Raw genomic sequence first — 71,024 nt, 5'->3', positions numbered from 1 at the left:
ACTCAGATCAACAAGATGGCTCAGCTGACCCCTAGAATCTTAGATAAATAAACGTTCATCATTTAAAGCCACAAAGCTTTGGGGTCACTTGTTACACGGCAACAGCCCCCTGGTAAAACTGGAGGAGCTCGGTTCTTAAGGGGTGGGATGATGAAACGGAGCTAGAGAGACTGCAAAGGAGAGTCAGAGACTGCGGAGAACCAGGCAGGAGTGCGGACCAGAGACCAGAGCAGTTGCAAGACGAACGCCGTGGTCCTCAAGCACGATGCGGCCTAAGAGAGTAGCAGCTTTTTGTGACAACAGAAAGAACAATTTGAAATGCCATTTGGTTAACAAACACATAAATAGAAAAACTAATATGAATGTCTCATCAATAGCGGAAAACTCAATTCCTCCTTTTGGTTAAACATCCAAACCCTATACCACCGTACACCTTTCAGGCAGGAAAATTTAATTTTTAACCCATTCAAAACAAAAGACACGTAAAACTCACAGGACCCCAGGATCTTCTTCTTGGAAACAAGTCCAAGGAGTTCTCGGTCCCACCTCTGCCCACGGTGCCGGCCGACTCGATTAGCCAGTTGTCTCTGTAACTTCCCAGGCCTCCTTCCTGCTACTCCTTAGCTTCAGGGCCCCGTCGCCCCGGCCCACTCCTGCTCTCCTTTCCTTATTTGCTTTCTTTCTCCTCTGTGATCCTAAACTATTATCTTCGTGTTTCTGAGCCCCACACTGGCCTCTCGCCCGTCGTCACCCCACCATTTATTCCACAACCTGTGGGCACAAGATACTTGGAGAAGCAGATCTCTCCCGCTGCACACCAACAAGGAGTGGCCCGACCTTGTGACAGTCCCAAAGCCTGACAGTCACCCTCCAGGCCTCCCGGAGTGGTGTGACAACGTAGGCTAGGGGGGCTGGCCTGCTACCTGGGTGGGGGGACTTCTCCCCGGCCACAGTCTACCCAGGCGCAGGGCTGGGGAGACGGGGAGGAAGGAGCACAAGCTCTGGAGTCAGCCCTGCACGTACCTCGCAGCCCTGTGGCCTGGGACTGCAGTCTCCTCATCTGCACGATCACATTAATAATCATCTTTGCCGGGAATGGCTGACATGAGCATTGAATGATGTTAAATTTGCTAGAGGATCAGTTCTGAGTCAGAGTCAGATACCGAAAGGAAAGCACAGGGGCGGGAGCCGCAGTAAATGCTAATTATCATTGTGACCCTTTTCTATTAATCTCCACAGCTTTGCCCCCCTGGCCTGGCTGGACTCGCTCACTTTGTGTTGGCTCTTCCCGTGCCTGGCACCTGTCACCCGCTGTGCCCAGTGTGCTCACTCTCCTCAAGTCACCTCCTTCCCAGCCCGGTGGGCCAAGGTCAGCCCCTGCCCCGGCCCCTCCTGGTCAGACCCGCCCTGCTAGAAGTATCCAGAACAGCCCTGCAGGCATCCTCGTAAGGCCATTTGTTCCCCAAAAGGACTCTCTCAATAAATGGAGGAAAAGCGCAATGATGATTGGGAAAAAAGGGGAAATGCTCAAGAGGCCATGGCCTGGTGACAGGCACATGCAAGGCCATAAATATGTGGCAATTGCTTTTCTCATCCAGTTCTCTTATTTTGAAACTTTCCTGGCAGGGACGTGGCATTATTAGCCGCTGTGATGAGGCGGAAGGTGTCTGTTTGCCCAGTCACATGGGGATCGTGTAGGGCTGACAGCCAGCGGGAACATGATGTCACTCTCGGGGACAGAGGGGGGGAGGGGAGGGCCCTGAGTGAGGACAGGGCTGAAGGAGGGGACACTTCACAGCCATCAGCGAGTCTCCGCGCTTTCAATAGCCTGAACTTGGGCTTAACCGAAGCCTCCTGGTAGCCAGTCATGTCACACGCTGCACAGTGACACCGAAATCCTCCCTTTCTTGTCGCCGGCGGGCTGGGTGGCTGCAAAGCCACATCACACAGGAGGAGGAAAAAGTCACACACATGTGTCAGCAATGTCCCCACAGATCACTGGTCTTGCCAAACATTTCCTGTTCCAAATACAGCCGATGAACCTATTCGGTATTTGCCGCTTCCCAGGTTGCCAGGGATTTGATACGGGGCCAAGGAAACACAGGCGGGTGGGCGCCGGACATCGGGGGTCCCCTTGCACCGGGGGTCCCCACGCACCAGGGGTCCCGCAGGGCGACTCCCCGCCAGGCCCCGCCCGGCCACCACGGGCCTCCCCGCAGCCTCACCTGGCTGAGCCGACGCGGGCTTGGCTCCCGCACCTGAAGGGGGTCACGGCTGAGAGCCACGTGCAAGCCTCACAACGGGGGTCTCCTCGCCACTGAGCCCCTGGAAGACGCAGTGAGACCCCCGGACACGCTGCAGGCCGAGGCCTCGGAGCTGCAGCCACCTGCGCTTTCCCTGGGAGCTGGTGTCTCTCGGGGACATTCCACGGCCCCCTGTCCCCGCCAAGCTTCCCCCCCAGTCCCCGGACGGACGGCCCTGCGTGCCACCTCCCGGTCGGGTCTGGCGCACTGGCCGTTCCCCCTTCGTTTCTCCAGCTTAGCGTGGGGCTGCCATCCCCAAATGCCACGCCCTGGGCGTCGTCACCGACAGAAGTTTGTTCCTCGCAGTTCCAGCCGCAGAGCCCCAGACCAAGGTGCCCGCAGGGACTGGTGACGGCTCCGCCCTGTCCTCGGGCCGCGGGCAGCTGCCCTGTCCCCACGCGGCCCCGCCTCGCTGTGTTGGGAAAGGCAGAGGGACCCAGGCCTCCAGTCCCACCCGAGTTAGGGTCCCACTCTTAGGGCCTCATTGCATCTTAGTCATCTCCCAAAAGCCTGATCTGCAAACACGGTCACGTTGGGGGTCAGGGCTGCCACGTACGACTTTCAGGAGGACACCGGTCAGTCCATGACAGAGACACAGATAGATGATTGATACACTGATGGATAATAGGTACAAGATAGAGGAGGAGAGAGAGAGGCGTCTGCATTCACACCGTATTTGGGCCAAAACCTGCTGTCTTTGCCCCCCAGGGAGAGGCCCCCGCGGCCCAGCCTGCATCCAGGCCCCCTGCGGTCCGCCTTCGCCTGCTGCCCCCTCCCCGGCTCCCCGTGTTGACCCCCAATCTCCATTCCCCCCCCCCCCGAGCACCCCCAAGTCAAGATGCCACCACCGTCCCCCGCTAGGACCACTGCGGTCCCGGGTCTCTTCCCAGCACGGGCCCTTCCAGGGGTTTCTGCTCATGACCCCGAAACACGTTTCTTCCCTGTGACCGACCACGGGCGACTTCACACGTGTGTTCATCCGTGACTCCCTCGGCCGACACACGGGCAGCACCGAGGTCGGGGCCGGGCCCTGCGCCGGGAGCAGGTGACTCTCGTTTGCTCTTCAAACTGTGACAGCCCGTGATGACAGCCACCGCCTCTGGCTAGCAGCTGTGACACCGGACACCTGTCACCTTACAGACCCCTCCCGGCCCCCAGCGACGCGACTGGCGGCCCCGAGTGTACCAACATCACCCCCCACCCAGCCCAAGACCCACCTCTCGCAGCACCTGCCACGCCGGGCTCCTGTCTGGTCCTCCCGGGTGACAATGTCGTCTTAACCGTCACCCTCGCACTGAGCCCGGGCCGACGCGAGCAGCCCCACGGGGACACCTCAGTCCACGGAGCTGCTGGTGGCTTTGTCACGAGCTCCGGAAGGCAGGGCCGGCGGGGTCACCGCTGACGCGGGACCAGGTTACCCACCTGCCCGGGCGCTCAGCACCTGGGTGGTTTGGAAACGGAGTTTTTTCACCACGAGGACGGTCACGGTCATGGTGGCATCCGCGGGGGCGGTCGGTGCAAGAGAAAGTCCCCGGTGTTTCATGCGTTCCCGTTTCATTCCGCACTTCGGCACGTACCGGGGAGTCAGGTGGAGCTCACTAGAGGGTCCAGCGAGAAAGGGGCCTTCGCCCAACTCTGAACCACACACGGTCGGGCGGAACCTGCCTGCGTCCTCTTGTCCCCCCGCCACGGCCATCACCATCGAGACTCACGGTGGCTCTGCCCGCCCCGTGTCACCCACACCTTTGCCGGCCTCCTCGTGGCCTGGGGAGGCCCGTGACTTAATTGCCACTTGGTTTCACAGGTGAAAATGCTGCAGACGGATCTCTAGTAACGATCACTACTGGCAGCTGCTGCTTCAAACTTTTCACGGCCTTCGTCCCGCCTGTCACTCACCGTCATCCTGGGAGCTCGGTGTCATCCTCCCCGCCACTACCCGGCCCCCATTTTCCAGGCAAAAAAAAAAAAAAAATGAGGCTCAAGTACCCATTGAGTTGCCCACGGTTCTGCACTAGCGGGTAAGAGTCACAGAGAGTTTCGAATTCAAAGCTGCACAGAGAAGCTGGCTGGGCAGCTACGGGGTCGCACCCAGTGCTGGGGGGCCCCGGGGGCGTCATCCCTGATTCCAACCGTGCACCTTGCTGTGCCCGCTCCTGCCAAGTAACCCCACCCTCTTTTAGGGGAATAAAACCGGCTTCTCTGCACCGCAGCACGGGCCACACGCACGTTCCGGTTGGCCCTTTGCAAGCGGGAGCTCCTCGGACTTCAGTCCATAGTAGGATGCTAAGGGCTTAGAAAAACAAGTAAGCGAATCCTTGCAATTAAAGGGAACCTCTCCCAGCTCTGTGCCTTGAAGTTAATTCTCACCTTACCAGGACTTTTTGTTTTGTTTTAAATGCAAACCACGTGCCCATTTCCAACAACTGAGAAACAAACCACTGAAGAAAAAAAAACAAAAAAAAAAAAACCTCGGAGGTATTTCCCAGCTGAACAAAATCAAAAACGAATGAGAAGCCTCAGAGGGGGTTGGTTTGCCTGACATTTTCAGGTTTATCAAAATTGTCTGCTCAACCTCTGACCCGATTTTCATCAGATTCCCTGAAGTTCCTCATTTCGCTCCGTGTTTTCTTCCACATCCGCTCACCTTGCCCTTCCTTGTTTGGTTATCAGCTGCTCGCCCATAATAGTTTGGTTTTGTTTGTTTCACAGTCTAACCTCAGATCTGAGTGTGGCGAGACTGTTTTCCAGGTCTTGGTTAATAGAACACGTCGTGCCAAAGACAACTGGGCCCCTTAAATATATTATTAACCTGGCTCATTTTTTTTTTTTTTGAAGCACATTTGCAGTTACTACGTCTCTCTGCAGTAGGAACTCTGCCCGCCCGGGTTAGTGTGAGCTCGAGAAAGCCCCTCAGCCTCACTAAACTGCAAATAAAGAAACATAATCATAAATGCCTCACAAAGTCCATGAGAGGGAAAGATGTAAAAGTGTATTGAAACAGTAAGAGCTATAAAAATGTAAAGCCCTCCTTATTTTATTGATATCTCTATTTCCTTGTCAGTAAAATAGCGGTACCAATAGCACTTGCCTCTAGAATTATTGTGACGATTAAATGAAATAAGGCAGCACAGGTGCTCGGCTCCGTATTTAACACATCGGTGCTGAATGTTAGCAAGTACCAGCATCAGCTTCCCTAAATCCTCGGTGGTGAGTTAGTTACATGTGGTCATGCCCATTTCACAGATGAGGAAACTGAGGTTCTGGGAGACCAAGGGGACTCAGGCTAAACTTTACCCTTTTATGACTCATTGGAACATGTTTCTATCCCTGTGACTGGTAGCAGAACCCCAGTGGCGGGTGGATAACTGCCTACGCTTTTCTATTCTGAAAGGCTAGGTGGAGAGAGCAAGCTCCCGGTTCCTCTGAACACGCAGCTAAGGGTCCGTATGAGACGTTACCTGGCCTGGCTCGGTTGTCTTGTCGGCAGCTGCAACTCAGTCACGTGTTCAGCAAAATAAAAATGTAAAGACAACAAGGGGAATGGGGTGGACGGAGACGATTATTTCTCTGACTTTTAATCTTCATTTATGAACCGTTACAGAAAAGCAAAAGGCAGTGATGAAGTTTAGCGACAAACACTAAACTCCAGACCTTTAGCACAGAGAGAGACACCAGATAAGTCACTTTCGAGACGTTTGAAGCCTTCGGATTAGCTCGCAGTTGAAGGCTACAAAGGAGCTAGTCCCCAGCATGTGGGTGGTGGGGGAGGGAGGAGCAGAAAAATCCAGAAGACTCCGACCGGCTCTGTGGACGTGATCTGACCATAGATCGCAGAGCTGCTTCCTGTAGGAAGAACAAAAGCCTCCCCAGGAAAGCCTCTTGCCGTCCAGCTTTAGTTTGTCCGAAAAGAAGACGGAAAAAAAAAAAAAAATAACTCTAGTCTGTCTTCGGCCAAGAGCACCAGGAGGGGAATTAAAGAGCTGGGCACACAATAATTTTAAGAAGTGTCAGAGGAGATTTAAATAGCACGCATCAGCAGAAAAGAATGGGGAAACCTCCAGTACGCTGACTTCATTGATACCCCATTTATCAGCAATTACCAACTCCATTAAAGGCCGAGTTTACAGCAGAAAGAGAAGCAGAGCCTAAAATATGTCCCAGCAGATGGACACAGAGTGTCGGTGATGCCGTATTTCAAAGGCATCTGCAACGTTGTTATCGCCGAGCATGGACTCAGAGAGGCAGCAGACGCAGCGGCCCGAGAGCCGGCGAATGATTTACTTGACCCTGGATGGGTAGAACTGACAGCAAAAACCTCATTAATTCCTCAGGTCACTCTGGAAGACATTAATTTGGTTTGGACTCAGGACGAGGGGAGATTTTCCAGACACACACCAGGAATTATGAAATCTCCGTGGCCGGAGAAAGTATGTCCAAATCACTTTTTGCATAAATCATGCTGACTTTCCGAAGAAGGATAATATGCTTAATCAAGGGAGTTATGGAACTTCTTGTGCTTATTAGACAGAAAATATAACAGTATTTTATTTGGTTATCAGTTCTGAGAGAGAGACTTTTTTTTCTTCCCTCTTTAAACTAAAGTCTTCTCCTGCCAGCAGGGTAGAGATCCTTTGCAAGAGCTGGAAGGAACTAGACACGCAAATAATTTGTTCGTGCGAAGATAACTTCTTTCTTTCTCTTTCCGTGTTCAAATGGGCACGTACGTTGTATGGGCACCTCTTCCGAGTCCCAGCCAAGGTGCCAGCCTTCCCTTCTTATCTAGAACATTCTCAATACTGAACACATCCCCATACATAAAAATCACAATGACTGGTGGTTTTATTCTGTATATTTTGGTGGCCTGGGCCAAAATTCTGGTTATCAGGGCAACTTGGGTTGAGTTACTAAGTGTATAATTCTAACCAGAAAAACTTCTCTGTTCTCTCTTCCAGTATGTGCAAGTCTGAGGACAAACACACTTAGGGGGAACTAAAGTTCTCCGGTCACCCCCACAAAACAGTCACTTAGTGACCTGTAAGCTCTGTGGTTTTCCCAGAAACGCTGCTTATTTTTATCATTGTTAACTGGGGAAGAAAAAGGTGTGGAATACTTTTGGGGGGAGGAGGGGAATAGTTGATTAAATCCAGAAAGCAGTCAGTTGTGTTATTCACATCAGTGAATCACGTCATTTTAGGGACACTGACAGAAAGATTAAGTTGCTCAAAATGGCCAGCAGAGAGTGAGAGCGAGAGATTGAAATGCTGCTAGACAATGAGCTTATACCTGAGTGCCCGGCGCGAGAGCCACAAGCCCCCTTTCCTGATGATATCTGCCCTTGTAACAGTCACATTCATCATGTTTAAAGCGAGGTTATCTCCGGCCGGCGAGAACATGCATTAGTACATTTTACTCGTTCAACACGGAACCCTCCCTATCAACAACCGTCTGCTTAAAGGGGACGAGGAGAATAAGAATTAATCACAGGAAGAGACAATTTAAGGGAGTTGGGCTATAAAATGGAATTCATTAGTAAGCCATAAAGTATTGCTGCCTTAACTGGCCTCAGAGTTTGCTTCCTCCGCCGTGGGACTGCACTTGCTCGCTCACCTGACAACCTAAAGCCATCCCCACCCACCTTTGCCACCCCCTCTTCTCTTCCCACTGGGGACAGGGAAAACAGAGAGCTTGTCAGCGATGTGAGTGCAAGATGACAGGGTCTCTGGCCCCCAAACCTCTGGACAAATATTTAATCGGAGCCTAAGGATCTGAGGCAGACAGTCACCCTTACATTGAGGGTCCTTTTCTCACCCCACCAGCTGCTTGGAACTCCACAAGCTCTTCTCCTGGGAGGGAGATCGTCACATCTGAGACAGAAAAACATCCTGGTTAAAGCAAAGGTTCAGCATTTTTGCAGTCAAAGCTTCACCAATTCTGGCACATCTCAGCTCCGTGACCTTGAATGAGTCACTTAACTTGGCTAAGCCTGAGTTTCCTCAACAGTAAAATGGAGATAGTAATTGTACCCATTAGAGGGGGAGAGTGAGAACAAAATAAGATCAAGGAACTATCATTTCAGTTCCCTGATTCCAGCATAAGCAATGCACTCCTGAACAGATGTTGCCCTGTTGCAATGATCTTTTCTTGCTTGTTTCTTTTCATTAGTGAAAATAATTTTTCTATCTATGTCCTGTTATTTCAAATTGATTAAAAATGTATCTGAAGGAATCAAAACTCTACACTATGAAAAACCATCAAACTGCAAAGATAGACAATAAGAGAGGAAGAGAGGAAGAAAAGAACAAAGGATATACAAAGCAACCACAAAACAACTAATAATATAACACGAGTAAGTCCTCCCCTATCACTAATAACCTTGAATGGAAGCAGATTAAATTCTCCAATTAAAAGATATAGATTGGCTGAATAGGTAATAAAAAGACCCAACTATATGTTGCCTACAAGAAACTCACTTCATCTGCAAAGACCCACATAGACTGAAAGTGAAGGGATAGAAAAAGATATTTCATGTGAACAGAAACCAAAAGTGACAGGAGTAGCTATACTATTAACATATCAGATCAAATAGACTTTAAGTCAGAAACTGTAAAAAGAGACAAAGAAGACCATTATATAATGATAACGGGATGAATTCAGCAAGAGTCTGTAACAGTTGTAAATATATATGCACCTAACACTGGAACACCCAAATACATAAAGCAAATATGATTGTATCTAGAAGGAGAGACAGACTGCAATACAATAACAGTTGGGAACGTTAATACCCCACTCCCAGCATTGGACAGATCCAGCAATCCCACTCCTGAGTACATACACCTTCAAAAGAAAGGAAATCAGTGTATCAAAGAAATATCTGCACTCGCATGTTTATTGCAGCACTGTTCACGATAGTGAAGATACAGAATCAACCTGAGTGCCCAGCAACAGATGACTGGATACAGAGAACGTATGTCTGGATACACAGCGGAATACTACTCAGCCATGAAAAAGAACGAAATCCTGTCATTCATGGCAACATGGATGAGCCTGAAGGATATTATGTTAAATGAAATAAGCCAGGCACGGAAAGATAAAAACTGCATGTTCTCATTCACATGCAGAAGCTTAAAAAGTTCATCTCTTGGAAGCAGAGAGTAGAATGGTGGCTACTAGAGGCTGCAGGTGCGGGGTAGGGAGAGGTTGTGAAGGGATATGAAATTTCTGCTCGATAGGAATAAGTTCTAGTGTTCTATAGCACTTTAGGGTGACTATAGTTAGCAATTTATTGTATATTTTTAAATATCTAGAAGAGGGAATTTTGAATGTTCTCAACACAGAAAATGATAAATGTTTGAGGTGATGGATTTGCTAATTACCCGGATTTGATCATTACACATCGTATACATGTGCTGAAATATCATACTGTACCCCATAAATATGTGCAATTATTATGTCAGTTAAAAATAATTTTGAAAGAAAATAAAAAGTATCCGTTCTCGTGCATACTCTTTTCTCCTAATCCTCACCAGCATGTACATGCACCAGGACCCAGGACACGTTGCTGTTTTTGACAGACATATAGACTGAGAAAGCTGCTATTGAAAGCCCAAAAAACCTGAGATTTTCTTCTTTTAATCCCATATTTGAAAGACGCCTACCTCCTTTCAGAATAAAGCAGAGAATGGAGGAAGACAGTGTGATAGAAGAATTCTCCGTATCTTGATTTCTTCTTTAAGTCGCCTGAAATTGCTCATCCAATGGCATTGGGTATGTAGGGTGTTATAGGTCAGATTTTATTCTCTGATGATAAAATATTGGGAAAAGGAAAAAAAAAATCTATGCATCTCAAAATAGCCTTCTCAAAGTTCTTGAAGTCTATCAACTCTACATCAATCATCCTCCAGTTGCTCCTTTTAAAAGCAGTGCACCCAAATTGAAAAATCAATTAGTGTCACAACGCAGAAGATAACATCAAAAGCTTAAACAGAGGTGAATTCACGGGCAGTTTCTCCCTTAAGGCCACCATTAATATTAATATAAGATATACATTTTTAATAAATTAAAAGTCCTTTCCAGCGTCTGAGTTCACTTCTGCATGGGAAGGTATAAGCTGAGTCAACGCTTAGTATTTCTGCACATAGCTGAAATACTGGTGTCTCTGAGCCTTAGTTTCTCATCTATAGTGAGTGTCTCTGAGCCTTAGTTTCTCATCTATAGTGAGTGTCTCTGAGCCTTAGTTTCTCATCTATAAAATAAAATCATCTGCCCTATAGACAGGATGAAACATGCCAACCATCCATCTTTTAATAGGGCCCTCAATTAATGGCAGTATGGTGCTGGTACCATACGATATTTTAAAATTTATCAATAGCACATGATGAAGTTCTAACTGCTGATGCTAACTTTGACCAACTGTTAACAAAAGAACAAAGATTACACTACATGAAGTCACATAGCACGCCAATTATTTTCTTTAAACTTCAATAAATCAGCTCATTGTTTCACAAAATTCTGAGCTATGTGGTTTAACTGATCTTATTCACTAGAACAATTGATATTTTTAATTTACTAAAGTCCAACAGATTCCTTTGTGGAGGTTCAGAAACGGACTAAACCATCTTTTTCGCTTCCTAACACTCAAACAATGGTGCCGACACTACTCAGTAATATTTTCCCTCAGGCCACCTGTTAGACACAATACCTAATTCCTGTGCAGACTTGTGACCACGTAACAGGTAACGTTGTCATGTGAACAGCATCCCAGAAATACCCAGTGATTTAGTCCTTGCATATAAGACACAGAAAATATTGATTCCTCTACTGTATCTTTTACATTATATTTATTGTGGTTTTTCTGATTACAACATCAGTGCTCAGTCAGAACAAAAAAGTAAATGGGGGCTGGGCTTGGTGGCTCACACGCATAAATGCCAGCACTTTGGGAGGCCAAGGTTGGAGAATCGCTTAAGGCCAGGAATTTGAGATCAAACTGGGCAACATGGCAAGACCCCTTCTCTACCAAAAAAAATGAAAAAAATCAGCCAGGCATGGTGGCATGCTCTTGTAGTCCCAGCTACTTGGGAGGCTGACGTGGAAAGATCATTTGAGCCCAGGAGTTGGAGGCTGCAGTGAACTATGATGATGCCACTGCACTCCAGCCTAAACAACAGAACAAGACTCTGTCAAGAAAGAAAAGAGAGAGAAAGAGAGAAAGAAAGAGAGAGAGAGAGAGAAAGAAGAAGGGAAGGAAGGAAGGAAGGAAGGAAGGAAGGAAGGAAAGAAGGAAGGAAGGAAGAAAGGAAGGAAGGAAGGAAGATATCAAAGTATAAAAAAGAAAATAACTACTATCCAAAAAAAAAAAAAAAATAACCAGTGTCGGGTCGGACGAAGAGAAATTGGAACCCTGTACACTGTTGGTGGAAATAAAGAATAGTATAACTGCTATGGAAAATAGGATGGTAGTTCCTAAAAAGTCAAAGTAGAATTAGCATATGATCCAGCAATCCCATGGGAATACGTCCGAAAGAATTAAAAGCAGGTTCTCAAAGAGATATTTCACACCCATGTTCATGGCAGCATGATTCACAAAGGCCAAGAGGTGGAAGCAAAACCAAGTATCCACCAACAGGTGAAAGGATAAACAAAACATGGTCCGTACATACGATGGAATACTATGCAGCCTGGAAAAGGAAGGAAATCCTTTCTCTTGCTACAACGTGGATGAAATTTCAGGACATTATGCTAAGTGAAATAAGCCAGTCACAGAAAAGATAAATATTGTATGATTTCACTTATATGAGTTATCGAAATTAGTCAAATTCATAGAAACAGAACGCAGAATGGTATTTGCCGGGGGCTGGGAGGAGGGGGAGTAAGGAGTTGTTATTTAATGGGTGTAGAGTTTCATACGCAAAATGAAGAGGTTTTGAAGATCTGTTACACAACAGTGTGAATGTACTTAACACTACTGAACCGCGCACTTAATAAATGGTTAAGATGCTAAATTTTGTGTTATGTATTTTTTACCACAATTTTTAAAAAGCATCCACGGTTCATCACCCATGTAAAAATCTGTTAATATTTTGCTGTTACAGTTAAAATCCACTTTTCTCACTTAGTTACATATTATTAACATTTTCTCCTGACATTAAACATTCTACAAATACATTTTAGTGGTTACATAATGTTCCACTGTTTAAATGATCCTCTGTTATTGGATAGTTAGTTGCTATAGTATTGGTTGCTACTGTAAATAAACCACGATAGGTATTATCCTGGATGGAGCTGGAGCCCATTCTTCTAAGTGAAGTATTAGAAGAATAGAAAAACAAGCACCACATGTACTCACCATCAAATTGGTATCAACTGATCCACACTAATGTGCACGTATGGAATAACACTCACAGGGTGTCGGGCAGGTGGGTGGGGGGAGGAGAAGGGTAAACCCACACCTAACAGACGCCGTGTGCTGACTTGGGGATGGACACGCTTGCCGGGCGGTACAAAGGCAATTTATGTAACCAAAGCTTTTGTACCCCCGTAATACTCTGAAATAAAATAAAATAAAATAAAGCATGATAAACTCCACTATTATATTATTTTATAAGGTCGTATTGGATTCCTTACATTATATCTTTATTTATTCCTTGTATTTATGTCTTTAGTAATACTAGAGTGTTTTTTTAGTTTTGTTTAAGATATTTTTGCTTCTGGGCCGGGCGCGGTGGCTCACGCCTGTCATCCTAGCACTCTGGGAGGCCGAGGCGGGAGGATCGCTCGAGGTCGGGAGTTCGAGACCAGCCTGAGCAAGAGCGAGACCCCGTCTCTACTAATTCATCTTTATTGGGGATAGACAGTAAAAGTACAGGCATGTACAGGAACGATACATGTCTCACCTCTGGGGAGAAAAGTGCGCACAAAGCGCTTCAAATGTATTTGTCATCATTTATTCTTAAGCCAGTGATGGGTATATCCGTATTTTTATTTTTCTTTATCATTTTATGAATGTTCAAGAGATTTTGTAAGAGCTTCTAAATAAACAAGTAATAAAATAAGCTCGTCACCAAAGCTGGGTGCCTGAAACCTCCACCCCGGGGCGCCGGGACCCCCTTCACGGGGTGCAGCTGCAGAGACCCCCCCGACCGGGAGGACCCTTCGCTTGGCTCCATGCTCTGTTCCCAGCGTCTCGAGATTCGTAGTAAATCTGTAACTAGGGGCCACATTGTCACTGTCCAGTGGCCCTGCCACTCACGCAGCTGGCCTAGGCCGCGCTTAGGCAAGAGAAGGATGTTTCTGTTTCCAGTCAGACGCGTGGGGACCCAAGCCCAGATCCAGGGGGACACTCCTGTCACCCTCCCTTTGGAAGCCGTAGGTCTCGTCTTCCACTTTGACCCCTCAGAAACATCCTCAGGACGCCTCATGGCTCCTCTCTTACATCTTGCTTGTGTTCCCTTATCTTCTCCTCAAAAACCAACGACTACGGCCGAGATGCAGAGGAGGGAGAGGACGGTCACAGCGGGGTGGCAGTTCTCGGGACTGTGAGGGGAAGTGGTTCCCGGGCAGCCCCCGCTCCCTCCTCAGCACCCAGCGAGAGGGAAGTGGGCTCCTCACCAGGACTCACTCGTCTTTAACATTGTGGGTAGGATTTAATCCACCAAATAAAGACGCAAGATCTCCCCGACCCTCTAATGACTAATAAAGCGTGTGTTCACTCAGAAAGTGATTACTGAGCAGCTACTACGTGCAGGCACTCGATCGGGCCCTGGAGGCCAAATCAGGCAGGATGTCCGGTCCCCAGGCTGCAGATGTTTACAGGCTGCTGGAAAGACAGGGAAGCAGAGCAACTTTGGCATGTGGGGCGGGCGGCCGCTGCGCTCCTGGGGGAGGGTCTCGGCGCTACAGAAGCAGAGGGGAGACCACAGCACCCTCCTGGGCTGGGGGGTGGGCAGGGACCACAGGACACGGCGTGGAGAGTTCCAGGCAGCAAAAACAGCACGTGCACAGGACAACACGTGATCATACGTGTTGTATGCATTTGGGGGGCTGCTTCCCTGCATTCATCCTCTTGTTATAACTCATCTGCAAGTCCCCACGCTTAAAAGTGAATTCAACAGGGAGAATGACAGGAAAAGCCAGACAGGCCGGGCACGGTGGCTCACGCCTGTAATCCCAGCACTCTGGGAGGCCGAGGCGGGTGGGTTGTTTGAGCTCAGGAGTTTGAGACCAGCCTGAGCAAGAGCGAGACCCCATCTCTACTAAAAAATAAAAAGAAATTAGCTGGAAAACTAAAAATATATAGAAAAAAAATTAGCCGGGCATGGTGGCGCATGCCTGTAGTCCCAGCTACTCAAGAGGCTGAGGCAGGAGGATCGCTTAAGCCCAGGAGTTGGAGGTTGCTGTGAGCGAGGCTGACGCCACGGCACTCTAGCCTGGGTGACAGAGAGGGACTCTGCCTCAAAAAAAGGATGAAAAAAGAAAGAAAAGAAAAGAAAAAGTCAGACAGGTGGGAAAGGCCAGATCCTGAAGAAAAAGTTAGATTTTATTTTGTTTGCAGAGGAATCATTGAAGAACTCGGGCAGAGAAGTGACATAAGATTTGTTTGTTGGGGGAAAAAAACGCTAACTTTAAAAGATACTTAAAGGAAAAGTGAATAAAAATCATGGGATCTGGAAGAAGGAGACTATTGGGATCTCTGTTTCTATAACGTTAGGGAAGGAATAACAGACAGCAGAGACATTTTAAGAGACAGAATTTAATGCACGTGAAGACCAGAAAGGGGGCGAGGAGAGGAGGAATTTCGTGCGACTCTCGGGTTTCCATCGTGAGCAGTTAGTGAAAGGCGGCGGCGTTCCCCGAGAGATGGAGCTCAGAGAGGGAAGTGGGCTTGGGGTGGAACGTGAAGCGTTCAGACTTGGTGCTGTTGGGTTCGGGAGCGAGTGGGACTCCCGGGTAGATTTGTTCCTATCGGGTCAGTGGATGTGTGAGTTGGAAATCAAGAGAGGATTCTGAGCTGTTGGGAGTCATTCGTGCACAAGGAGAAATTGGGCCTTAGCTCCAGACAGACTGCCCAGAGAGGAAGAAGGAAGAAAGCGTAGAGAGAGAAGCAACCTGACCATAGGAGCCCTCGGGCTGGAAGGTAAAGATAAATCAGCACGGGAGACTGCAAATTAACACCAAAAAAATTAAAAACGAACCAGGAAGGAGTGGCATCACAGAGCCAAGTTCTGGGGTGAAGGGGGTGATCAACCATGGCAAATTATAGACAGATAAGGCCAGAAAAACAAGACTTGCAGAGAATCATTGAATGTAACAACTAGAAGATTTTTTGATAACTTTGGTAAAAATAGTTTCAGTGGAATAGTGAGATTATTCTAAATGACTTTCTTGACTGTGAACACACACGGTGCTTTATATAAACAGACGCTGAGACCAAATGCTTTGCAGAAGATGCATCAGGACAAAGAGCAAAAGTCTCAACACTTCGATCTCATATTTTGAAATCTACATACAAAACCTCCTGATTTTTTATTTCACCTAATGGACTGCTCTTTCAGGCCACTTCCCCAAATCTTAGTTACATTATTTCAAGTCACTTCTAAAAGGAAAACCCCATTGGGTTTTATGTGTCACAGTTCCACGCACAGGGATATGTTCTAACACATAGCTCCAAGGAATGAGCCGTAAGTGTGAACCCTGAGAGAGAAATTGTTTGCAATTCCGCCGTGGCCCTTTCTCATACACGGGGCTGATAACCGAGTCTGAGCCTCCGCCCGGTGACCTCCCAGCCTGCAGGGACTAGATCAGGCTGCATCTCCGCAGAGACCACATCAGCCGTCTCCCCGGGACCTGCTCAGCCTCCAGGCCTGGCTCCCTCCTGGGCCCTGCCAGGTGGTTCCCGTCTCCACATGTCAGGACTCCACCTGCCCTAAGACGTCCCCGATCAGCTTGCTAACACCTGATGTTTCTCCTGCAGAACTATATTGCTTGGCATCAGCCATTTAAATTTTTTTTTTAATAAATTCATCTGATCTTTTCCTGAGGGCGACATTTGACAGAGCAGAGAAGACACAGCTGCAGGGGCTCGGGGGTCGGAAGACGGGAAAAGGGAAGACAAAGATCCCCCCCTTCCGCACTTCACAGGTTGCTCAGGCCCAGCCCACCGACCCCGCTCTGAGCTTCGCCTGCCGCCTTGGCTGCCTCGGTCCTTCCTGGTCTCTCAGCCCGGGGGCGACTCAGTTTCTCCTCTGCAGAGAGCTCAGCATCAGAGTCCAACACCCTCAAAGGCTACGGGGTCCACTGCACTTGTTTCTTGCGGCTCCTACCCCAGGATGCTTCTGGCAACTGTCAGTCCAGCTCTCCAACCCTTTGGTTCGGAGGTCACGCTGTCAACAATTCTATGAGAAAAAAACTCCTAAAAGTGAGTCTGGGGGGAAAAGTTACCGCGTCACCATCTCTGTGCTCTGGGATGACAGCGAGGAGGTGGCCTCCCCCGTGTGTCCCGGAAGCCACTATCGCTCCCTCCAACTGAACAACTCCCAGCCTCAGTTTCTTCACCTTTCAAATGGGCGTAAGAATCCCTCGCTCGCAGAGGGTTGAAAGGAGGAAAAGAGAAAATGTGCTCAAAATGCCCAGCGTGTGCCTGGCACGCATTCGAGGGCAGCGGGTGTTGACTCCCTGCCCGGTCACCTGGCCAGAGAGCAGGGGGGTTAGCAGCTGGAACAGCCCCACGGCTCTGTGCAGGGGGGTACTGTTTATTCCAGACAAGACCCCCCGTCCATGTCCATCAGCCCAGATTCCAGAGCCTGCAGACGCATGAAGGGACCGTCCACCTGGAGCCGCACTGGAGCTTCCTGACCTGAACAAGATGCCGCTGTGCCCGGCAGGCTGGAGGTGCCGGGTGGCCGCGTGTCGGCAGGAACGATCGTGGGGAGCAGACACAGGAAACATTTTCTCCAGTCCTGAAATCGGAGCTGCGGATGCCTCGGCCCCTCGGTGCTCGGCAGGCTGGAATCGCAGGATATGTTAAATTTTCTTTATGGCTCGTCCTGATGGCTGTTTAGTGGCCACACCAGCCCGTGCACACCCTGCCCTGCTCTGCCACACGCGTAACGAAAGCCAGACGTGTGTCTGAGGTTGACAGTCAACACAGCTCTTGGCCCAAGTCAAGTAGGGCTCACGGTCCGCTCAGAGGAGCCGTGTAAGGTGCAGATAAGCCGGGTGACCTGCGGCCCGCCCGGGGGCCACCATGCCGGGGGAGATAAGCCGTTTGACACTCCCGGAGGTGACCGAGAGAGAAGTGAGCAACTGACAAGAACCGAAGACTCGCCCGACGCACACAGGGTGTGTGTCAGAGCCCCCCGCCCGGCGCCACGGGAGGACTTCTGGGATTCGGTAATGTGGGTAGAAATGGGCGTCTTGGCCGAGCATCTAACTGCGGATGTCATTCAGCTTTCAGACAACGGCCGCCCTTGGTGTTCCCGGGCAAGAGTCTCTGCTAGTTAGAGGCAGTTTTCCTCCCTGTCCCAGAGATAGTCACGTAACACAAAAATCACCGAGCGTGGGATTGAATTACTCCTGTTGGCATCTGACATGGCGTGTCTCGGAGTTAGAGCTGACCAAGCAGACGTCCGTGTTCACAGTCATGAAAAGAAAGCGGGCCGGGCGTGGTGGCTCACGCCTGTCATCCCAGCACTCTGGGAGGCCGAGGCGGGAGGATCTTTCGAGGTCAGGAGTTCGAGACCAGCCTGAGCAAGAGCGAGACCCCGTCTCTACTAAAAATAGAAAGAAATGATCTGGACAACTAAAAATATATGTAGAAAAAATTAGCCGGGCATGGTGGCGCATGCCTGGAGTCCCAGCTACTGGGGAGGCTGAGGCAGGAGGATCGCTTGAGCCCAGGAGTCTGAGGTTGCTGTGAGCGAGGCTGATGCCACGGCACTCACTCTAGCCCGGGCGACAGAGCCAGACTCTGTCTCAAAAAAAAAAAAAAAAGAAAGAAAGCGTCCACAACGCTTCTGAACTCGGGTGTGAGGTGCAGCCCTGAAAGTTCCACTTTTGATTAAATTTTAATTTGGATACAGAGAAAGCCCTTTCAATAGCCGTCTTTTCACCGCTGAGCTCACCAGTTTGGAGACGCAGATGGAAGAAATGTGTATTTCTCTCCACCAGGCTCAGAACCGCGAAGACTCAGCCCCTGCCTGGTCCCCGCCTGGGCCCCCCACATGCTGCCCGGGGAGAGGGGGTCGGACCCACCTGTGTAGGACCATTTTAAGGTCCCGCTGGGGGACAAGGGACAAATAAGACCGTGCCACGGTTTCTTCCAGTGGCTCGTGACATAATAATACAAGAGGCAAGAATGTCTATGAGTGAGAACACTAATCCAAGAGAGACAACAACACACTGTGACAAAGAGATGAATAAACTGCTTTGGAAGCAACAAAGAGAGATGAATTCTATCCTGGGGAATAAATGGGGGTTATCAGGGAGGGCTGCATTGAAGAGGTGGCCTGAAAAGTCAATATAAACATTCCAACATACACGTACAGGGGAAGAAAGATGCTCCGTGGGAACAGCTGTGACCTTGGTCCCCCAACACCGTCCTCCCGTCTTCTCTGCCGGCACCTTGTTCTCCCCCGGGAAATCGCGGTTTCCGGACCCATGAGCCCCACTCGACACAAACCTTACCTGATCACCCCCCACTCCCCGGAGTCAGGGACTGCGAATGAGGCCGGACGAGGGACAGGAATCGGGGGTTTTTATGAGGAACGGGCTGGGTGTTCTGACAAACCAAATGGAAATTAAAAGCCATATGTTTTCAAATGCTCAACTCAGAAATTCATCTATACAAAGTATCTGTTAATCCTGGAGAACTCACTGTTTGCTCTAATTTCCACTCAGGCGGGATGATCGGGAGTTGATTGCAAGTTCTTTTTGATGAGGCTGCTAAAAACTGTTTGAAAAACATCATCTCCTCTCTCCACAAGATGGGTTATATTGGGCAACACGAAGTCATGATTACATTGCACTAATTGTAGTGAAGTCAGACATCTTCATGAAAGCATTGCTCATACTCGCCAACCGCTGCTAACGGAGTCAAAGTTCACCAGATTCTGGACAAAAGGAGAAACAGTCAATGTCCCCCTGTCCCTGTGAATGAGCTGCCACTGCGGCTTGGACAAGAGGTGCAGAATGGTGCCGCCATTTTTGGTCCCCACCCCCATCGGCCCCTTCAGCAAAGAACCTGTTTCCGAGGACCCATAATGCAAACACCAGCCTGTCTCATGACTGCTCTCCAAAACTGGAGTGGGCCTGTTATTCCTCCTCCATGATCTGCTTTGGATTACCTCGCAATCCTAAAAAACTTGCTGTGATGTTCCAAGACAGGGATGCTCCTTAAACTCTTTTGGAATCTTAGTGGTGGTTGGACAGTAGGGAGGGTGGTTTGTTTGTCTGGTTAGTTTTTCTGTTTGCTATTTACTGAGGCCTCTGAGCAGTTTCTAGAGGGGTACTGACTGACGACCTACCCTATTTCTTACTCTTCTGATTCTTACTTTTTTTTTTTTCCTTTCTCCAATTTTACATGTATTTGTGTCCCCTGACATCAAATAACATAGCGAAAAAAGCCATGGTAAGAAAATGCTCCATTAAATGTCCTAGTAACTATGATAATTTAATGGAATTAAGGAGTCTTTTTGAGTACATTGTTAACTTTTTCTTTTTTAATTATAAAAAAAAGTCTCAACAATGTAACAGAAGAAAAATACAGGGAAACTTGATCATATCTATGTTCAATTTCCTTAAAAACTGTTAGGCTGTGGGTACATAGGGCTTTATTATAATTTTATTTATTCTTTGCTCTATGCTTACTCTTAACTGATTTGCTGTCAGGTAGAGAGACTCAAGTTATAACGCTTTGCATTTTATCACGGCCTCTAGCATGTGGCCTTCAAGTCCTGTATACACAGCAAATCAGACAACCAGCCAATAAGGTGCGTGATCTATTCTACAGATATTTCCACCAGCCGAGAAGTATTCAATTCAATGGAAGAACGGAAGTCGCGACTTTTATCTTTCCTCCCCTCGGGCAAAACCACAATTTCATCCCTTCCAACTTTTCAGATCTCCTGAAACCTAAAAGACCACCCGTGACTTGTGTTCAGCCAAAATCTGTGTTAGTAGAGAGACCCTGGGACTCAGACTGGATTCCAAATCTCAGTGAGAAAGAGAGAAAGAGGAAGACATGGACCACATCCCTTAACGTCTCTGAGCCTCGGTTTCCTCATCTCTGAAATGGGGATAATTCTATCCCATAGCTATTCTTCAGGGTTTATGTGAAGCTCAAATAAATGAAATAACATGAAGCTCCTTTGTATTCTGCTAAGCCAACACTACTTGCGGGGAACAGGGAGACTAAAAGCTGGATTCTAACATCACCTGTCAAAAGCCTGCAAGGCATTATCAACATTATTTTAAAGACATAAATTAAGACCAGAAGAGCTCATAGAATTTTCTGTATTCCTTCAGCCAATCTGCAGCAGCACCTGCTAAGAAATGACTCTAGATACGTACAGCCAGTCCCTGAGGCCACAGGCATTACATGCGTGTGTGGTACTTATCGTATGCCCAGAGAGAGGGTGAATTCTCTACAAGAGAGAAACACAGGAAGAAGAAACAGCCCCAGATATCAAGACTCTACTATCTCGTTAAACTCAATACAATTAACTTCATCCATTAATTAATCAAGCAGCCCTTAGTGGAACATGCTATTAGTACATGCTCAGCTCTGCCAAGGTGCAGCGGGACAAACATTCCTGCTCTGTAGAAATTGACTTCCCTACTTCAAAAAATGGGGACTTTAAAAAAGTCCGTTTAGGCCGGGCGCGGTGGCTCACGCCTGTCACCCCAGCACTCTGGGAGGCCGAGGCGGGAGGATCGCTCGAGGTCAGGAGTTCGAGACCAGCCTGAGCAAGAGCGAGACCCCGTCTCTACTAAAAATAGAAACAAATGATCTGGCCAACTAAAAATATATATAGAAAAAATTAGCCGGGCATGGTGGCGCATGCCTGTAGCCCCAGCTACTCGGGAGGCTGAGGCAGGAGGATCGCTTGAGCCCAGGAGTCTGAGGTTGCTGTGAGCGAGGCTGACGCCACAGCACTCACTCTAGCCCGGGCGACAGAGCGAAACTCTGTCTCAAAAAAAAAAAAAAAAAAAAAAAGGCCGTTTAGCAGCAAACGAAGCATTTATCCATTAATTCTCAGATGTCTGTGATCTAAAAAAAAAAAATAAATAACAGAGAAGAAAATATCCTAAGGACGTCAGAGGGAGAGAAATGTGCAGAACAGATGCTGCTACTTGTTCTTGTCCCTGTTTTATCTTTTAAAATACATAAAACATGAGTAACTAGGGAGAACTAGTTCCAGCCTTTGGTAAAAAATTTTTTTAAAAAGGGGTGTTTTGTAACTTGGGTTGAACTTACATTTTAAGTTGTTTTGATACTCAACATACTCCGTGGCCTCGTAAAATTCTAGAGCGGGAACGGGACGTAAGAGACGACTTATTTCGGTGCCTGGGCTTTGAGTTGGTAAAAGAGCATCCAGGCCAGAAAAAAAAAATCTTTTCTCTTCTGTTTTAAGTTTAGAAACTCCCCCTGCCTCCCAGGGAAGGGCCCACTGTACCATTCAGAAAGTCAAAATGTGCTTCTTAGGTACGAATATTCATTGACTCATTTTATTCATTTAGTGTCAGGTAGCAGGGACACAAAAACACGATTCTGGAGCTGTGTCCACACGATTCGGGTCACAGTACAGTGAGGGACACGACCGTGGAGCCATCCAGAAGGCCGTGGAGTTGGGGTAGGACCTAACCCAGAGGAGGAACCCTGCTTTAGGGTGTAGCTCATTTTAGCTTAATTCACATAAATACGTAAACAGGACAGTCTCTGTTTATCATGCTTTAGTTTTTGTTTTTTGTTTTGTTTTGTTTTGTTTTGAGACAGAGTCTCACTCTGTTGCCCGGGCTAGAGTGCCATGGTGTCAGCCTCGCTCACAGCAACCTCAAACTCCTGGGCTCAAGCGATCCTCCTGCCTCAGCCTCCCAAGTAGCTGGGACTACAGGCATGCACCACCACGCCCGGCTAATTTTTTCTATATATATTTTTAGTTGGCCAGATAATTTCTTTCTATTTTTAGTAGAGACGGGGTCTCACTCTTGCTCAGGCTGGTCTCGAACTCCTGACCTCTAGCTATCCTCCTGCCTCGGCCTCCCAGAGTGCTGGGATTACAGGCGTGAGCCACCGCGCCCGGCCCATACTTTAGTTTTGAAAGGATCCTCACAACAGCTTCCTCATTCATTCTTACAGCAGACATGTGAGGTAGGTCCTATTGTCATGTCTGATTTGTACACGTGGACATGAGCCCTGGAGTTTCCAAAACAGTGGGTGACTAAATTGGGGGCCAAATTCAAGTCTCAAGACTCCAGGTCCCTTGCTGTCTTCTCTCCTTGACATTGCCTTTCCATTATCCTTTTAAAAAATAAGCTAAGATTACGCAGCGTCTCTGTTGTCAGGCGCGGTAGTGTGTTTGCGTGAGGGAAAAGGAGTTGGTGCAAAGACGAATAAACCTTCAAGAAGCTCATAGGCCAAGAGAAAAAGAACCATAGGACCACACAGAAAGAGAAAGCTTTTTTTTTTTTTTTGCAAAACTAAGTGCACCAAATAAGTGAACCAGACAACGATCGGTACGGGAGTCCAGGAAGGGAGAGATGCTCAGATTCTGGGCTGGCTTGTCCTGGTCACAAGTAGAATGAACTTGGCCTGAGCTGTAGAGATGGGGAGCAAGACCCTGCTGCTTGGGAGCGGGGGTCACATGAGAAAAGACAAAGGAAACCATTAATTGTGCGTGATGCTGGTTAGAAATGTGGGTGATGGGGTCAGATAGGTGGGTTTGAGTGCCAGCGCTGTCCCTATTTGGGACTTTATCACTCTTTAGTGACTTTCAGCAATTCACTTCGACCCTCCAGACCATACAAACACTACATGAAATCGTGCTCGTAAAGCATTCGTCGTACTACCTGGTAGACACTAATTCTCAACAAGCCGTGGAGAGGATGGCGGTTGTTATGTCATTGCTAACATCATCACCACCAACCTCCACCTTCTCAGTCACCCCAGGGAGGGTCCCTTAGGCCACTCCCCATAACACCGTCACCTGCCGCACACCCCTGGGCTAGTCGACACCACCTGCCTCTTCCCTTCAGCCCCTCTCACAGAACAACTCTTGCCACAAAATTGCCTCTCTTTCAGGTTCTCCATTTTCCAGAACTTTCTGTAGAATTTACACCCCCTGGAAAGGACAGACCTTCTTCCCGAGGACCCGGACGATGCCGGCCACGTTTCCCAGGGGGCCCCCCGGCAGATGGGAGTCAAGGGGGCTCGAGCAGTTGTCTGCTCTCCCCTGGAGGTTCTCTCTCGCTCGGTCTGCTATTACTTACTGCACAACTCTGGACTGTGTTATTAACAATCAAAGGCTTTGGGGGACCCAGATGCCATGAAACAGACATGGAAAGAAAAAAATGTAAAGCCAAAAATGCAGTTCACCAGCTGAAATCTGTGAAAGAGGCCATGTTTCTATTTAGAGTCCCACCACCTCCTGGCCAAGCCTGCACATACTCCTCTCCTCCCCCGGCCCGTGCTCGCTCACCTGCCTCCTGTTCTCCAGCCAGTCGTCAGCTAATCCCACCCCACCCTCCAGGAGGGGCCGTCGGCAGGCCAAGAAGGGCCACGGGTAGGAGTCGGGACCCTGGGGTCCAGGTTGCCTTCTGCCAATGACGAGCTCAGATGTGCTTTCTGGACCTCATTGTAAAGCAGCAACCCTATCTCAGGATCGATCACTTTCAACACTGTGGTAACCCACCCCCCTTTTCTGCCTCAGTGACATGAGGAGAACAAAACAGAGAACTTCTATTTCCTTGGAATATCCTCTAAAGAAAGCTTTCCTCACTTGGAAACTAAGGTCACTGAACCAACGGAGAACCCAAAGCTGCAAGCACATGAAGCAAGTTCTGCAAGTCCTCCATGAGGAATAATTATTATTAGGAAAAATGTTGCAAGAATTTATCACCAGGCCGGGCGCGGTGGCTCACAATTATTATTAGGAAAAATGTTGCAAGAATCTATCACCAGGCTGGGCACAGTGTCTCACGCCTGTAATCCTAGCACTCTGGGAGGCCGAGGCGGGTGGATCGCTCGAGGTCAGCAGTTCGAGACCAGCCTGAGCAAGAACGAGACCCCGTCTCTACTAAAAATAGAAACAAATTATCTAGCCAACTAAGAATATATATAGAAAAAATTAGCTGGGCATGGGGGCACATGCCTGTAGTCCCAGCTACTCGGGAGGCTGAGGCAGGAGGATTGCTTGAGTCCAGGAGTTTGAGGCTGCTGTGAGCTAGGGTGACGCCACAGCACTCGCTCTAGCCCGGGCAACAAAGTGACACTCTGTCTCAAATAAATAAATAAATAAATAAATAAATAAATAAATAAATAAATAAATAAATAAATAAAATAAACATCTTGAATGGATAAGGCATCATTTTTAAAGATAGTTGGCTCAGTCACTATGCTACAGTCATAGGTCATAAAACTAACATGGGCAGGAGTCTCACCCCTTATGAAATCCCGACAGTTGTTCTGTTTGGGGAATTGAAGAGAGCGACCGAAATAGAATCCCAAGGGAAGAAAGATGCCTCAGCCTTAGACAAACAACCATAAACAGATTTTAGTATCATCATTCGAGCCACAAATCTCCCTTCAAAAACGCCCGCCGACAGCTCCTGATCCAGCACTGACGGGAAAGTAAACCCTGCCGGGTGAAATAACTGAGGGAAATACGGCCGGATTAGATGTCATCCGACGAGTTTACGTTCCTTAATAATTCAAACAGCCGTTGGATCCGCGGGCCCCGCTTTATCCAGCTACGCAATACTCAGCATCCGATGGCTGCTCCCAGTTGCTCTGCCTCAGCCCTCCCTCCTGGCCCTGGACGCGGTTGGAGAAACTGGATTTCCTGGGTGTGATGTGAGATGGATTAGCCGTGCGGACGGTGGTCTTCCCACCCGGCTCCCACCGGTTCCTTGCCCGCCCTGCCTTCTTCCACGTGCTCAGAAGCACATTCGGACGGCGACCCCGCCGGACCCAAAGCCAAGAACCCCTCACTGTGCATCTGCTGTTCCCCCCCAGGCAGGAAGAACCGACTCAATTACCAGATTGTACCAGGTGCCTCGTTTGCTGCCCAAGACGGCATTTTGGCTACTGAGAGGCTACTTGAGCGTCTGAGTTGGAGCAAAAGGGAAGGGCCAGGGGGGACCCAGGCTGTCTCCAGGGGGCCCTGTGGCCCGTCACAGCTTGGCCACCTCCCCCGAGTCCACACACCAGCAGCCTGTCCACTCTGGCCGCCTGGATTCATTCGTGAAATCCCACATTCCTATTTTCATATTTACCATTTCGCATTTGCTCTCTGCCTTCACTTTTGCCCTTTTCCCATCTGTTCACATGAGGCAGCCACATAAGCGGGAAAATAAGAAAACAGAATTAATTAGAGATTAATTCCATGAAGTAAAAATTTACCGTCTCCGCTGCATGGGTGGAACACGGGAGAAAGAGGGTGATCGCTGTGCAAGTCGCTCACCGTGAACATGTGAAGCCGCGGAGCACACGTACCTGGCGTGTTAGGTCTGGCTGGGGGCAGCAGGCTTGCTTTTCCGGAATCCAAAGGTTTTCTTTCTTCTGGATCTGTGCAGCAAGGGCTTTCTGGAAGGCAAAGTCCACCGAGTGCTCACTGTGAATATTTGGGTCACTCGCTGCTGCCACCGCCCCTGGGAGCCCAGAGATCATCAAATCCAACCACGTTATTTCACAGACGAGGAAACGAGGCCAGAGAAGTAATAACCCTCCTGAGGTCACGACGCCAGGTGACCGGAGCCAAGAGCAGAAGCCTACAGCGAGTTTTCACCGTAACAAGCCCCCCGACCTGTGCACCCCTGTTGAGTCCCCAGTGGACTCATGCTCAGGAAAGCCGCGTATTGTTAACCAGTTGATTATGCAACCTCTGAAAAAAGAAGGGTAAGAAATAGAGTTGTTTTTTTTTACATGATGCATAGGAAGTTAAGACCGAAAGAAAAAACAGGACAGGTGCAATGAAGTGTGCACAAGATGAACCCCGTCCTGAATACATCCACTTTACATTCACCTTAAAGACTAAGGTTGACTTAAATTTTAATTAGGAAAAATCTTACTTAAACAAGCCAAACATTCCTTCACTTCTGCTCTTGGAAAACCACACTACAGAGAACTTGTCTGAGCCCAGTTTTCCAGGTTCTGAGATACCTGGGCCCACCCCAGCCCCCCGACTTCTGTCCCATCCCGACACTCCGCACCTGGGGGCAGCGTCCGGCTCCCTGTACCTGCTCCTCACATTCCGCAGAGGAACTGAGTTCCTGCCACAAAGGGCCTGAGCACGGAACCCAGTGATTCAGTCCTCAGAGTTGCAGCCTCCTTGGCTGCCAGACGGAGCCACATGCGGCCTGCCCTGACCGTTCCTGGACTCGCCGTGTGGACTTTCTCTCATCCTTGATGGAATTGGCTCCTTCAGCTGGGTCAATTTCCGTGGTTCAGACCCCATCCTCGCTCCAGCGTCCTCTAGTGGCTCTTCAAACCGTGGTTAGCGAATCTCGAGCCTGTGTGCCCCGGGGCCTTGGCACGTGAAACCAATTGAGCTGGAGCTTCTTGGGGAAAAGCTAACACAGGGGGAGAAAGGCATTTGGGGGCCAGGAACGAAAACTGAATTACCTGTGAGAAGAGGTCGGCTCACATCATGCGACACTCAGAGCACGGCCGAAAGTTAGCAAGAGTTTAAGGATTTTTGTTTAAAGAAATACTTAGCTAGGCTGTCTGAGCTTTAAATCAGCAAATTCTTTCACCACAGACACAAACCGTGGGGTCTCCCACACCTGATGCCACTAACTAGCTCCTGAAGACGTCACCGTGTCAGACCAAACCTCCGTGATTCGGCAGGGACAGGGTGACGGCAGTAGGTCACACACCGGGGTGCTTCTTCCAGTCCCCTATCATCTGAGCGATTTCAGGAAGTTATAAAAGATATTTGGACATAATTTTAGGCACTTGTGTTTCTAAAGTTGTTTCTGGGCAATCTTCAAAATAAGCAAGTGAGTTCAGGCAGAAAATCAGACCAAAGCTCCTGAGCCAGTTGGTTTTCCCTAAGCCCCTGCCTTATATATTAAAAAAAAAAAAGAATTTTAAAATAGAGTTTTCCCTCCAGAGAGCTGTTAGGTGGGCTCATCTGACAGAGGCTCGGAGGAGCCACAGTGGAAAATGAGCCTCACTGAAAGGCCTCGTGGGAGATGGGGCCGTGGCTTTCGTTTTACCCATTAAAATCATGTTAGCGTACAAATTCTTGGCAGGAAATTCGATGATGCTAACAGATGTAGATAGCAGTGTCTGAGTGCCCACAGCAGTTGCTCTTTAAATGTAATGAAATAAAACAGAAACCAAAAAAAAAAAAAAAAAAGCAAATCCTTCTTTCTGAACATCTGTTTTTATCTTGAAACTACCAGAGGCAAGAGGGTGAGACCGATCTCTGGGCGTTGTGTGAACACGTCAGGCGGAACAGGGACGAGGGGACAGCTCTGGGCCTCGGGCCGCATGGACGCCCCCGCAGGAGAGATGCCCACCCAGGGGCTGGGCCAGCCCTGCACAATCACCCCTTTCCCGGGTGCCCGAACCTCAGCCCGGGGCAGCCATGCTGAGGGTCACGAACCAGTGCTGCTCCTTCTGTCACTGAATCCAATTTCCTCGAGGCATGTTTGTTAGCACCTTCCACAGCCTCAAGAAGTCGGATAACACGGGGGCAGAAAGGCATTGGGGCCAAGAACGACAACTGAATGACCTGTGAAAATAGCAACGGCTGCTGTTGCCTGCTGTTCTCCCGTGCCAGCTACTCCCAGGTTCTACAGACGATCGGGGGGCGGATCGGGAATGGACCACGTGGTCCGTGCATCGGCGACCAGCACATAGCTCATTGCCAGATCATAGACAGAATATTACATCAGTTATGGTTTTTAAGACAATATTACTTCTGTTTTGCGTATAGATGCATTGACAACATTCTGAAAGGATATACCTGTCTGGTAATAACGCTCCCTCTACGTGCGTGAGCTCAGGGCGAGGTGTCCACGGAGAAAGCAATGCTCCCCTGGCCACACCTGTCTCGTTTCAAAGCCCAGCGTTTTGCCCACTGTGTCACCCTGTAGCAGAAACTAGGGCACTCTGCCCACTGCAGACATACTGGGTGTTTTGTGCTTAAAAAGGGGATCGTTGGCCCTTTCTAAAAAGCTTCCTGGAGTCCCGAGTTAGCCCTGCTGCTTCCCGGGTACCACGGGAGAGTCTCTACGTCTAATAAAGTGCAGTTGCCCCTGCAGAGCGTTTTCCTGGATGTGACGTTGCTCACGTTTGCCCCCAGAGCTGTGTGATGGTGAAGTTTCGTCGTCACCTGAGAGAGGGCTGGTGGGAGAGGAAAACGGGCCCCAGGTCGGCAGGCGGGGATGGCGCAGCGGAGGAAATGCCGTCCCGTGAGCACAGCCCCCGGGGGTCTGGACGCGTCATAAAACTTTACTGTGACATGTGGGGATGGTGGCCCAGCTGCAAAGCACCAGGCGTGTTTATCACGATCTCCCAAAGCATTCTGGGTGGCTGCCTGTGACACTGTTTTTGTGGACATAACCTGGTTGAGATGAAGACATCAAAATCACCCCAAGGTACAGTCCTCCTGCGAGGGCACCATGGGCTTCCCTCTCTGAGGGTCACCGCTTGTCATGACAGGCTGGACCCGCAGTGGGGAAGAAGGAATAACAGTAATGTTGACACGGGAAGGCGGCATGACCTGAGTGAAGTGAGTCTTCGCTGGTCACTCTCGTATCTGACCGACTTCGGCAGAAACCAGCCCTCGGGGAGGCTGTCGTACCGACCATACTGTGCGGTCCAATGACATCACCAAACTCCACCCGGCTGCACAACCCTGTGTGTGTGTGTGTGTGTGTGTGTGTGTGTGTGTGTATCAGAGAACGAGACGTTCTCCAGGCCACAATAGTTCTGCCCCCTCCCCGTCTCCCCACCCGTCCCACACAGCTGGGCCCCTACCAAGAGCTCTGTCCTTGGGAACGATTCCTCCTTTAGATACAGCTTTGCCTTTTTCCTTAAAGACCATGACATTCTCCATGGCTGTCCCTCCTCGGAACCACAGGACACAGAAAATGTTTTGAGTGGCTGCTTTTTCTGCCTTTCAAGGGTGGTGCGTAATTAGTACCGGTCTAGATGCATAGGAAGGACGTATACAATGTGTACAAGTACACAAAGCATACAATGTATCCTTCATGCATGAGGGCTTCATTCTCTCCCTGAACCTCAGCTGGGAAGGGCCCATTAAGGCTTCAAGGTCCGTACAGCCGTAGAATGGAGTCAGGGACTATCGCAATGGAAAAGGCTCTTACGAGTTGTCCATTCACAGCCCCTTCTAGGCATGAATTCCCAGGGAGACCCTCAAAACTATCCAGCAAACTTCTACCTGAACAACTGAGCCAGCAGGGGTGGCAGACACCATCAAGGAAAGCCCTCCCTGCTAGAGGTTCTTCCTCTGATCGTGGTAAAAAGCGTCACGACGAGGAGGATCCTTAAAAGCTGGGTCTGCGTCTTGTAGGTGGCCGTAACCCATGACCTCCCCAGCTCTGCGCAGGGCAAGCCCAATCCCAGGCAAGCCCTCTGATTCTGCCTGACGCCACTTTATTACTCCAGGGAGAGGCATCCGCAGACTGGCTGACAAGTTTGGAAAACGAACGCGGAGCCAGCAGGTAGATGCTATCGACAGGTAACGCCATTCATGTCACTCACAGGGGCCCACCTGGCAGGTAGACAGAGCCTCGAGGGAGGCTTTCGCTACCCGCGACCTACCAAGATTTCCTGCTACCTCCCCGGATAACTTGAAAATACCACATCGTAATGTTTCGTCTTGTTTTCTCACATCAAGCCTGGGCTGAGGTTTCAGGTGACCCGTTGCAGCCCGAAGAGAGATTTATGGTCCTGTTATCAGCGTCAGACAGGGAGAGGTTGTGGTCACATTGGGGGAAGAAACAATAGCCCAGCGGGGGAGGCTGCAGGCAGGGCTGCCGGTCAGCACCTGGAATCCCCTGTGCCCACCCGGTCCCCACGGGGCGGTGGACGGGACAGGATGGAGGATTGGAAACAGGAATGTCGCCTGGGGCCTGGAAAACCAGCCCGTCCACTGAGCACTACGAGCACAGTCAGCAGCTCAGAGGGCTGTTGTTGTTCGCAGCTAAACCCACAGTCACGTGGCTCAGAAGCCTTAAATCATCCCAGTAACATATAAAATGGAAAACCTGTCACAGGCAGTTGGGACTGAAGGGGTCATTATAAATGGAGAAGGAGTGACAGGACCCCTTCGAGGCTTCCTCATGCCCCTGTGCAAACCACGCTGGGGACATCTCACCGGCTTGTCCGACCACATGACACACGTGTGCACCCACTCCTCAAGGACAAAAGTGACATTGTGCAGCTCAACTTCTATTTGCCAGACATGAGGAGATACAGTGACAATTAAATGGCTATTGTTATTACTGTTGCTATAGCAACCACAAGTTTTCTTTAGCTCTAGCACCTGCCACTGTGTGACCCCCCCCTCACCATTTCTAACAAATATTCTCCAATTAAATACAGTCTATATCTCTCTTTCCTGTAGGTGTTTTAAAACACATATCCTCTTTGTGTATTATAAACTTCTGAAAGTTGGCGTTTAGTAAGCATCAGACAAAACGCAGCACCGTGAACATAACGGAGCCGTCTCTTCCCCGTCCGTGTTCTGCACACGCAGCCCCGCGCCCTCCTCGCTGTGCCGTGACCGGGGTGCACAGCGAGAGCCCTCCTACCCCTTTCCCCCGCTCCCAGCCCTCTCCCACCCTCCCGCGTGGGCAAAAAGGTGAGATCAGACTCCAGGTGATGTCAGGGACATCCCAGCCCTAGGAAACGGGGAGAACCATCTAGTCCTTCCCACCCTCTGATCAAGCTGCCAGCGGAGAAGTTCAATGCGCCAAAGGACTTTTTCCCAGTAAGCGCTGGGCTAAAGTCACCGCTCACCCCCGTGGTCTCCATGCAGGGATCACCGCCCGCTGAGCCAGGACCTGGGTGGACCTGAGCTGGCGACCCTGAAGGGACGGTCCCAGCGTGCCCAGGACCAGCTGTCTCTCTCAGAGCCCTGCTCCAAGCACGGCCCTCCAGAGACGCCTCCCGGCTCTACCCTGAGTGACTGAGCAGGGGCTGGACTCCAACCAACAGACACTTGCTGAGTGTCTGTCACATGCTGAGCTTGAGATCACGGAGCCATTCAGTCCCGTGCAGTTCAGTCAAGGTTTGCTCGGAAGCTCTTAGTAGTCGGAGGTGGCGTGTAAGGGTCTCAGGAATAAGCTCTGGGCTGTTCTGCCTGGGTCACCTCTTGGGTCACCATCTCTTTGGGTGTCATGACGTTAAATGAGTTAATTTACCCAAAATAATTAAAAGCCGTGCCTGGCACAAAACACACAGTCGGTGTATAAGGACTGTCTGGAAAGTATCCAGCCACGTAATATGTTCTCGTTATGGTAACGATGGCTGGATACTTCCTGGACGGCTCTGACATATTGATCATTATTGTGATTACACGGTGGGTTCTTGGCTGGGCCCTGGGGCTGCGGTGATCAATGTTATCCTCCAGGACTGTAGGGCACACGCAGGCCTTGGAGGAGAAACCCCTGAGGCAGAGCACCTGCACACGCCAGTGTTTGTCAGCTGTCACATGCCGACACCCTCAGCACCTCACAGGTGCCCTGGCCCGTCACAAGCATGAGCATGAGCTTGACAACCGCCGTGCGCATCAGCTACGTAAGGAAGCTGAGCAGGGAGAGAATAAGGGAACAGCGCCAAGCTTGCACCCCAAAAAATCACATATTACTAGAAAATGTCAGGAGTTAGTTCTATCCAAACAGCAAGAGGACTTAAGGATGCTCTTCATCTGCTGTTAACAGAATACCCAGCTAAAAGCGATACAATGTAACAACATTTATTATCTTGCATAACAGAAAGTCTGCAGGAAGGCAGTCCCGTGGCTGGTTCAGCAGCTCAGTTATGTCCTTAGATCCCCGGCTCATTCCGCTTCTCCAATTTTCAAACCCAAGCCCATTGCCTGAGCCTCTAAGCATCTATTCTCATAAATGCAGAATGTCTACCGTAGTTCAAGTCCTCACAGGTAAAAATGGCAACATTCAGCAAAGATGTTCCCAGTGGTCTCTTTTGTAGAGCCACGTTTCCCTCAAGTACCATTTACCAATATGGAACCACGCGGCCATGGGCTGGCTTCAGGGGAGTCTGAGAAACGAGGATCCGACGCTTTCAGCCTCTACCACGGGAGATGAATTGCACTGGAAAAGTTGTCACCAGCAATGTCTGCACAGTGACTAAGGGAAGTGTCCAGAAGCTGCAGATGCAGAAACTTATTCCAACACTGCTTTTCCTTGTGTGATCGTCGTGATTCTGCATTAATTATTATTAGGTCACTGAATGTGGTTTTGACCATTTGATCCCTTCGAATGTGCAGCCGGATACTCTAGCGTTTCCAATGGGACCACAGACACGGATAGGCTGAGCACTGGTGTGGTTCACTGCGGCAAATGCTCCTCACGCAGAGGAAATGCTAAGGAGGGGACGGGAGGACCAGCCAGGAGATCTGTATATGATCATATCCTCGTCCGTTGAGTGATTCATTCTGAACACCTACTATGTATCTTACACCATGTTACGTTAGTGAATAAGAGGAGGTCCCTGCTCTCACATGGCCTTTAGTTCCCAAAGCCCAGTGACTCGAGTGTCCTGCGTCAGCAGGAGTTTTATTCATCTTATCCTCTGTGTCCCCTCTGCCAGTACCTGTGTCCTTGTACTCTGCAATGAGGCAACTGTCTCTATTGTTTGTAAATATCCTTATACAGCCGACCCTTGAACCACGCAGGGTTGGTGTGTGCGTAGCTGCACCCATACGTGGGTTTTCTTCTGCCTGTGACCCCCCTGAGACACCAAGACCAACCCTCCTCTTCCTCTACCTGCCCGGCCTGTTCAAGGTGAAGACAACAAGGATGAAGGCCTTTTTGGCGATTCATTTCCACTTAATGAATAGTAAATAGATTTTCTCTTTTTTATGATTTTCTTAACAACATTTTCTTTTCTATAGCTTATGTTATTGTAAGAATGCAGTCTATAATACAGATAACATACAAAATATATATTAATCAACTGTTCATGTTATAAGAAGGGTTTCCGGTCAACAGTGGGATATTGGTAGTTAAGTTTGGGGAGAGTCAAAAGTTATACAAGAATTGTCGACGGTGCAGGGGGTCAGAACCCCTAATCCCGCATCGTTCGGGGTCTTGTAAAAGTGGGTCTTGTTTCCCTCAAGTCTGCAAAGAATGAGAAAAACAAGACGTCTGTTAATTTTGTGCACTCTTCAAATGACAAGTAAAGTGCAGGTGGTTCAGCTGACTCTCACCGGCGATGAGTCCGGGTACAGACTGCCGCTCTCTTCCCAGCTTTGTTACTTAGTAGCCTTGGGTAAGTCACTTTCTGAGCCTCAGTTTTCTCATCTGAAAATGAACGCAAGGATCATTCCTGCATTGCTATATAACGTCGTGATCGCGATGCTAAATCTTGTTACAAAACTTAGACAAAATAGGTGTAGGATAGCTGGCCTGGTGGAGACCCTGGGTCTCGTCCTCTCTGCTCTCTAACCCTCTAGTCTCATTTGCTCTTTGCCAGATAAAGCAAACCCTCGGCAGCAGGTGGTCTGGGCAGGCAATTAATGCCTGCAGACGGCACGGTGATCTGCTAATTGCTGGAGGCTTCCAGAATCTAAATTGGTGTGGCAGCTCAGCTGCCAGGGACATGGAGTCTTCCTCTCCCTCCCCCTGCCCGAGCGCCGCTCCTGAGAATCCCGATGAAAACTCTGGTTCTCCGGAGACAGGTCAGCAGTTTGTGCTGTTAAAAATAAGTCGTTTGGGCCCTGACATGACATTTCTGTGGAAACCGAAGGCCCCTAGTGCCACATTTCTCTATGCCACCTCCGTTAAAAAATACGAAATTTTTAAAACCTATGGAGATCCTGACAGTTTTCTCAGGCCTCAGTTCCTCCAGTAACCCCCAAATTCCTTGACCACGTATGAGGTGAAGAGGCTCTAAGAAGGTACCAGGAAACTCGAGAAAATGTCACATGCAATTATTTATTTCCGTGACAGAGTGCGGTGCACACTCGCTGCTGTGAATCCGTAGACTTTTTAAATAACCGAGTATTTCTACATATATAAACATACACTGTACTTTTTTTCCTAATAAACAATCGACTCGGTCTCCCAGAAACTCAAGAAACCATCTGCTGTCTTGACCGCTGATCCTTCCTGAGTTTCAAACCACGACCTCGGCCTGGGCTTCCTGCGAGGAAGTACGGGCAGCTCGAGCCTTGTCACGGAGGAGCCTCGGCGTGTATTGTTTGCATGGCCATTCCGACCCCGTGGCGTGTCACCCATATATCACAGCATCAGTGTATCTCTGGCATTCTCTCCTGTGCGTTTGCCCTGCGGGGGTTGAACGTCATTAAAAGTCGGGGAGAAATGGACTCAAGAAGGAGGGGAACAGATCGAGAGAAAAGCTCCCGTTCACAGCCCAACAGGGCACGAGTCTAGGGAGCCGGGTCTTTTCCAATGAGAAAAGGGAGAGGAAGAATTTGGGGAAAGGCCAAGCCAAGAGGAGCCGAGTGTTCTCTGTTCTTGCTCAAGACCAACATGGGCAGGATAAAAGGTTCTTCAGAACCGACGATTGCGTTGCAAATCTCAGAAGCGAACTGCAGCTTTGCTGCCTGCCTCGGCCGGCTCAGGCTGCCGTAACAAAACGCCGTAGACCGTGTGGCTTCAACGATAAAAACTTAATCTTCTCACAGTCCTGGCGGCAGGGAAGTCCCAGGTCAAAGTGCCAGCTGGTTCAGCTCCTGGTGAAGCCCCTTCCCGGCCGGCAACCTCCCATGTGGGGAGACTGAGAATCCTTCAACAGAGAAACCTACCTAACCCGGCAATTCCCATTTCTCTTCCTAGCCCTGCGGGTGGCTTCTGGGCTTGTTGGCCTGTTTGCAAGGATTTAAGCCAGGTCACAAACTGCCCTCATTATAACTCTTAAGGAGACAGTGTCTGCCTTCAGTTCCCTCTGATGTCACCTTGCTAGGAAATTCTCCTCACTTTTGGCATCCGCCGCACCCCGACTGTACCCCTCTCCACCCCTTGCCCCCTAAAATTCAGGACCAGGCCCTGTGCTTTCCAAGCAGAACTTGGTGCTCTAAGCTAGAATTTCTAACTGTGAGCTCTAACCCTCATTCTCAAGAAATTGTCGAAGAAGAAGAGAGAGTTCATAGTTGAATAAATTTGCATATTAATCCTCTTCCCAGAGACTGACGCATCACATTACTTTATGAAAGGCTCTGACAGGGTCCTCTATTACAGAAACTTATCAAATCTTACTTTCCCAAATGCGTTTGACCACAGCCCTTTTTTGTTTGTTTGTTTTTCACAGCTGTCTTTTCAAAATAATACTTGATAATGGCAGAAAGAGTTCTTCTGCAGAATGCGTTTTGAGAAACCGTTGCAGAACAATATTCTCTTCTGAGCTCCTTCTTTCCCATCAAATCTCCTGTATTTCATGTCTCATTCTGTCAGGATAAAGTTAGATAATTGAGCTAATCGTGACATGTTGAGCTAACAGTAATAGCACACTTACATTGATTGTCTGTTTGGTACTAGGCCCTGCTCTCTAAAATACTGCCAAAAAAAAAAAGCATCCTCATTTTACAGATGAAGAAACTAAGATTTTGAAAAGGTAAGGAACTTTCTCAAGTCTCACCTAACCGGGAGGTGTCCAGCTGGGATTTGAGCCCAGGTCTTCTCGTGACTTCTTTTATACCAGCCACTCTGCCGTTAAGGGGTTAATAAGCTCTCCGTCCCAGAGCTGTTTACATTTTAAACTCAAAGAGAAAACACACTTTAATACCAGAAGAATGAGGTGAATCCCTGCTAGCAGCATTCAGGGGGGACTCAGAGGAAGCCAGGGGAGAGAGGATTTGGGGAGGCCAGTCTCACTTCATGTCTTTCTGACAACAGGCACCTCTCTCCATGAGTGCAAGGAAAGCTCTGCCCCAGTGGGCACGGGGCCTCCCGCCCTGCTCCAGGCTGAGGTTGCCAGCATGTTCCAACAGCCACATACGTGGATGCAGCAGGTACAGCTATGCACTGGGGCTGTATAAAAATAACTGGATATTCTGATGTGTGCAGCCCGCATACTTTGCTATCTATTAATAGCGTGGTTTGTGGTTTTTATTCCAATGGGGCTGAAGTGAAACCTACAGTGCTGCCCATCATAAATGAAAATTTTCTAGCAAAAAAATGTAGGTCCCTGTAATGGTAGCTGTAGAAGGCTCAAGGTGCTACCTTTCAAAACCTAGTGATTTACTGGACCAGGTATTTTCTGAAAATAACCATCCTGAAAAATCGGCACCCATGTGCAGCCTATATTAGGTCCCAAATGCATGGCAAATTCACCCAAGACCCCAGATCAGCATGTGGGGTGAGCTTCAGCTGAAGGGATTTTCTGGGCAGCTTTGTGGCTTGCAAGGCGTTGTCTGTGATGATAATCCGGTCAGCAGGGAAGCAGCAGTGGAATCTCATTAGGCTCCAGTCCAGCTCTGTTTGTGCTTCTCCGTCACCTTTATTTGTTTAAGAGCCCTGACAAGCCAAACGCCCCTGATGTGATGTTTACATTGTAGCTTTCACTGGAGCTTATTAAACTCATCGTTACTTCATATAAGCTGCAGATAGGTGACGAGGGCCAGTTAGTGTTGACAGTAAGTAACAGACACCCTGCTACAAGGTAACATGTTTATATGCTCCACTGGATGCCTGGTGGATTTTGTCCCTGTAAAACTATCACAGATAATGAAGCTCCTATCAGATAAGTGACTATAATAAATGACCACAATTAGGGCTCTGGATGATGAGAACGGTTGGTGGTCTCTCCAGCCCGACTTGGATAAATCCCAGGCTAAGTTCACTGGGGGGGGGGGGGGGGGCAGGGGAAGAAAAGGCATCAAAAATCAAATTTAAATGGGATTGACTCAATAAGACACCATTTGATTTCGAAAGAAGTAAGAGTTAAAAGAAATTGAATTTTCCTGTTCTTCCTCAACCTTCTTTGCCTTACTTTTCTTCCTGTATGATAAATGAATAAGTAAATAAAATTCTGAAATCAGATTCTTATAAAATTCAAAGCACTCAGTTTGCCTCCTCTGCAAATGTTCCCACAGAATCTAGACGGGTGGAAACCACCACGGGACATCTGAGCTGGGGAAGCTTCTCTAGAAGGAAGGACTTGTCTTGCTCTGTTGTCGCATCCGGAAGAAACACCGGACCAAATCACAGAGGGGTCTCGGTGTGGACTCCGGTCTGGCCGGAGGGTCAGGGATCCATGTGGCAGCTGGCAAAGCACGACTGTAATCATGTCTTTAAAGGGTTTTGTTTACACCAGGCAGGCTCTCCTTACAGGATGGTGAAATAATAGCACAGGATTTAAGTGCTCTGATGAAAAGGTCTTTAAAAGACATTATTTTCTTGCGTGGAATAGTCATTTCCAGGACGACTTACAGGTTTACAGTGAGAGCATATATATATATATATATATATATATATATATATATATACACACACACACATATATATGTCTTAAGAATGTGCTGAAAGAAGTTTCTAGAGCCCTTTTAGGGACCTAAAAAGATGACACCAGCAAAGTGGAAAATGACTGGCAGGCCAACATGCCCTGTGGGGCTCTGCGGGATTATTTTTCATCAGTGACAACTATTTTGTTTATGTCATGTCAGGTCCGCCTGCCCCAGCTCTCTCCCCCTCCTCCTCCCTGCCCTGTTCCCCTGATTCCCTCCCCGGCCCACCCCAATCCTCCCACCCTCCTCTCGGCCTCCTTTGAGTCACAGCTACGTTTGTTAAATTTGGCTGGAGGGAAAGTGCTTTTCTGTGAAGCTGTATTTACTCTGGGGCTTTCCCTTTTCATTGCATTTAATATTTCCTGATAATAGTTTTAGGGGAAATTACCCTGCATGGCAGACTGTTGCCCCCCGGGAATAAACGCTTTGGGAGCCAGGGTGGGCGGGGTGATGGATGGGCTTGTGTGCACCCCTGTTGCCAGAAGACCCCATAAACCCAGGCAAGCCGGCCAGGCATCGGTCTGTTTACCTTTTCACGACTCTAAAGGTGATTTATTTGACCTTTGAAAACCGGGATCATACTTCTTGCTGAAAACAATGCACATTTCAGCATAAACGGTGACGGTTAAGACGCTGAAGTCTCCTTCGAGGTCCTTTATCATTTTTCCCCCCATTCTAATCAGCATGAGGAGTGTCTGCTGGATTCTCAGCACAAACATAGTTGAGGGACGTTGTCTAAATACGCAGAGATAAGTGTGTGCTCATAGACCACATGGACGTGGAGTTTCCATAACGGTTTTTTAGAAACTACTCATAAATGCCCTGGATGTTGTGCAAACGGGAGGCAGCGTGGACAGAGAAAAAGGCTGGCATTTGAGGGAGGCTCTGAGTCCCTCCCTTACCAGCTGGTTCGCCCTAATTATATAATTTAGGATTTTACAAGCGAGAACTCTGGGTCGGATTCCCAGATCCACCACTTACCCGCTACGCAATCTTGGGCAAGATACTCAACCTCTCTGTGCCTTGATATCCTTGCCTATAAAATGGATTAATAACAGTGCCTATACCTCACAATGTTGCTGAGAAGATTAAATGGGTTAAAACATGGAGATTGCTTAAATGAACGCTCGCGCAAACAATACATGGTAGTTATTATTATTACGTAAGAGGAGTAAAATAATCACACCCACAACAATGTTGGAACTAACACAGACGATGCACCTTAACACTGTGCACGAGGCAACGTGCTAACAAACACCGCTCGCCCCCCGACCTCAACACCTTTGCTCCCGTCACTAGTACTCAAGGCTGCGACTAGACAGGTTTTCAACACTTTTTTAGCCAAACTACGAGGCAACACGGCAGGTCATTGTTCTTACATATGAAGAAACTAAAAGTCAAAACAATGAAATCACTTAGTCAGGGCCACATAGCTTCTCAGAATATAGTATTATGTACATTTGAATTAAAATTCTACGGTATTATGATGTTATTTGTCACTGATAAGGGACATCATAACAGCTGTGGTTCCTCAGGGTCACGAGGCCAGCATCCCTGCAGGAACCGTGTCCCCTTCAGAGGGACCCGGTCGGCAGGGGCGGCGGCTCCCGGGACAGAGTGAACGTCGTTAGCCAAGGTCAGCGTTCCCCAAGATCTAACAGTCCAGGGAGGAAATGAGGAAAATCACTCAGCTGCACAGACTGGATTAGGAGAATTGCTTTACCAACTGTGCTCTTGCTTTTACTTCTTGGGGACATCAGGAAGGATATTTGGTATAAATAAGATTTTTATTTTGAAACATTTTATGCCTTTGTAGAACTCAAGCCGTCGATAGGAGAATGGACAATTGCAAGGTGAATCCGCTCTGTTAAAGCAGAATTGGGTTTGTTTCCACCGCTGACGTAGCAAGTTTTCCCAGCAACTGGCCGGGAGGACAGGGAGGGGACATGGGGGTGATGGCGGGGGGCAGGAGGGGGGCACATTGACCTTGGGACCACCACACACTTCGCAAGCCCAGTGGGAACTGGTGGTGATTTTTTTTGCAAAGTTCCTGGAGCCCCACGGGTGCTGGGTGGGGACTCAGGATACAATGAATTCATACGGTCCAGAAAGCAACATTTAATGGACAGAGGGGACAAGACTCCTAGGACATCGGAAAGACAAGCCCTTGGGGTGGCTGAGACTGTCTTCTCAGGCCCTGCAGTCTGGTAGCCAAGAGCGGCCGTGCCCTGGAACCAGGTAGAGGCCATCCGTTCTGGGAACAGACCCCCTGCGTCCAACACTCGCGGGTAGAAACCGCTCACAGGTCATGCTCTCTCTCCGATCCCAACATCCCAACCTCCGCTGTAGTCACAGAGGTGTCAGCGTGAACGGGAGCTGCGACGAGGTGCCATCCTTGACCCCGCACATGCCTGGCCCTAAACCTCACGAACTCGGGACTCTAGAGTTGCCCACCATGCTCTGTGCCGACAGCCCATGATTTATTAGCCCCTGCATTTCTCCTCAGGCTGTGACGACTGCACGTGTTCTAAGGGGACAGCTGAAGGCCCATTAATCTTCACCCTGGTGGGGAAGAGACCGATGGTGATTTAATTTAACTGGATGGCTGAGGTAGATAGAAAAGACCACAAGGCACATGTGACAAGATTATTAACTGCGCCCAGAGCCGTGTGCTTGCCAGGCTGCCTCAGCGCACGGGAGCGGGTCGGCCAACCGTGAGCGCAGGCTCCAGCCAGGTGTGCAGAGGGGGCTCGGTGGGGCTCCGCGCTTCCAGGGAAAGCAAAGGACTTTTGTGGCTAGAAGAGGAACTCGAGCTCCCACCAGCTCAGCGAGCAGGCTGAATGAAGTCTAAAAGGTCGGGGCAAATTCGGAGACATTTCTCTCCTACACCCACAAAAAGGAAACGGCTGAACTTAATCCCCAACGTGCCCCTTCGAGTCCTCCCTTGACCCACCTCCCATTCCAGCCAACTCCATTTTTCCTGCCGTCCAAGTTGCTTTTAGAGGCTGAGCTGCAGGGCTTTGCCTGGAGGGGGAAGAGTTCTCTGCGGCCGCCTTAGCGGGGCGTGGAGGGACCTGTGCACCTGCCCCGCCCAGTCTCTGGGGACCCTCCCAGACAGCGTCGAGGAAAGCCAGGAATTCACTGTCAGCCTCCGCCACGCACCGACCGTGGTGCGTGAGGAAAGCCTCGCACTCCCACTTCCTGCCGTGGCTCGGGATTTGTGCACAGAAACGTGAGGACCAGCTTCCCGCCCTTTTCAATGTCCCAGCTCTGCGCCTAACCCGGCCCCGTCCATCCCCTGCCCTTGCCCACCGCCGTGCCCAGCTACGGACCAGGGGAGCCACACGGGGTGTCCCAAACGCCAATAGTATTTGTGTTAAGAAACCGACAGGTATAGGTGTTCAACGCCTTACCGTTTACAAAACATCCCTCTCAAAGGACCCTCACTTCGCCCGGTCTGTGGGCAGAGCAGTTAATGTCTCCACTTAACAGATGAGAAAACAGAGACTCAGAGGGTTGGGCTTGCCAAGGTAGTAGGAAACGGGACAGATACTGGAACCCCTGTCTAAGTACTAACTTCACTTCAGTGTGTGTATTTGTACGAGTGGGTCTCTCTCCGTAGCAGACACTATTAGTTCCCTCTTGAAAAGTCGTGGGCCCGTCTTTCCTTATGCACAGAACCCGAATTCCATCCAGCAGTGGCCAGAGATACTTTGGTCTCCAGAAGCGGACGTAACCTCTGCTCTAAGAATGGCTGTGTGCGCCATTTCTGACCTACGAAATGAAAGAGGATGTCTGCTAGACATTTTCTGGGAAGATTGTTCCCCTGTGATCAGAGGAAGGCACATGAAGGGAAGCTCTCTTGCCCCCCATTGCCCACTGTCTCCTGCTTTCAGCCACGGATGAATGAGGGTGTAAAGACTGGAGCACAGGCAGCTTTTTCGCCACAATGAGGGAGAAGGCCGCGAACATCAAAGAGATAGCAACCTAGAGCCTCACAATCTTTAAGCTGCTAAACTAGCATTGGTAACTGCTTATCAATACACTCCTAGTCGAAGCCATTTTTAGTGGAGCATTTTATTTACTGGAGCTAAAAGCATTCCCAGCTAATATGCTGCCCCCACCAGATCAGGAGAAGTTCAAGGACAAAGACTACATTTTATTTATGGTTGAGTTCCCTCTGGAATTTCATCCAGAGGTAGTCACTTCATAAATGCTTGCTAGAATGAAGTAAAGAAGAAAAAAAAAAAGGGTACTCCTCACAGATATACCTTAGTGTGATGAACTGGTCAAAACCAGCAAAATAACACTTTGGGTCTTTGTCTTACTGATATTCTGCTTGGTTCTGCGTTACTATTGGCTCAACTTTCCCAAGGACTTGCCATTATCTGGCTTCTTTCCTGGAACTGTTATCACTATTTCTACACACTCTGACAACTAGAATCATGTGGTTTGGGAGGTTTTGTTTGTTTGTTTGTTTGCTTTTTTAGAGACAGGCTCTTGCTCTGTTACCCAGGCTGGAGTGCAGGGACCACTCATAGCTCATTGCAACCTCGAACTCCTGGAGTCAAGCAATCTGCCCAGCTCGGCTTCCCAAAGCGCCGGGATAAAAATATGTTTTTTCATAAAATAGAACAAGTTAGTAATGCCTTTCTATGATGAAGGCATTTTTTTTCTGTTTACAAATAGAAACACTTAAAGGTGACGTTTGAAATCAGTAAAGGAAAGACGATTATTCAAAACCCGATGAAACAACCTAATAAATATTTGAAAAAATTAAATAAAAGTCCTAGTCCTACACACCAGATTAAATTCCAGATGAATGATAGTTCACTATGGTACAAGATAAATAATTATTGAAGCCTCAAAAAATCTAAAGAACCTATTAATGAATATTTATATAATATCAGCTCTGGAAGAACTTTGGAAGGCAGAAACCATAAAAGGGAAAAAACTGAAATGCCGACTACATAAAAATTTACATTTTTTTAAATATAAAAAACCAACATGAACAAAATTAAAAGAGAAATAACACTGAAAAAATATTTACACACAGACAAGGCAGTGCCCGGCCATGCTGCGTCTTCACACTCATAGAGCGAGTTTAGTGTCGGCCAGAGTACAGAAGAGGGTTGAAATAGCCTTTATTCCAATCTCCTTGCTTTACATACGGGGAATTGAAGCCCAGAGGAAAGAAGAGACAAACTTCGGGAAATAGTCCCAGTTACTTGCGTCTAGAACTCAAGTCTCCACACCTCTTGAGTCATTGGAAGAGGAAATTCTACCCTTAAAGTGAAAGCAATAGGGTAAATTAGGAAACAAAAATTAGAAATTACAAAGAACTTGCTGGTGGGGAAACACGGACTTTTGGAAATAAGATGCTTTAGAAGCTATTTTTTTTTCCTTCCAAGAAGAACTGTCCACAGCAGGTTTTTTTGTCCACCTACAACTATCTGGATCGTTATAATACAAGAATTAATGAGGAAGATACCAAATTATACCTGAGATGCTTTCAGAGCAGTCGCTCCGAAAGGGTGGTTTTCATTACTGTTTTTATAACCACATAGAAAAGACGGGCCTGTCTTTATTTATTTATTCATTCATTCATTCATTCATTTATTTATTTATTTATTTATTTATTTTGAGGCAGAGTCTCACTCTGTTGCCCGGGCTAGAGTGAGAGCTCACATCAACCTCAGACTCCTGGGCTCAAGCGATCCTCCTGCCTCAGCCTCCCGAGTAGCTGGGACTACAGGCATGTGCCACCATGCCCAGCTAATTTTTTCTATATATTTTAGCTGTCCTTATAGTTTCTTTCTATTTTTAGTAGAGACGGGGTCTCACTCTTGCTCAGGCTGGTCTCGAACTCCCGACCTCGAGCGATCCTTCCGCCTTGGCCTCCCAGAGTGCTAGGATTACAGGCGTGAGCCACCGCGCCCGGCCAGGCCTGTCTTCATTTTAAACACAAAGCTGGATGGCTCAGCCCAAAACCAATTCCAGCTTCACCATGAAGGATGGTAAGTTTGGAGAAGTTACTTTACCTCTCCCCATATTGCATTTCCTTAACTGTAAAATGAAAACAACCATATCTACATAGTATAGATTATTTCTGATGGTTAAATTAGCTGCTGCACAAAGACCTGGCACACAATAGGCACTTGTTAAACATTCGTTCTCTATTCCATTTTCCTTCTCTGCAAATTATTCAGAGTGTGTAACCGGAGCTTGAGGAAACTACCACCACCTGCTGTACGGGGCTCACAACTGCATAGGCAAAGGTGCAAATGCAGCCTCAGCTGAGGAAACTGCAACATGGAAGTGTGCAAAGAACAACAGCATCATACGTGGAACACATCAATTACATGTGAGACAGCGGCCATTGGAGATTCCGGGATGATGGATAGATTTCATCCTGGCAAACTTCCCGGAAGGGGTACATCTTATTTTGAAATATAAGGGGTGGGGGGGGGGGAAGGGGATGTGGACGGATAGGAAAGAAGGAAGGAAATTTTTCTGTGCAAAGTTGGTTAAAAAAGAAATCTTGGAAGGGAAAGAAGAAGGTCTTGTTGGCAAACAGTGTCAGCCGGAGGCTCGAGCACAGCCCTGCCTGTGAAGCCTTCAGGCCCCTGGGTCACAGACGAGCCAGAAGGGCAGGCGTGGGTGGCTGGGGGTGAGTCACCCCCACTGCGGGCTGGGACAGCCGGGGGTGGCATTCGACATGCAGCATCTCCAACCTGGGCCGTCAGCCCTCTGTCCAGGACGTGCGTTAGTGGACAGACGTGCTGGCGGCAGCCACGGGGGTCCATTCCCCTGCTGAGCCCCACAAAGGGTCGAAACATGTTGCTCCAGAGACTAGGGGCCGTCGGCAGACCGTTCCGCACATCCTGGAATGCTCCATGCCCTCTTTTCCTCCAGCTCTTTAAAGAAGCTTCTTCTTCTGCCTTGAAAACTACTTCAAGCATCCCGGTTGAGATGTGGCATCTCCCAAAAAGCCTTCTTTGACCCCCTGTAGCACCCAGTAATTCCCTTAAAGTCCTAGCGTGTATTGTCACATCGTATCATGATTTCTTGTCCTCTCACCTGCATCTAGGTCGCTCTAAGTTCCGTGAAGACAGAAACAATGTTTCTTTCATTGGTTACTGTTTCCCAAAGACGTAGTACAGCGCCTGGCATAGTAAAGGTCCATAGTGAAGATTTAAGTTGAAGTTAGCGGTATGTCCCAGAGACCATCATCTAAGGGGATCTGAGTAGCCTGGAAATGAAGGAACCCGGGAAAGAAGGGGCCCCCTAGAAGCATCCATCGCGGCTTCCCTGAAGCTTGTCTCTGACATTCCTTTGGTCCCGGCCAGCGCTGTTGATATAGATTATTTCTGATGATTAAAGTAGCTATTGAACAAAGCCCTGGCACACAATAGATAGGTACTTGATTAAAGATTAGTTCTCTTTCCATTTTTCTCCCCTGCCAATTACCCAGAATGTATAATCAGAGCATGAGGAAACTGCCTGCCTGAGTGGGGCTCCCTGTGGCCAGTATATTTCCACGGGCTCTGGGATGACGGGGATCCAAGACACCCCCCGCCCTGCACCTCACTCTGACCACGCTTCCCTGTCCTGAACACCCTGCAACTGAGCTGGGCATGGTGCTTCCATCACAGGGCTGGTCAGGATTGATCAAGGCCGGGCACAACTGTCTCGTAGAATCTGACCTCTCCCCCTTCTCCCTCCTGTCATCATCGTGAACAAAACAACTCTGTCTCCCCAAATACAGAGGATGCACGATGGTGCCCCCAAGAGGGAAGAGTCTATCCGAGGTGCATGACCCGTGTCCCCCGCAGCACACTTCAAAGTCACCCTTGTTTCCGTGTAACCGCAGTAATAGTTTCCTCTCCTTAAATTCAGCTCCGTTATGTAACAATGTGAACTCGCTCACCATGCACTGCCCCGTAGGGCACACCCTTCCCTCCGGGTACCTGAGATCTAGGTGGTCCGTTCCAGCCAGGGACCTCCCAGATCGTTAGGTCACTCACCGTGCAGGCACCAGTGGTATCGCTATGCGTCCTGCAGCTTTTTGTACCCAGACACGCATATGCGGTGGCCGGACAGCTGCAATCAGTGGATTGGGAGCCACCAGCTGCCGCAACAGAGCTCGCTGCTCTTGAATCCCTCGTCCCGATATGCCCACCCCGTACAACGCCCGGCCCCTAATTCCAGACGTGGCCTTCAAAAGTAGACCGTGGCTTTGCCCGGGCTCTGCCTCGTAGACTGCTTACGACATCATTCCTCTCGCCCTGTGACCAGGGGTCTAGTGAGCCCGACCCTCCCACTATCGATTCGCCCTGAGTCATTTATCAACAGGGTGGCTGATTCCCCGTGTCACATAAGCTCGGGGAGGCATTTCATTGGGACATTTGACACCTTCCTTTGAAGGGGGGACGACAGGACATATGAATGCCTCCGATTAACATCTAACGGCCGCGCGGCCCCCCTGAAATTGCCCCTCCATGGAGCAGCTCTCAGCAAATCCACGGTAGGGACCTCTACCGTTGCAACTCATCTATCAGCAATTCCATCCGCTTCGGTTTGGGGCCCTCCGTGTGTCTGTGGGTCTGTCGTGTCCGCCTGGAGCTGAGTCTCCGGCCTCCATGCGAGTCCTAATCCCCACCTGTCGTCCTTCCCAGGGATGCGGCTGGGGCAGCTGTCGCTTCTTCCTCGACAGCGTGGAGGTTGCCAGAAAGCCCCCGGGGCCCACCATCCAATTTCCATGCCTGGAGCTAAATCTGTGCGTGCATGATCTTCCCTTGAAACTGCAGGAGGGGACCACGTTCCTCTACCTTTTCCAGAAAATTGATTTAATGTCGTCTTACGGAGTGGTGAGCTCATCTCTGCTCGCATTCAACTTCAAAGGCCAGTGGTCTCATTAACCCAGTTGTCTGGCTTTAAGGAACTTGCTTAAATTACCAATTAATGGATGGCCATTTCTGCCCAAACAAGACGTTTTAAAGCATTCCCACTGCAAAGAAATTGCTTTCAACCATGACAGATGAGTGTCTCCCTTTAGAGAATTATCATATTAACAATAATTATAGTAAACAGGCTTCGAAGCCCTGAGAAATTTATAAAAGAAAGGTACAAATGACAAATTTATATAGAACGAACTGTGGAATCCTTTGTCGGCGATGGTGTTTTGAAAAGTTTGTCATTCAACCAGGGTACACTAAATTATAAAGGCAATTAAATGTCAGGCCTGTAGAACATTTGTCCTTCGGGGGGGAAAAAATCCCTCAGGAAAAAGAACACTGGAACTGTCGGTAGCCCCAGTTGGCCGCATTAAAGCTAATAAAATTACTAATGATAAATTCCTTGTCAATGAGGGGTCCCTGCTGCACTGCTTCTGCCTGCTTTGGTCCCAGGGAAGGAGGCCGGGAGATTGAGTTATTGGCTGGATTCATTTTATTGGTTTGAGCTTTCGGGGGAGGCGGTTACATGGGAGGTTCTTTTTATGTTTTGCTTTTTTTCCCCCTCATGAAGCAGCTGGTTTTGTCTTTAGTTTCAAATGTCAATAAAAAAAATATCGGGGCAATCATTAGAAGGCAGGAATGCGGACATGGGTGCTTCGCAAACACCTGATGTCTATCCCAGCTGCTGTGCCAGCAACGGCCTCTCCGGTCTCCACTGGGGGACACACGGGCGGGGAGATAAAGGGGGGACTGCCGGCCGCAGCCACAGTGCTAGGTGGGCCCTGCAGGAGGAAGGGGGGCTGCAGGACGTGGCTGAGAGGAAGAAAAGCTGTGGAACCAGCAGGCTGGGGGGCTGCAGCCCCTTGGGCTCACTCCCCACACTGAGGCCAGACCCCCGTGCCTTGCTGATCCACGCTCGGTTTTAAAGTTCTATGAGGAGATGGCAGCTACGGTGTGCAAAGGTATCGCAGTTCCGCTGCGGGTCTTGAGACCAGCGTGGGCTTCCTGAAGACAAGATGCTCAGCCTGAGTCCCTGGGGATGGGACCCACTGACAAAGAGAGGGCAGGCACTGGCTTCAGAGAGTAGTTTCCGGAAGCCTGGGCTCCTGCCACTGTTCTGTCCCTCTAACGTCAACCAGATCAACAGCCTTTGTCCCCCACAGCCCAGGGCACTGGGGACAACAAAGAGAGATCCAGACCCTGGACTGAAACTCTGCCTCAAGTCTCTCTGACGATGTCCTCCTAACTGGAAGGGCCCAGATGCAAGACTCCAGGAAAACTCCGGAGCGTGGGTCTGTGTGCTGAGCGGCAACTCTAGCAAAAGATGCTCCTCTGAGAAACGCTGCCCAGAGACCGGGACCGCAGTCAGGCTCACAGGCCGACAGGGGCCCGGTACTCGTGCCCACCTGCATGCCGGATTTCCTCCAGATCCACTCACTGCTCCATGCTGCCCTGCACCATGCCCAGGAGCCGACGTCAGCGGATTTCATCTTCTGCCTCAGCGGACGGGATGCACTGGCAGGAGAATGGCGGGAGGAGGGGGAGGAAGGGAAGATCAGAGTGTCTCTTCCTCCTGCTGCCTCCCTACAGGGACAAGGGACACTGTTAAGACAGAGGCTCACACAGCCACAACTGAGCCGCCTTCTCTGCCCCAGATCTAGGCTTCAGCAATAACATTCCTAGTGTGGGAAGAAGCTGAATAATGGCCCCCAAAGATAAGCAGCTCCCGATCCCTGGAGCCATGGATGTGGCTTAACATGGCACAAGGGACTTGCAGGTGTGATTCAGTTAAGGAGTTTGAGATGGGACATTGTCCTGGATTATCTGGGTGGATGCTAAATGCAACCACAACATGCTTGTCAGAGGAAGGCAGAGGGCAACTGATGCAGAAGAGAAGTCCGTGAGACCAGAGAAGCAGAGACCGGAGTGGCTCGAAGGCAAGCTCAGGAATGCTGGCAGCAACCAGAAGCTGGAAGAGCCAAGGGACATATTCTCCACCTGGTGCCCCAGAAAGGAACCAGCCCTGCTGACACCTTGACATTTGTCCAGGGAAATTCACCTTGAAGTTCTGGCCTCCAGAACTGCAAGAGAATACATTTCTCTAGTTTTTTTTCTCACTAAGTTTATGTTAATTTGCTACAGCAGCCTAGGAAACGACTACACCTCCCCAGCCTGCTGTTGCTAGCGGCAACATCACTTGTTGGTTACCGCTTCTCTGTAAATAGTCTTTCAAGAAAAAGTCCTTTTAAAAAAAAATCCCAGCTGAGTGTGGCTTCCGCTTTCTGCCAGAATCCTATCTGATATATTCTGTTTCATTCCAAAAAGAATTTAAGATGGTGTATTCTTTTAAAAGCTACCATAAAATTTTTGCTTAATGTGAAAATTTGGGAGAAGAGGAAAATAAGGGTAAAAGAAATATGAAGCCAAGACTGATATTAGTATCCAAAATTCATGCCATATAAACCTGAATACTTTTCAAGAATCAGCCTGTAGATTCTACTCTAAGTTTCCCAGTAGCCAATACAAAGAGAACGAGCATAATCTATCCTAGTTTACTATCTCCTAAACTAGCCTGGTAATAGGAATGACCTGGATCCGTGCTAGGCATACAAATATCCAGCCATCAACTCATCCAAGACCTATCAGATCAGAATCTAGTAGGGAAGCAGTAAAAATCTGCATTCTAACAGATATCTGAGATGAATCAGACAAATCACAGAACCCGTCAGATAAGCACACAACATGGGATTGTTCACAAGAGGAATGATGTTAATAATATGAAAAAAAAGCCATCATTTCAAGGCTAGAAAAATATATCCAATTATATATTCTTCTAGCATTGGTCGAGCACTGTCTTCAAAGCCCATACAGCACACAGCTTTATCAGTAAGGTGGCAAAAGGAGTGATCTACTCATGAGCAATAAAACTCCAACTTGACTGTGCCCTAAATCGAAGTATGTGCTGTGGCCGATCCCTATATCATCTCTTCAGTTTCCATTACCTGTCCCCCTTTGCAAATAACCTCCCCATGTCCATTCAGGGATTCCTTTGCTCGGGGGTAAAGTGGCAACCAAGGCTACTGCCATTGGGATGTTCCGGTCCCCTGACCCTAATGACTGGAGCAAGGAGGGGTATGTGCACTACCCCAATCCAATCCGGTCTTTTCCTGACGATTCTGGGTTATAGTCAGTTTCTTATTCTAGATGGTTTAGTACCTACCTTGGTACCTAGAGGGAGGCCAGACTGAGCATATAGTGGATAAAGAACCAATTGCCGGGGTGAGAACCCCACAGAAAACAGAGCCAGAGCCCCTATTCAGCCGTGCATGAAACTCACTCCACCACTTCACTTCCTCAACCATGAGAAGCAATAAATTCACTTTAGTGGCCATGCCGTCTTAAGTAGGTTTTACTTTTCCTTGCATCTATTAATACAAGCATCCCACGCAGTATGCCTGTTGTATTTAAATAATTGTCTCCATTGGAAATCCACCCATAAGAAAAGGTATAAAAAATGAAATCCGTGGAGAGGGATAAACTACCAGAAAGAAGCATTGGATTCTTTTTAGTGACTGTTGCTATTTTAGGGAATTTTTTTTCTCTCTTCCTGCCCACCATACCAAAAGGATTGCTAAGTGAGGAGCCTAGGTAACTTGTTCTGATGTTTGTCCAGATTGCTGTCACCAGCCCTTTCCATGCAACCAGGGACAAAGCTTGAACTTATTTTCCTTTATCTGCTATTGTACCATCAGCCTTTCAAGCATTTCTCAGAAAACATCATTTCAAAGACTCGGTGACCTAACTCACCAGCCATCACTAACTCCCTAGACCCAGAATCAGCAGTGGCCTGGGGACCCCAGGATGTAGCCATTGTCTGGTCAGGAGGGGGCAGTTAGGGTCTACAGGGAGATAGGGATAAAGATAGAGAAATCAATGGAAATGGCATATTCAATGGAACTTGATTACATTTTGGGACTGTGGCTATCTTTCCCAACCACTTCAGCTATTTTGAATGACTGACATTGATTTCTTAGCTGGAATGATTAAGTTTTACTTAGTCAAATAATTCTGATCTAAAGGGTAGAGTCTGATTCACATAAACACAAAAATATTACTGATGGGAGGGAGTTATTTAATGGGCATAGTTTCCGCAAAATGAAAAAGTTCTGGATGTTAATTGTACAACAATGCAATCAATACTTAATGATACTGAGCTGTAAATTTACCCTCTTAAAAATTATTAAAAATTAAGAGGGTAAATTTTATATGATTTGCATTTTACCACAATACACACTACACACACATATATATTACTGAAAGAGGAAAGGAATTAAATTTTGTTGTCACCCAGTGAGGTTTGCACTTCAGGTAAGTAATAATTACATCTAACACATACATAGTAGTAGTTGCAATGTGCCAATTAATGTTTCTTAAGTGATTTTCATGTACCTAATTCACTCCTCAGAACACCCTGAAGGAGAAATTACTATTATTACTACTATTATATTTCCAGTTTGCTGATAAGGAAGCTGAGCCACGGAGAGGCTTTGAAACTGGCCCGGAGCCATCCGGGCTGAGCGGAGACACCTGCCCACTCAGTTCACCCCAGAGTTCTCGTTCTCCACCACCAGCTGTGTGAACTCTTTCTAGCTTACGACTGGGATCTATGACCCCATCTTACAGCAGCAGGAACGGAGGCTCAGAGTTAAGAAAATGGCCCAAGATTACGAAGACCGCAAGTGCAGAATCCAGACACAAATTTAGCCTTTCTAGTTCCAATGCCTAGTGTGCAGTCTAGAATGTTCCAAGGCAAGCATCTCAAACGCTAATCTTAAAAATGATAGAAAATGCTAATGGGCATTGTTTGTGTGATTATATCTGTCTGTACATACAGCCTAGGTTAGCGGTGTGATGGGGGGAGGGTTCTATACCTGAGCTCTGCAGTATGACGACCGCCAGCCGCACACGGCCTCTGAACAACAGAAATGTGTCTGGTGAGCCTGAGAAAATGAATGTTTCATTTTGTTTCATATTAATTAATTTAAATGTGAATAGTCACACAGCACAGGTATAGCGACAAAACCAAAACATATTTTTAAATGCATTTTTTTTTGAGACAGTGTCTCTCTTTGTTGCCCAGGCTAGAGTGAGTGCCGTGGCATCAGCCTCGCTCACAGCAACCTCAAACTCCTGGGCTCAAGTGATCCTCCTGCCTCAGCCTCCCGAGTAGCTGGGACTACAGGCATGCACCACCATGCCCAGCTAATTTTTCCTATATATTTTTAGTTGTCCAGCTGATTTCTTTCTATTTTTTAGTAGAGGTGGGGGTCTCACTCTTGCTCAGGCTGGTCTCAGTGATCCTCCTGCCTCAACCTCCCGGAGTGCTAGGATTACAGGCCTGAGCCACAGCGCCCGGCCTTTTAAATGCATTTTTATCGTGGTAAATTATAAAGCCCAAACATTTGTAAAAACACTACAATAGGCGTCCACTTTCCATAAGCCATCAGAGCTGTGATGTCACCACACCTAACGTGGCCTCTGGGAAATGCCCTTGTACCCCTGTGGAAAAGGCCATAACCTTTTATGGTGAAAATAGTTTTGACCTCAGGGACCCTCTGCAAGGACCCTGAAAGGGCCCAAGACCACACTTTGAGTCCCGGACTGACAAACGGAACTCACCTCCTCCACGCCCGGGAGGAACGAGGCCTCATCCACCCCGCGCTGCGGCTCTGCCTCCCCTTGCTGAGTGGCCTTCGCCGGGCGTTTGGCGTCTCTGGTTCCCCAGACCGGAGGCCTTTGGTGCTGGGCGGCGCGAGGCCCGCAACGGTGGCTGGACTTGCTGCGGGAGAATCTGCCCGCTGAGGTTCCGAGTCCCCCAGGCAGGGCGATCAAACCCACAAGCAGAAAGAAACGCGCAAAGTGAAATTCAAGCTGCTGGAAGAGAGAGAAAGGCCCCTTCTCCCTGGAGCCCCCGCTTCTCCCTCCTTCCGGCGGGCAGGAAAGACGAGGCCGCTGGAGGCGGAGAAGAGAGGGCTCCGCCGGGTCTTCTGGGGCAATTCAATCAAAGAAATTATTTTCCCACAGACGAAGCCAAGAATATCTTAATGGCTTTTCCCTGATCGAGGGATAAATCTTCTGCTAATCTATGGCCCAGCCCCGAAGCGGCTGTGTCAACTCGTCCACCTCCTAAAACAATGTGAGAAATGCCTCAAACTTTTTATGATTTCCATCTCCCATTCCTGTTTCTTCTTCCTCTTTTTCCACTCAGTTCTTTCATGCTCCGCGGCAATCCTCTCACTCCTACCGCTTCTATTTTCAGACACGTGGTCAGCTCGGTCAAGGCCACGCCCCGACGCCAGGAAGGCCTCCAGGTGCACCCGGTTAGAGGTGCTAAAGCCTCGGACGCGCCCAGTGAAGACAACGGGGAGAACAATTAAAGGGCCGCGGAGAAAAGCGCTTTTGGCCCGAGCGGCCCTGCGCGTCCCGCAGCCGGCCCTTTAACCAAGCCCAGGCCTAAGGTCGGAGTGCAGAGGCCCGGTCCCCCTGCAGATCAAAAGAAAGCGAGAAGCGGGCGTCAAAGTGACTCGCAGGCCCTGGGGGTAGTTGCTAAATGGCCCATGTTTGTCCACTCGGCCACAGGGTCTCGCTCTTGCTCAGGCTGGTCTCGAACTCCTGACCTCGAGCGATCCTCCTGCCTCGGCCTCCCAGAGTGCTGGGATCACAGGCTGAGCCACCGCGCCCAGCCTGTTAGGCTTTAGCCGATGCGGGTAGTGCAGGCCTGGAGAGATGTCAGTTACTCCCAAACCGACTCGTTAACTTCGTGCCCTCAGGCAAGTTAATTTCACCCTTAACCACACAGTTTACTTATCTGGAAAGTGGACACAATGTAACTAAAGACCTAAGTTGAATTTGGTAAAAAGCAAATGAGCTAATACATACAAAGTTCCTAGAACGATACCTGGGCCACGGACACGCAACAACTTACTATTGTGTACGTTGAACAGTTGCGCCTGGTGTTGAAAGCTAACCTGCGGTGCAGTCACACTGTGACACCAGCTCTGGTGACAGCAGGAGCAAAGGGTTTGTGCGGACTGACGTGGCCCAGCGCGGGGCGCGGGGTCAGTGTAGACAGGCTTCGTGTCTACGCTGATCCTACGAAGTGAACTGCCAGCAGCGGGACCTCCGGTCTCCACCCAAAATGGGCTTCCTGCGTCCACACCGACTCCCGGACCATCTTCCCGCTTCCTCTGGCAGGGAAGGCCCGTGGGGTTCTCTCATTTGCCCGGCTTCTTGAAGGGTCTGCCACAGACCCAGGCGACACACCGGAATCAATCTGTGCCCCAGGGGCCGGAGGCCAGGGTCTAGGTCTCCAGGCCATCCCAGTAGGAAGCGGGCGGGTGGGACACCTGGGGCCCGGTGTCACTCTTCTGGCCCTGCGGCTGCGATCCCTCCCCGCACCCTCTGCGTGTGATTCCAAACAGCCAGTATAGACACGGCCCTGCACCTCACCCGAGCCCACCCGGGAAGGCAGCGGGACCTGGAGCTCCCAGCGTGTTTTCTGCGCTTGTCCCGCAAGGTTGGGGCGGCTCGGCCTGCACCCGCCTCACGCCTGGACTTTCGTTTTCAGCCGGGCCCTCACGGAGAGGTTCAGGTCCCCAGCGCCGCAAAACAGAGTCCCGCGGGCACCAGACACGGCCGCGGCCTCGGGCTTGCAGGACCCCGGCCTCTGGTGCGCGGCGCTCTGGAGCCAGCAAGTGTACACACGCCGTAAATTTCCCGCCCGGCTGCGCTCGGCGCTCGAGGTCAGGGGCCACCTACCTCCCACCGCCTCCGCGCGGCGGGGTGACCGCGGCCCGCGGCGTAGCGTTGCTGGCGCCCGCAGCCGCGCCGGGCCCGGTCACACCGCTGTCCCCCCGCGGCCCGAGGACCGCAATAGCGTTAGGACGCGGGGCACAGCCTGCGGGAGGGTCCCCGCCGCCGCCTGGGACGCGGTTTGGGAGAGCAGAGCCAAAAGGGAAGGAGAGGAGGCTGGGGGAGGCCGGGGGAGAATGGAAAGAGAAAAAGGTAACCAAGAGCGAGAACAGGGAAGCTGCGTGGCTTCCAGACCCATTCGGATCTTTCCATCCCGAGGCCTGGGGTAGGGGGTACACAGTAAGTGCACGTGGCGACCGTTTCTGCAATGGGCCTTCCCTTGGTTCTGTCGTCAACCTTGCAAACCGCACAGGGCATACCAAGAACGCTCTTCCTCTGGGGGTGCGTCGAGCCCATTCTTAATAGATTTATCTGTGGCTGCATCTACGCTCACATTGTAAGGTGAATATTTAAAATAAGGATCAGAATAATTCATCAAAAAATGAGAACAAAGCTTTTCTTTGAGTTTTTCTTTTTCCCCCGACCGAAGAGAATCACTACTGCCCACCAGTTTGGGAACTGGAGCAAACAATTTGCGTATTTTTGAGTCTGAAGCTCAGCCACGCCCCTTACCAGTCTCCTACCTTGATCAAATCACCCAACCTTTGTGCGAAAGGGTCGCGTGCAATCGAGGAAGAATAAAACCTTCCGTCCTGAGTTGCCGTGAAGGTTGAAAGGAGACACAAGACTTCCACGTCTTGTTTAAGGGGCGGAAGCTCATGTCGCTTTTCTCTGTTCTTCACGTGCGCGCGCCCGTCGGCGATTTCAAACCGCTAGTGCGGAGCCCTCCCCAGCCGGAAGGAGCTAGCGGTGCAATGGTGATAGGAGCAGTAATAGTTTAGCAACAATTCCCATTTATTGAGCGCCTTCTGTTTGCCAGACCTATGTCTGCGACCGTGGGCTGTGTCAGGTATCGCCCCTGACGTCATGAACTGCCCCCAGGTTCGTGAGCAAACTTCTGGGAAGAAAATGGGAGGGCGTGATGGGAGGGCTGGAGGAGACACGGGACGCGGGACGGGTCTCCTCACGACCATTCCTCAGCGATGGGGAAACCAAAAGAGAAGCAAGGGGAAAGAGGCGAGAAAGGAAGCTTCCGATTGGTAAAACTTTGGGTTCGCAGGACGCGTCTCAGGGCGCCTTGGGATCGCTCCGGCGGGAAACGCCGAGGCCCCTGAGCGAGAACCCCCCGCCCCGCCGCCCAGCACGCAGTAGGGGCTCGAACGACGCGTGCCTGAGTGTGTAGGTGGGTGTCACCGAGACTGCGAGTGGCCTGTGCGTCGCAGTTGGCTTTGGGGAGCATGGCCCTGCATATGGAGATACATATGTCCATTCGTTTTTTAGTTTTGAAAAATCGCTGCCTTTCGTTGCATTTTGGGCCACGGGCTCCATCACCTCTGGAGCAGCCTGACTGCCCCGTGGCCCCTTGTATCGGGTCACACACCCCGTCCTCCGCCGCGGTCGCCTGGGCGCAGCCAGGGGAGCCCAGTTTCATTTAAAATTCTGAGCAGAACCCTGAGCAGTCCCAGGAGGAACACAAGGCCAGGGCACAGGGAGCAACGAGGGAAAAACGAAAAGTGGAAAAAGGTGGAAACCCCCAAAGCAAGGAAGACGAGGCACAGTGAAGACCGAGGGAAATGGGAAAATTCAAATTTCAGTTGACATTCGATTCAAAAATTGTCACAGAGCACAGGAGTCTTCAGTTTGACTCCTTTTCTTTACAGATTTTTATCTTGTTTTTTTTTTTTTTTTTTTGCCACCAAACTGAGTTCTTGGCCTAGGACAGTCGTCAGCACAGGGTACGGGGACCCTGGAGGAGGAGAGGAAAGAGGGACCTGGCCTAGATCGCTGCAGGCGACCCAAGGCGGGGTCCAAGGGACATCCCCTGGGTGCTCCCGACCAGCACGGAGCACCAGGCTGGCGTCAGCGGGGAGAGGCCGAGGCCCGAGGCCCACGCGGACCGTCGACTGAACGCTCCCGGCCGGGTTAAGGATCTAGGACCGCGGAGGACGCGGGGGCCTCCCCTAAAACAGAAGCGGTGGCGCACAGGGCAAAGCCAGGTGACTTCCGCGGGTAGGAGGCTTCGGAGCCAGATCTGCGCCCCAGACCGGGAGAGCGGGGTCGTGCCGCGTCTCCAGGGCACCCCTTGGAGGGCGCGCAGCCTGCGGCTATCGGCGAGCGGAATGCAAGCTGGGATTGATAGATTAAGCAATCCTATTTGCCTTTCAGTTGGTTCTTTTGTTCATTCATTCATTTGCTCATTTCTTCAGTTTCCACCACGTGCTGGGAACTGTGCTGGGTGCACTCTTCTCCCCATTCTGAGAAACAAAAATAAACAGCCCTGACAAACCGAAGCGAGGCTGAAATTTGCAGACTGGGAAATACCCGCACGGGGGGAGCGGAGGCCAAGAGTGGCGAAAGGAACAGGCGTTTGCACCGTGGCGGGAGAAGGCGAGGCCAGACGCACCAGCTCGCCTCGCCTTGTCCCCTGCTCTGCTGTCTCTTCCCGGTTCCAAGAGACGCGCTCTGTGCCGCAGGCCCTAGTGGGCGACTGGAGAAAGCACAGAGAGCTTCTGGCTCCTGTCCTGACGTGGACCGCTGGGGAGGTGACAGTGGGCGAGTCATTCAATCTCTCCGCGAATCGGTTTCCACCTGCAAGATGAGGTCAGTGAGGCCCGTCTGCACTGCAGGTGAACGTGTTCTGTCGCGAGCTCGGGCTGTCTGCGTGTTGTCTTACCAGCGCGCTCATCCTCTCGCTGCTCTGTGATGGCCGTAAAGTGTGGAAGATCCGTGCGGGTTCTCAACCCGACGATTGGGGCTCCGGCTCCTGGGGTCGCCACCTGGGAGCTCCTATCTTGCTGCTTAGCTTCCTCCCGTGTTCATACTGCTAACCATATCGTTTCTGAGGATTCATTGATACTAAAAATAACCACAAAGGACACAGTAATTATGTTAGTCGTTTTTTCAGTGAGCACTTTTGGGGGGCGCATTCCCGGTACCCAGCGCTGTGCTAGGTGCTACAGTTTCTCCAACCACGCAGCAGAGCCCTGCCCTGTCCTCAAGAAGCTGAGGGTGCTTTTCCCCTTCAAAGGGATCATTCATGTCCTGGTTCTGTTTCCAAGACCTTCCCTCATTGTAATAAGTTAAGAACTTAATAAAACTTCCGAAGTGCCATCTGTCCTGACATCATCTCCACTGCATGATTTTCCTGCCTGGGACCCCAGCCACTTGCTTAAGCTTCTCTCAGATCCTCAGTGTCAGAAAACTAGCTTTTCCCTTTCCTAATTCCCAAGGGGAACTCCCAGCATTGTGTTGAGTGCCTGCCGTGTGCGCACGGGGTGCTGGGTGCAGTGTCAGGAGCATCCGGAGGGAAAAGTGCCAGTGGGTGTCTGATGGAATCGGTGGGGACACGCAGCAACCCCTGGTGTCACGGAGCAGCATCCAGACTCTTCAGGCTACTCCTTCAAAGGCTTTCTGGGGACACGGGCAATAGGGTTCCAGAGATCTAATGATTTAATTTCTTGGAGAGTAAGGATGTCTTGCATTCTTTTTTTTTTCTATTGTGCAAACACTAACAAGGACCTCAATAAATACTGCAATGAATAAATGAATAGGTGAAGGAACATAATAACATCTAACCCTATAACTCTAATAGTATACCAGCCTCTGTTTTCATTTCGCTTTTTTACTGCAATTAATCCGAACAATTTATGAATTAGGTAACTTTGATTACATCCTATCATACGGCTGAGGAAACTGAAGCCACATGGTTAGATGAATTTCCCAAGGCCATAGGGCTGGTTATGGGTGAGTGAGTGAATGAATGAATGAGTGTCTCTGGGGCTAGTTTGGGTCCCCATGCCTGGCTGGGGTCCGGCACACTCCGTCTTGTGCACTCCGCTCTCGACTCCACCTGCTGGCTCCTTCCCTCACCTGCCGGCACCCAGGGAGTCGCTGGAGATCAGCCAGAGCCCCGAGCTATGAGAACGCATCAGGTGTCGCCGCTGCCGCCTCTGTGGCCTCTCCCTCTGGCTCCTCGCCTGTGGCGCGCGGCGGGCTGCGCGAGAGAGCGAGGCTGGGGACCCGCGGTGGCTCGGGCTGGGGAAGAGACTAGGGGAAGAGAGAAGCCAGCTCAGCGGCTGCCGGGCGCGACTGGGCCTCACGCTTAGCGTTCTGCCCAGAATCCCAAGTGTCAGACACGACCCACACAAGTGGAAAAGCACCAGGGACGATCGCCTCCTTCCTCGAGCAGGGTGTGGCCGGGGCCCTAGACGTTATTAGGAACGCTGCGCTTGTTACCGAGGCGGCGCAGGTGCGAGGGTGGGTGTCACCCCGGAGGCGGCCCAGGCCTGCGCCTTCCAGAGGGACATCCCTTTGGAACCACAGAGGGGAGGACGAGGGGCTCGTAGGAGTCCATAATCCCAGGCCAGCGATCGAACCTCTTACGCTCTTTTTAAAAATCCATTGATAATTCGGGTCAGAATCCGTTCGTCAGATGTGTTGGGTAGCAGCTCGCAGGTTCTTGCTTACTTCCTGCAGGAGGAACCGACCCCAAGGCCCAGGGGGTCCTGGCTCTCACTCTCCAGGGGACCCTGGGCAAGTGTCCTCACGTCTCTGGGCCTCGGCTGCCTCATCCCTAAAATGAGGGAATTGGGAATAGTCGCCCCTGGTTTCTAAAATGACAGAGGGCAGGGCCAGCGAAGGGACCCAAGAGCCAGAGGCTCCCCGAGCTTGCCTGTCCTGGGGATCCCCCCCAACCTGCTGCTCCGTTAGGGCCCGAGGGGGTGGAGGAACATCTTAGAAAGTGCACGCCGCACTGCGTGAGCGGTCGGGATTCCCCAGAGCTCCTGCGGCAGGGGGTGGCGACGCGGGCTTTAATACCCTGGCGTGTGGAGAGAAGCCCCAGCGAGGGCCATTGGTCGGTCTCTGGAAGCCGGCCAAAGCCATCGCAACCTGCAACCTCGAGGATGCTGGCTACGCTAGATGTGTGCTTGAGTACAGTTAAATCCGTTTCTTTCTTTCTTTTCTTTTTCTTTTTTTTTAATCTCCCGGGGCCGGAAACCCTGCAGTGCAAGTCCTCCTTAGAACCGAATTCTTGCATCCTCACAATCCGCGGGGTGAGTGCAATGCCTCCCCGCCCCCAGAGGCTAAAGAGAGGGGGATGCTGTTTCCCTCCGTGTTTAGGGTCTTCCCGGCCACCTGTAAAGCAGCATCACTGCATCCTATGGGGGGGCTGAACGCGAAGTCCCTCTGCCCGCTCTTCCGCCCTAAACGAAGAGAACGCTGGCGGGGAGGCCGGGGCGCACGCAGATGGGGGGAGGTGGGTCGACCTCGGCCTCTGGCTTCTCCCCGGCGCCGTTTCTAGTTCTAGAGCCGTCGCAGGCCCCGCCGGTCCCGCCGAGGGGGAGTCTGAGTTGGCATCGGCTTGAGGAGACGTCGCATGGGGTCCAGGAGTAGGTTGAAGCTCAACAGATTGAGGTTCAAGTCTTAAAATGCCAGCAGAACATGCCCTGCTGCTGCGGGCCCTGGTTCCTGCCCCGCCCCTCTTCGGGCCCCCAAGCTCCGCGCAGAATCCAGGTTCCTTCTCCGGTTACTTTGGCCTCTGGGGCCTTGAAGGGGAAGCCCCGACGTGCGGGGCACTGTTAACGTCGCCTGCTCCGCGCTCACTGCAACCTCCCCGACCCCGGCCGACGTCCCGCTCCAGACTGGGGAAAAGGAGCAGCCAGAGAAAAGAGCCCAGAGCGACCGAGCTTCCTTTCTGGTCCGCTCCTAGGCGGGGAGGCGGTCAGAGGGATTTGTGAGGCTAACCCGCCCCCTCGCCCCGCATCCAGGGAATCCTTGCGGGGAGGGAAAGGGAGACGGGAGGTCTCCTTGGCTGGCCTGACCGCCCGACGCAGCACCTGTCCTAGACGTGCAGCAGGGCCTGCGGGCGGCGACCTCGGCGGGCCTGGGCAGCGAGGGCGACGCTCTCCCCGCAGTCGGGTCTGTGCCCGCTCCCGGCTGAGGCGCTCAAACGCAGGAGAACGCGGGGCCGGCTTCAGCGGTTTGGTCCCCGGAGCTCGGCACGAGGGGACCTTTCTGCCCCGCCCGCCCCCACGGGCAGAATGGGGCAGACTGAGGCTCCGCACTGTGCTTTGCACACGGAGGAGGACGGGGACGTTTATTTGCGTGGTTTTACCCACAAAGAGCTGCAATAGCCAGTGGCCTGCCTGTCTGTCGCGTGGCTGCTCATCTGTGCGTGCGGGGGGAGGGGGCTATTGCGTCCCTCTCCCCACCCCCGCAGCAAAACACGTCCCAGTCGCCGTCCCTCTTGCTGCCTCTGTGCGCCTTGCTCTGCGGGCTCGGCGGGGACTCCCGCTGCGGGCAGGCCAGACCTCTGCTCCAGCGAAGGTGCCGACTGCTCCCTCCCGGGCGGCGTGCGTGCGGGAGGGCGGGGACCGTGAGCACCGCTTCCTCCGAGCCCGGCCCGGGACGGGTCCGGTGCCTGCGGACCTCCAGCGCTCGGCCTTCTCTTCCGTGTCCGGAAACTCTCGGTGTTGGCAGAAGAATTTCTAGCTGCCCCGCCGCTCTTGGGTAGCATCAAACCCGCCAGGAAGATTCCAGTCCCCGGGGTCGAGCAAGCAGCTCCGGGATGCGGGGTAGCTGCGGGAAATGCGGCCTCTCTTACCCGCCACCTGCGGCCGCTCTTCTTCCAAATGAAACTTCTCCGGGGCTTGTGATAGTCCGTTTCGGATGAAAATGTGGACGCATTCCACTGCCCAGGGGAAAGCCGTGGATGAGTTTCTCGGGATAGACGTCCAGGACCCAGGGGTGGGTGGCGACGGCAGGGACGCCTCCCGCGAGCCGGAGAGGAGTGTCCCACCTCCCGACTTCCGCCCCCAGTGCCCACCGTCCTGCTCACTAGGTCCGCAGGCCCCCAGCTCCGTGCGGGACCCTGGCCTGTGGAAATCTGGCTAAGGCCGGATTCTGTTTGAGGTCCTATCCTTACATTCCCCAGGTGATGATGGCTTCCTTCCCTTTCCAAGCCCCAGGGGGCTCGGTGAAGAAACGCAGCCGGAGTTTGGCGGCAGCAGGAGCGTCGAGGGCCCGGGGTCAACACCGTCTGTATAAAGCACCAACCCCTCCCGCCGCCCCTCCCCAGCCCGCTCCACTCCTCAGCCAGGCGGACGGGCCGCCGCGTTATTCTCTTTGACGCCAGAACGGAATTTATCTGCCCCCAAACTCGATGCTTTGGGATGTACTAGTTCCAGAATTTCACTATTTGGGAAGTCAGAGGAAACGAATGTCGATGATGAGAGCAAAACTGAGGTACAGAGAAATCCCGCAGTTGGGGAGCAGAGCCTGTGGAAGGCCTGAAGGCATCATCCCAGCACTGCCCGGAGCCCACGGCAGGTGGGGAGGCTGCCCTGGGCCTGAGTTAGGGATAACGGCCAGCTCATCTTCCCACTGAAGTTGGGACCCCTTGTGGGGGGATCTACCTTTCTTTTCTCTTCCCTGCTCCCTAGTCTCTTCCTCCCCACTCTTCAGTGCTGTTTCCTCTAGGGGTCCAGCTTGATTTGGGGTCTTGGGAGGTGGGCTGGGGCAGGAAATGGTAATCCTAGCATCCTTGTGCTGGTTCTGGGACCTGCGTAGGAATCTGGCTGCAGCCCTCCAGAGAAGGCTACATCTGCCCCCTCCCCTGCTCGTAAAGTCTAGAACAGAGGTTCTGGAATGAGCTCCAGGGGAGTGAGTCAAAGTGGAGAAGAAGATAAACAAGGTTGGGGAGCAGCTAGGAACCATCTCACTCTGGCCAGAGGCCTGGGCTGCGTCCTAGGTTCCCTGTATTTACAGCTGCTCCCCATTGCTCCACATCCCCCCAATCTCGTCCGTGGAAGAATTGTCTCCATGAAACCGGTCCCCGGTGCCACAAAGCTTGGGGACCGCTGTTCTACCTCATCATCTCTCCGCAGCTCCTTCCGCCTGAGAACTGGCTCCCAGACTCGGACAACGGGTCTCTGAGAAGCTTTGCGCCGTCTCTGCAGTCGGCGCCAAACAGATCTGGCTGCTCAGCGTTCTGACATCTGTTTTTAAATCTCCCAAAAGAGCATTTACCAATTCTGGACATGTCTTAGTTCAGAGGGAAGAAGAGTGGGGGAAGACAGGTCTCAAAGAAAGGTTTGACCAGCTTAAAAAAAAAACAAGAACGACAACAAAGAAACACTTTAAATGGTCCATCCTAGTAGCAGCATCAAGGCAAAATAGGTTTTCTGTCTTCCAGCCTCATTGGGGTGGGAAAGCTGCCTCTCAACTCCCGAGGACTGAGGGGGAAAGAGCTCCACTGGCTGCCTCCGGTGGCCAATTGCAAAGGAAGATTTTTGTGTGGGGAGGAGAGTGCAGTTTCTAAGTCCATCCCTGGGCAAATGTGGGGTTAGGAGGTCACAGTTCTGCCTCTGCTTAACCTTGAATAAGGCACCTCCCCGCAGTGCAATTATTTTGGCATCTTTCAAGCCAGGACCCTAGCACTCTAAGACCCAGGCTTCCAGCCCTAACCACTGTGATATACTTGTCTGTTCTTGCACGACATTACAGACCTGGTGCCTCCAGCCCATCCTTGAGCAAGCGGAGGTTTGTGCTGGGAAAGCCCCACAGTCCTGGGCCTGGCACTAAACAGCCAGCTACTGAGCATGGCTGTCCCGGCTTAACTCCACTCCAACTCTGCATACTCTGGTGCCAAGGAGGGGGCGCCCATTGCATCCAGACTCCCAAGGGGGAAACCATCTGCTTCGTGGGCCTAACGGATTCTCTGGCCTACTCCGCTCTCAGGCCGTGTCGGGGTTGCAGAGCTGAGGCCCTTGGTGCTGGCTAGGTGACCTCTGGACTAGGAGAAACCTCTAGGCCCTGCCGCCGCCAACCCCTGCGGCAAGGTGGCTCTGAGGCTGAGCCTCCCACCTTCAGCTGCAGTTGGCAGTGCTCCGGGGCTAAGGTCCCAGGCTGGAGATCTTGAGCCATAACGATCAATCCAAACGCATCACCCCCAGCAAGGCAAGCGGCCTTTACAAACTGTAATAAACATTTTATTTACAAGTTTAAGGCTTCCTAAGTGCAGCGCCCCTTTGCGCCACGACCCCAAGCGCGGGGCGGCATGGTTTCCTTTAACACTTCGCAGCGCAGGCGGAGCCGCTTGTATCCAGAGAAAAGTGTTCGACTGGCGATGGGAGCCTTTGGCAAAGGGACACAGAGTCCCCTCCGCTCTGGGCCGCATGGGCTGCAGCCAGCCAGCCAGGGCATCGAGGGGCGAGGGGGACGTGTGAACGTCAGGAAAGACGTTCCCCGCTGCGTCCCCAGCCCTGGCGCAGCCGCCAGAATAAAGTAGGCCAAAAATCCACCGGCGGACAGGAGGCTGCACGCGGGCCCGGGGCTGCTCCGCCCTAGTCCAGCCTATAAGCCGCCCAGCGGGGCTGGCGCTGGCTCGGGGCTCCTGGGAGCGCTCGCGGAAGCGGGCTGGGGCGCGGGAAGCAGCTCCGAGGTGCTCCCCGTGCCGGTGCCGCCGCCGCTGAGGCTGCTGGCGCTGCCGAAGCTAAAACTGCCGCCGCCGGCGCTGCTCCCTCCGCTCCCGCCGCTGCCGGCGATGAGGACGCCGGGGGCCGAGGCCTTAATAACTGTTGTTTGGTGCGGAGGCCGCTCAGCCCCCTCAGTCCGCTCCGTGTCGCTAGGGGCCATGTCCAGGGACTCGGAGTCGCTGCTCTCGCTCTCGGCCTCGCCTTCGGAGCGGCTGGGGCTCCTCTCCTCCCGTTCACCATCCGCAGCCGGGGCTCCGCCCGGGGGCTTCTCGCCAGCCTCCTTGTCCTTGTCCTTTTGGGCCTGGGCCTCCTTGGAGTGCCGCCACTTCATCCTCCGGTTCTGGAACCACACCTTGACCTGGGCCGCGTAGCGCGGGAGACAAGAAGGGACCCGAGGTGAGATGAAACACAGGCTTGTCCTGATCCGGGTGGTGGCACCCACAACCCCCCACCCAAGGTAGGAAAACGCCACTTACCACTCCCCGGGCCTCCACCAGGGGCCAGGCCCTGTGCTAGGTGTGGGGGCCCAGGGGAGCAACAGCGCCAGGGATCCTCACCTGGGGAGCCCGCTAAGGCGTTCCCAACATGTGGCTGTCCCACCCCGCACCTGAAATGACCTGGGTGCTTGTTGGAAAGGCAGATTCCTGCACCCCACCCCCACCTCTCTCTCATCTAAATCGAAATGTCTTCACCTCACTCGAGTCAGGACCCTCATGGGACTCTGATTAAAGTTAAGAACTCCCGGCCCAGAAAAATGCACATATGGCCCAAGGCTTTGCACACAATTCCAAGGGGTTGCTGAGCCAGTGTTAAGAATTCCTGCTCTAACTTGGCCCTCTCCTCTACTGCCAGTACCCAAACCAAGCCGTCCATACAAAAGCAATTCTTTTTTAAAAAGAAACTGCAGAAAGGCGAAAAGGGGCTCAAAGTTAATCCCAGTGGAGTGGAGGTATTGCTGGACTTTCAGCAGCAGAACATTTCCTTGGTATGTTTGTACTCAGGGGCTGATAAGGACCCTGCCCCTGCCAGTGGTAAACTAATTCTCCCGGAGGCTCAGAAAATGCTGGAATTAAATGTGTGCAAAGTAGAGGAAAGAGGTAGAGATGGGGCAGAGAATCTACATAAATATATATGATCCCCTGGGAGACCCAACACACTCACACAAGTTCCAGCTTCCCTTTTAAAAATAACATCCACAGCTGGTGGAAACCGGCTGGGCTCCTCCTCTGTGTGTGTGTGTGTGTGTGTGTGTGTGTGTGTGTGTGTGTGTGTGTAAGGGAGTTGTGTAATGGAGGACAGAAAGACAGCAGAGACAGCAGTCGGGGGACCAGTGAGCTAAGAACCAGAAGCCTGCCTGCCTCTGGCTTTTGCCCTGCTGGGGACAGTCAGCACCAGGCAGCGAGGGCCACTGCTGTGGGGTGTGGAACATCGGGGGGCTTCTACAGTCAAAGCTTAAAGGGGGGAATGCAGTTCTTGAATTTAAGAAAAAGGAAAAAAAATCAGGCACAATAGATTTCCTATTGTCTTGGAAAAAAAAAATCAAATAAGCAGAACCTGTTGAAATGCCCTGGGCATTCTAAGAAAAAAATTTTTTTTTCTTTCTTTCCCTGCCCCCCTTCCCTGCTCCGGAAGATTTTCTTCAGAGCCTCAGCGTTGGAATATCCTACTGACTGTGGCCGCTCCAAGCGGACTCCCCGCCCTACTAGAGCTAAGCAATTTCGTTTGAAATGATATTTTCACTTCCTCACAACTGGGGATTTCACAATCCAGCAGCAGCAGCAGGAGGAGGGAGGGAAGGAGGAAAAAAAAAAACCCCAACAACAATCTCTTGCCTTTGGTTTTTTTTTTTATCTTTTCTGAAATAAACTGCCTCCTACAGCGAATTGCACTACAGTTGAGCACATAATTATTTTCTCCCGCGGCCTATCTGCTTTCTCGGTCGTTCTTCGGCTTGTTCGCCAAAATAAACAAGCAGTGCTTGTTGACATACATCTTCAGGGATGTGCTATTCTCTCTGTCCTTCTCCCTCACCCCCATCCCCACCCTTCTCTTCTGCTGCCTCAAGTTGCGGAGTCCACGAAGGCTCGCGAAATTCAAGACCTCGCGTTTGGACCGCAGGAGGCGAGTGGGCAGTGGCGGGCGCGGAAGTAGCCTTCGGGGGAGGCCAGGCCGCGGCCTGCCCGGGGGCGCCCTGCGCTGGAGGACGAGCTGGCTCACCTGCGCGTCAGTGAGGCCCAGCATCGCCGCCAGCTGCTTTCGGTCCGGCTTGGTCACGTACTTCTGGATCTCAAACCTTTTCTCCAGGCCTTTCCTCTGCAGGTTGGAGAAGACAGCGCGCGACCACGAGCGCTTCCTCTTGTACGTCTGAGGCATGGTGTCCTTAGTGAGCACAGCATAGGGACCTGCCACCCGGAGGGAGAGAGGGAAGAGAAACCACAGGGCCGCGTTAGAGCCCAGTCCGCGGCCTGCAAGCCTGGGGCTCACTGCGCTGCTTAAAACTGTTTTGTGTGAACAGTCGGCTCCACCCTCATCGGAAAGCCCTTCACGCACGCAAGAATGGCCTCTCCAAGGAAGAATTTTACAGCTAAGATTTAGCGGGCAGGCCTAAAGTGTGCAGTGGAGACGCCATCAGTTAATGCAAAGGAAAAATAAAAACCTAATGCGTGACAGTTAGGCATGCGAAAAGAAGGCGAAAATGGCCCTCTGGTCTGAATGATCTACAGATGACGGCGCTGAATCTCGTGTCTCTGTGTGTGTGTGTGTGTCTGTGTCTGTGTGTGTGTGTCTATGCACGCAGACTTAACCCCGCAAGCGTTTGGGGTCATCCCCAAAAGTGTGTATGTTAAAAGGCAACAACTCTTGGTGCCCCATGTTCAAACCGCCCTCTGGGTGAAAGGTAGGGAAAGCACATCGTCCTCCCACGCGCACACTTTCCCGGCCCCCCAGGCGCCCCCATCCCTTTCCCATGGGGACCATCCGGAGCCAGCACTAGTTCGCTGGGAAATCTTTTGGTTTCTCTCTCCTGACTCCGTAGCCTCCCGCCCCAACGGCGACATTGCGACACAGCTGCCGCCCCCTGAGGAGCCGGTCTGGAGATGTCCAACTGCAAGGTCGACCTGCGGGCGGGGCGGCACCCCGAAAGCCTTCCGTACCTGGAAACGTGTCTTGGAACTGATGCTGCACTGAGTTTCTCGGGTTGGAGCTTAAGGGACTCAGGATGGCAGAAGCCTCGTTAATGGGATCCAGAGACGCGAAGAACTGGCCGGCCGAGGGCTGCAGGGCCGGGAGGTGCACCCCCGCGGGCCGCCCGCCCGTGAGCAGGGACGTGAGGTCTGGGGTCCAGGGAGAAGAAAAGCGGGTTACACCTCGGGCAAACGCGCACTCTCTCGGGGGGCTGGTTCTCGCCTCCCCCTGGCCCTGGGTTCGTCCGTCCTGAGTGAAGTCAGGGCAGACCCGGTGTCTGCGCTGAAACCTCCCCCGCCAGTGGCCGCGGGCCGTGCGCGAAAGTCCCCCTGCGCGTCCCTCACGCCGCGTCCACGCATAGAGCGAGGAAGGGCCTTACATAAATCGGCCCGAGAACGTCCCTTTCAGGCGCCTTCCACGAATTCCGCGGGCCCAGAACCTCCAGCCCCGGGCGCCCCACTCCGCTCTCTCCTCTCGAAAGTTTAGACCCGCAATTTTATCTGCGTGTCTTGGGTGAAATTTTGCTAGAAATCAGATAAATGAAGGGGAAAGTTTTCCCAAAAGGGCTTTCCTATCAGAAAATATAGTTCTCTCTCCAAATATGTGATTCAGGAGACAGATTATAGTCCTTTTAGCCATTATTTACACCTATTTTAATGAATATCAATCCCGTGGCGTTTGTTTTTAAAGCATCCCTGGAGCCGTCTGTTTTGACGCAGAGCAGGTGTTTTTAGACCCCAGGTTTCACAGTTTCTGATCATTTGTTTTCTTCTTCCCAGTTTTACAGATTAGGCCTTACTTGTAAAAATACTCTAGGGCACCCCAAACCCGCCCGGGACCGGGGAGCGGGTCGGAGCTGTGGTCAGAGAGGCCTGCAGCCTCCCGCCCAAGACCTACCTCGCAGCGTGTTGCCTTCCTTGACTTTCGGGTCAAATTCCGCAGATAAAATGCGGTCGATGCCGAATTTGAGGTCTTTGCTGGAGGGGGCCGGGGCCGAGCCGCTGTGGTGGGGGTTCGGGCCCGCGCGCGTCCCCGAGGTTGGGGGCTGCAGGGCGCCGGCCCGGGGCTGCTGCGGGGGCTGCGGCGGCGGCTGCGGGGGCTGGTGGTGGTGGTAGGCGGCCGAGAGCGGGGACAGGCGCTGCGGGAAGCCGGCCGGGACCTCCGAGGGCGCCACGACCGGGGTGGGCCGCAGCGGGGATCTGGCGGCCGCTTGGAAAGAGGCGTGCGGGTGCACCGAGCCCAAGTGCGCGGCGAGCGCGGCGGCCGAGGCCCCCGCCAGGCCCTCCGGGGCCGCCCCCGGCTCCCCCGCGCCGGCGTGCAGGATGTCCGCGATGCAGAAGGACGGCTTCTTGCCGGCGGCGGGGTCCAGCGCGAAGGCGCAGCCGCCCGGGCCGGCCGAGGAGCAGTAGGCGGCCGACCAGAGGCTGAGGTTGGAGGCGTAGAAGGGAGCCAGCCCCGCCGCGAACATCCCGGCCGGGCCCGGAGGCCGCCCCCGCCGCGCACGAGCCGCTTTCGCTTCTCCGCCCGCGCCGCGCCCGCGGCCCGCAGCCGCCGAGGGGACGCGGGCGCCGGTCCCCGCGGGCGCCGCCTCGTCCCGGCCGCGCGGTCTCCGCGCCGAGGGGCGCCGGGCGGGCGGGGGCGCGGCGGCCGGGCCGGGGCCGACAGAAACTCCCGGACGGCGAAGCCCCGGGAGCTAAATTTAAAACAACAACAATAATAATCCGTTAGTTAAAAAAAAGTAATAGGAGAAAAAAAAAAAAAACTCCTCGCTAAAAACTCCCAAAGTTTTGGCAGGAGCTTTCCAGTCAGGCCCGGGGTAGGGCCTCGATCTGAGCGCTCATTGGCCATCCTCGTGGCCAATGGGAGCGCGGAGTGCGGGGGAATTGGGCCGGAGGGGCGTGGCCCGCCCTGCAGGCCGCGCCCCGGCCACGCCAAGGCGCTCGCGGCGGCCGCGTGGGCTGCGCTGGGCCGGAGGCTCCGGTGAGCGCGGATTCGCGTCCACCCCGGGTCGGAACCGCCGCCGGCGCGGAGCTCGGCCGAGGATTTGCCCGGGCCGGGGCCGGGGGTGGGCCGAGAGTGGGGAAAGTCGCCCTGCGCGCGGCCGCGGGGCAGAGCCCGCCTCCCGGGGACGGCGCGGGGCGCTGGCAGCCCGGGCTCTGCACCCCTTTGCCTCGCTCCGCGCTCACCCCGGGAGTCCGAGCTGTCGCCAGAGCCCCGTAGTTCCCCCGGCCGGGACCTGACGCCCGAGTCCGCCCGCTGCCTCGCGGGAGACCCTCGGGGAAGTGGGGAGCAGGGGCGGCCGCAAGCCAGTGTTACTCTGAGCTGTCGCACAGCGACAGCCTGAACGAGTGACTTCGCAAACAAAGTCAGATGGATGACTCGGACGCCTCCCTTAGACGCAGCCGAACCTTCCCCGGAGCCTGCGGGACAGTACGGCGGGCTGCCCCCGGAGAGAGCGCGTCCCTCCTCGGCTGTACCTGGTAGGAAGCGCAGGCTCCCTCCTCCGCCGCATCCCAGATCACGTGGGGCCGTTGTTTTGCAAGCGCCCGCAAGAGCAGATTTCCGTGGGGTCCGATGCTATTTTCAGTTTGGCGACAGTTTCCTCAGGAACCCCTGGGGCCTGGTCGCAGCAGGAGCTGCAGGGGCAGCCGGCGTCGGCCATCCGCGCCCGGGGTCTTCGGAACGCAGGGTGGGTGCAGGGGGAGGGGGGATTCTGCAACGCCAACGCCTCTGTGTTCAGAATTCGTTCTCATTTAAACTACAGTCAGCATGGATTTCCCCACCCCCTCCCGAACAAACCGCAGGCCGCCCAGATGAGCTGTTCTTGCACATTTTCAGGAAGAAAATAAAATAAAAACAATAATGAAACCACTAAATCTTTTGTTTTCGATTGTTCTAATAAGCATCTCCTAACAGAGCTCCCGTGGCGTTTTTATTTCCCTTCAGCACTAAGAGGTCTCACCAAATAAACCCAGGAAGGCAACGGCGCTTGCCATATCTAGACCTCGAGTTCAGGATTTGGGCTCATTAAATTAATTTCTAGTGGCTTCTAGCATCTTGTTGCAGATGCTGTCATTTTAAGCTTTTGACTTTCTCCTGGAAAGCAATCAGTCACTTGGGACCAACTAGCACTGCGATCTCTCCCTGTCCCTCTGCCCCTCCCTTCTCCTCGCCCCCATCTCTCTCTTTTACTAAAAAGTTTTCCTGCTCTGCTCCTCAAAGCCGGGTAGAGGT

General features: G+C 51.2%; 1 protein-coding gene across 1 annotated transcript; it reads right to left on the bottom strand.

Moving 5' to 3' along the window:
• Nucleotides 1-64,099: 64,099 nt before the first annotated feature.
• HLX (H2.0 like homeobox) lies at nt 64,100-69,312 on the bottom strand. Its single transcript, XM_045537040.1, has 4 exons — nt 68,688-69,312; nt 67,760-67,939; nt 66,825-67,009; nt 64,100-64,965 (listed from the first exon to the last, which is right to left on the bottom strand). Exons 1-4 carry the CDS (start codon nt 69,256-69,258, stop codon nt 64,486-64,488), a joined length of 1,416 nt encoding a protein of 471 aa, XP_045392996.1. The 5' UTR covers nt 69,259-69,312; the 3' UTR covers nt 64,100-64,485.
• Between the last annotated feature and the right edge of the window lie 1,712 nt (nt 69,313-71,024).

This window comes from Lemur catta, chromosome 25 (genome assembly GCF_020740605.2).
Source record: "Lemur catta isolate mLemCat1 chromosome 25, mLemCat1.pri, whole genome shotgun sequence".
Taxonomy (NCBI): domain Eukaryota; kingdom Metazoa; phylum Chordata; class Mammalia; order Primates; family Lemuridae; genus Lemur; species Lemur catta.
Note: the sequence above shows the minus strand (reverse complement) of the source record. Positions and strands in the feature narration are given on the sequence as shown.

Bases quoted from the DNA above. Each gene is read 5' to 3' on its own strand.
- HLX (XM_045537040.1), bottom strand. From the start codon at position 69,258: ATGTTCGCGGCGGGGCTGGCTCCCTTCTACGCCTCCAACCTCAGCCTC. The intron at 67,010-67,759 runs GTACGGAAGGCT...TCCGGGTGGCAG, and splicing joins GTTCCAAGACACGTTTCCAG to GTCCCTATGCTGTGCTCACT. The intron at 64,966-66,824 runs GTGAGCCAGCTC...TACGCGGCCCAG, and splicing joins TGGGCCTCACTGACGCGCAG to GTCAAGGTGTGGTTCCAGAA.